At 37.9% G+C, this 72,089-nt stretch overlaps 2 protein-coding genes and 1 long non-coding RNA gene across 3 annotated transcripts in view; all 3 read left to right on the top strand.

The window, feature by feature from the left end:
* The window catches only part of ACTA1 (actin alpha 1, skeletal muscle), a 5,662-nt gene extending 981 nt beyond the window's left edge, over positions 1-4,681 (top strand). Inside the window, exons 2-7 of the mRNA XM_053711152.1 lie at positions 857-997; positions 1,863-2,187; positions 2,866-3,027; positions 3,546-3,737; positions 3,820-4,001; positions 4,276-4,681. Coding sequence (XP_053567127.1) covers positions 869-997; positions 1,863-2,187; positions 2,866-3,027; positions 3,546-3,737; positions 3,820-4,001; positions 4,276-4,419 — 1,134 coding nt within the window. The 5' untranslated portion in view covers positions 857-868 and the 3' untranslated portion in view covers positions 4,420-4,681. The remainder of the gene's footprint in view (positions 1-856; positions 998-1,862; positions 2,188-2,865; positions 3,028-3,545; positions 3,738-3,819; positions 4,002-4,275) is intronic.
* An 11,078-nt stretch (positions 4,682-15,759) lies between these two features.
* Positions 15,760-26,881, top strand: LOC128656955 (uncharacterized). The gene is made up of 3 exons (XR_008402071.1): positions 15,760-15,812; positions 17,250-17,291; positions 26,761-26,881. It is a non-coding gene; the product is annotated as an uncharacterized LOC128656955 (long non-coding RNA).
* Positions 26,882-69,378: 42,497 nt separating this feature from the next.
* The window catches only part of KMO (kynurenine 3-monooxygenase), a 387,978-nt gene continuing 385,267 nt past the window's right edge, over positions 69,379-72,089 (top strand). Inside the window, exon 1 of the mRNA XM_053711153.1 lies at positions 69,379-69,439. Within this exon, the coding sequence (XP_053567128.1) occupies positions 69,389-69,439 (51 nt within the window). The 5' untranslated portion in view covers positions 69,379-69,388. The remainder of the gene's footprint in view (positions 69,440-72,089) is intronic.

Genomic DNA, 72,089 nt, shown 5'->3' on the forward strand with positions numbered 1-72,089 from the left:
AATGATGAGAAATTATGTATTTCAAATTTAATTTTATTAAATGTACAAATATTATGTATTTTATGATTGCTTTGATTTAATACAAATAAATACAATTAAACATACATTTTAGAGTATACATTAAAGGGATACTAAACCCAATTTTTTTCTTTAATAAATCAGATAGAAACCTGGTTTATGCTTGTTTATTGGTGGCTAAATTTAGCCACCAATAAGCAAGCTCTATCCAGGGTGCTGAACCTAAAATGGTCCGGCTCCTAAACTTTACACTCCTGCTTTTTAAATAAAGTCAGCAAGAGAACAAAGACAAATTGATAATAGGAGTAAATTAGAAAGTTGCATAAAAATTGCATGCGCTATCTGAATCATGAAATAAAATAATTGGGTTTAGTATTAAATACAATAAACATACATTTTAGAGTATGATATAGATTTAAAAAAAAAAATCCATAACCATTTAATGTCATCTATTAAAAATAAGTGTTTCTAGGATAAAAAGGGGTCAAAACCTACAATAAAATATTAAGAGCTATATGTAGTCCACACTGGAGATGGTTAATGTGCAGATCATTTTATTAGATAAACTATTCTGCATTTTTCTTTTAATATAAACATTGTTAACTGAGTTCCTGCCTAAAGTCTAGGCCCTACTTGTTTTATTTTTTTTATAAAAAAAGGCACTGAGCCAGTATTGCTGATTCAATACTTTAGTTATAGTAGTGTGTAGTATATTTATAAGGATACTATAATACTTGTAGACACTTTCCAATAAGTTTAAAAATAAATAAAATATTTCTGGTAAATTAAATATTTCTGTATGTTTAAGTAAATTAAAGTTTTCTGTATTTATTTTAAGAAAGCTGACATCATGTGTGACGATGAAGAGGTTACCGCACTTGTGTGCGACAATGGCTCCGGGCTTGTGAAAGCTGGATTTGCTGGAGACGATGCCCCAAGAGCAGTATTTCCATCTATAGTTGGACGCCCCCGCCATCAGGTATATAGGGAAATTAAATGGATATTAAACACAGAAAGATTGTTATTCTTTATAACTATCCTTTACAGAGAAAATAAGAAAATGTGCTTTTAAACCTGGTGAAATCTAATCCATTACTTTATGGAGACTAAAACATTACACTTATATCTATGATTATTAAACAACTAATATATTTAAAAGGATATTCCGGTCAAAATTTAAATGCACATAGATGAATTACATGTTTGAAAATAAACATATTTGCAATATACATGCATTGGCAAAAATGCTTCTAGTAAAAGTTATCACTGTATTAGTGTTAATATTTTTCTCTGCACGTGCATGTGAAGCATAACTTAATAATCTCATTGCACCAGCATTTTAAATACTGCAGCTGCTCAGAGCACAAGTGGGGCTTGTACCATGTCAGAACTTACTAGATGGTACAAGCTCTCTGAGCAAGTGTTGTGTTTCAAATGCTGGTGCACCGTCCATACTTAAATACACTTTTGAAATGGTTATAGCTTTTATTAGAAGCATATTTGCTATTACCGGTTATATTACAAAATGCTTCTATTCAAAACTGAAATGCATCCATGTGGATTCCCATTTTGGCTGGAATGTCCCTTTAAATGCAACTGTATTTTGTTCTAATTTATTTTGTGTTTAATGTGCCTTTTAACTGTATGTATATATTATCTATCTATCTATCTATCTATCTAGTTAAATTATGTATTAGTGGACATATACATTCTGTTAGTCTGTATTGCAAGAAAAGAAAAACTTATGCCCATTTTCTAATCCTGAAATTTGAATGTGGGTATTCCTATTAAATATAAATGGTAATTTATTCTTTCCCTTCTTGTTTCTATGCATACTTCTTTAGGGTGTCATGGTAGGTATGGGTCAGAAAGACTCCTATGTAGGTGATGAAGCCCAGAGCAAGAGAGGTATTTTGACTCTGAAGTATCCAATTGAACATGGCATTATCACCAACTGGGATGATATGGAGAAGATCTGGCATCACACCTTTTACAATGAATTGCGTGTAGCTCCAGAGGAGCACCCTACCCTGCTTACTGAGGCTCCCCTGAATCCTAAGGCCAATCGTGAGAAAATGACCCAAATTATGTTTGAGACCTTCAACGTCCCAGCTATGTATGTGGCCATTCAGGCAGTGCTCTCCTTATATGCCTCTGGTCGTACCACCGGTGAGTTGAAAATCGAATTTGCCCTAAATATAGTATAATCTTGAACTTGTGATTTTTTTTAAAAGCATTTTGAACATCAATTTTAAAATTCAACATTTGTATAGTCTAGAAAGTCCTTTTCTTTTCTCCATTAAATCAAGATACTTAAATCGTATAATGTAATCTTGCACTAATGTTGCAAGGCCCTGCTAATACAAAATCAGTGCACATGTTAGGTTAAAGTTTCAAAACCCTCTACAATCTGTCACTATGAAGATGCTGTTGTAATTCAATTGCTGTTAACACTGTGACTAAAAAGTCCTTTAAAAGTATGTGCACTAAGCATTTACTTTTTATGATACAGGGATAGACTTTATTCAGGACTCTGCATGCAAATAGACAATAGGGCATATATGTATTTGGTGGTGGGGGCATTGTGACGTCGAATAAACTGAGGGTTCCACTTATGATAGCTGAGTTTTACTATTATTTTACATTATTATTTTATCTTGCTCTTTAACGTATTTATAAGCAAGAAATGAACAGCTCAAAAAAAGTTGGACAAAATATGGTGGATTTAGTAAATAAACTCTTACTATGAGCTTTATTATATTTTCTTATTATATGAGAAGCAAATTAACAAGTTCTCACATTAGTAATGCTGCATGGTTTAATATATGGTATTATTCCTATTTTTAGGTATTGTTCTTGACTCTGGTGATGGTGTAACACACAACGTACCAATTTATGAAGGTTACGCCTTGCCCCATGCCATCATGCGTCTTGACTTGGCTGGTCGTGACTTAACTGACTACCTGATGAAGATCCTGACAGAACGTGGCTATTCTTTTGTCACTACTGGTAAGATAATGGTAGTAAAAATCGCCCAACTAATTTACCAAAATAAAGGATTCAGCCTTATATTTCCCCCCTTTTAACTCTTACATTGGTCATTTGGTAGTAAGGTTTTTATTTCAGTACAAACTTGGTCTTATTAATTAGTATATGTTTTGAGAGATGTGTGTCATCTAGGATTGTTACATATGGAAATATCTCACTAAAATTTATAATGCACAAGATTTGCTTAAACACTTGTGTTTGAGAACATTTTCAAATCCCTTTTTTATTCCAAACTCGTTAGACTAAAATCAAATAGAAAATATAACTATTTACAATTATGCTTTTTTTAAGCAATGTCTCACAAATTCTATGCACATCACTTTCAACCCCAATTATTTGTGGAATCTCAGGCTAGGTGCTTTGGCACACAAGTGTGTTTAGGAGTTTGGAAAACACTGCTGTATATGAGCGGATATATTGTTACACATAGGCAAATATCTGTTTTATTAATAAATAATTCCACTCTTCTTTCTCTGTAGCTGAACGTGAAATTGTCCGTGATATCAAGGAAAAGTTGTGCTATGTGGCTCTGGACTTTGAGAATGAGATGGCAACAGCTGCCTCATCCTCCTCTCTGGAAAAAAGCTATGAATTGCCTGATGGCCAGGTTATCACCATTGGTAATGAACGTTTCCGTTGCCCAGAAACCCTCTTCCAGCCTTCTTTTATTGGTAAGAGATATAATCTTGCATTGTTACATGAATTTCGGACAATTCATGTTATGAGCAACTAAATATCTTGTGATTATAACAGGTATGGAATCTGCTGGTATTCATGAGACAACTTACAACAGCATCATGAAGTGTGATATTGACATCAGAAAGGATCTGTATGCCAACAATGTCATGTCTGGTGGTACCACCATGTACCCAGGTATTGCTGACCGTATGCAGAAAGAAATCACAGCCCTTGCACCTAGCACAATGAAGATCAAGGTAAGACTCATTTGTTTAATGAAAACAACAAACAAAACACATATATATGTACTTTATAGCGATTTTTAGTTAGTTTAATTACAATAAACTGGAAACAAATTTAGTGTAATTGTGTATAAAAGTTCTGCAGAAAAAGTCTGCATTTTAAATATCCAAACATTCTGAAGTTCAGTTGTAGATTTACAAATTAAATCATCATGTGCTTCTTCAACATACATTTCGATTATTCTTTTAAATATGTACATTTTATTGCAAAATTTCTTTTCTCTTATAGATCATTGCTCCACCTGAGCGTAAGTACTCTGTCTGGATTGGAGGCTCCATCTTGGCTTCTCTTTCTACCTTCCAACAGATGTGGATCACAAAACAGGAATATGATGAGGCTGGCCCATCCATTGTCCATCGCAAATGCTTTTAAATCTGCTCAGTTGGTTTTGTCTTTTACAGCTATTCTCAGGTTGATAATGCTCTTTGCCACGGGCTGTTTGTAATCTACCAACACCACCAACTCCACCAATTTCTTATGTTCCTGCCTCTCATTTAATGTGACTCAAATTAATATGTAAAGTGTACATAACTTGTAATTTATTTTAAAGATGTTTTGTAACTTCTAAAACACTGAGACAAATTAAGCAACATGCAAACTTCAAGAAATAATAAATGAGTCATATAATGCCCTATTTTGAAGTGTCTGTCTTTATTTATTTTGCGCAGTCTAGGCAAGTTAATGGGCTTTGGTTGTTTAAATTTTATTGTGTCAACATAAACAACAATATTAAAATAAGTAAATCAAATAGAAAAGCTGATCAATTTGGTTACTTGAAAAACAAGTTAATATATATTCAAAATCTTGGAACAAAACATTTTGGTTGTCCAAATAACTTTCTTCTTTTCTCAAAACACCTTCACTTACAATTATTAAAACTAGTGTTTCTCACTTCCAGTCCTTAAGGACCCCTAACAGGCCAGATTTAAAGGGACACTAAACCCATTTCATGTACCTCCCTCTTATTATGGATGCTGCTATTTTAGAACTTAAGCTTCAGAGTTGCTGCACATGTGTCAACATTTCAGAACTAGAATGTAGTGAAAACTAGATTTTAATATGGCCGCACCCATGATTAGAGGGTGGCAGGTAATAACTTCAATACTATGCAAATACTTAAAGGGACACTGTAACCAAAATTTTTCTTACGTGATTCAGATTGAGCATGACATTTTAAGCAACTTTCTAATTTACTCCTATTTTCAATTTTTCTTCGTTCTCTTGCTATCATTATTTGAAAAAGAAGGCATCTAAGCTTTTATTTTTATTTCAGTACTCTGGACAGCACTTTTTTATTGGTGGATGAATTTATCCACCAATCAGCAAGGACAACCCAGGTTGTTCACCAAAAATGGGCCGGCATCTAAACTTACATTCTTGCATTTCAAATAAAGATACCAAGAGAATGAAGAAAATTTGATAATAGGAGTAAATTAGAAAGTTGATTAAAATTTCATGCTCAATCTGAATCACGAAAGAAAAATTTTGGTTACAGTGTCCCTTTAAAGGGACAGTCTACTCCCAGAATGTTTATTCTTTAAAAAGATAGATAATCCCTTTATTACCCATTCACCAGTTTTGCATAACTAACACTGTTATATTAATACACTTTTTACCTCTATGATTACCTTGGATCTAAGCCTCTGCAGACTGCCCCCTTATTTCAGTTCTTTTGACACTTACATTTTAGCCAATCAGTGCTGACTCCTAGGTAACTTCACAGGCTTTAGCACAATGTTATCTATATGGCACACATGAACTAATGCCCCTAGCTGTGAAAAACTGTCAAAATGCACTGCAATGAGAGGGGGCCTTCAAGGGCTTAGAAATTAGCATATGAGCCTACCTAGTTTTAGCTTTCAATTACGAATACCAAGAGAACAAAGCAAATTTGATGATAAATGTAAATTGGAAAGTTGTTTAAAATGACATGTCCTATCTGAATCATGAAGGTTTTATTTTGACTAGGCTTTCCCTTTAAAATCTGGCCTTTTAGGACTTGTTGAGGACTGGGTTCGAGAACAATTTATGTAAATTATTTATATGGTGTATTTTTTCAGAAAGAATAAATAAATATGGTATAATTGGAAAACTGCACAAACCAAACAGGTGCACCTTCAGAATAATAATGTATTATCTCCCCGGGATCCTGGGTAGTACTAAAACAAATTCCCTAGTGTCAGATTCCACACTAACTGTTATCCATTCTAACAATAGTTTGAATAAAATAAAAAAATTAAAAGGTATAGTAAACCCCAAAATTTTCTTTTGATTCAGATGGAACATACAATTTTACAACTTTCCAATTTAATTTGATTATCAAATTTTCTTCATTCTCTTGTTATCCATTGCTGAAGGGACAACATTGCACTACTGACAGGAAGCTGAAAATATCTATTTAGCCAATCACAATAGACAAAAGTGTGCAGGCACCAATCAGCAGCAGCTCCCACAAGTGTATGATATGTGCATATTCATTTTTTAACAAGGGCTACTAAGAGAACGAAGCACATTTATAAACAGAAGTGAATTTAAAAGTGTCTTAAAACTACTTGCTCTATCTGAATCATGCACGTTTAATTTTGAGCTTCCTATCCCTTTAAATACAAGTAAAACATTTAAACCGTAAATTTTTAGAAACATACTAGAATATATTACCATAATTTATGCCATACTCACGTAGAGCTATATTTTGTTCTTGTGGGTATTTAGTCTTTAACATCTGGAGTAGGCATAAACTCTAAGATGTCCCCCTATTCCTGTTCAGTTTCTACCTGAGCTGGAGGCCTTCTTCAGACGGAGGTGTTATTTTTGAACTTGAAGAAAGGTTTGGCCCATCTCAGTACAGCAAGCTTATTACCACAACTGTCCATCCATTGCACAACACTGTCTGGGATACCATCCTTAAATTTACGAACAATCCCTCCACACATGCACGTGAGATATCTAGCTGACTTTCAAATGGTACCCAAGCCAATTATCTTGTTATTGTAGCATGTTAAATACATACGTGTATATTAAATGAGTTTTATAAAAGATCAAAACCTTTTAACCTTTACAAATGTTCTTTGATCCTGAACTAATAAAAAAACACACACTTTGTAAACAGTACTACCAATAACCTTTATATTATCATTTCCCTTGTTAAAGGGACAGTTAAGTCAAAATTAAACTTCATGTTTCAGTCTAGCTATAATCACCACTAACACCTATTTGAAATAACCTGAACTTCCCTGAAGGTTTACGTTTTTTATCTTCAGCACACAACAATAATTCTGAACTTTTCCCTAAATATATATTTCTTGATTTAAAGGGACATGAAACCCCAAAAATGTTGTTCATGCTTTCAGCTAGAGAATACAATTGTATTCAACTTTTAAATTTACTTATATTATCTAATTTGCTTCATTCTCTTGGAATAAACAACAATGCGCTACTGCACACATCTGGTGAGAAAATAACATGAGACATATGTGCAGCCACCAATAAGCAGCTACTGAGCCTACCTAGGTATCCTTTTCAACAAAGGATACTAACAGAACAAAACAAATTAGATAAAAGTAAATTGGAAAGTTGTTTAAAATCATATGCTCTATCCGAATAACGAAAGAAAAAAAAAATGGATTTCATGTCCCTTTAAGGAGAATGTACCCCAAACAAGCCCTGAGAGAGAGATTGACCATGATTTCTTGAAAAGATGGATTTTTTTTTTTTTTTAAATCAAGTTAGACGGCTCATATTTACACATAAAAGCAAAACCTCTAATAATCTTGGAAAAACTCTGCATTTCCAAGCTAGCATGTAAAGGCATTTTCTCCCAAGTGTATTCTATCTTAATAAAGACAGCTACAAATCCCTTTCCCTCTACAACACAGACACAAAATATTTCAATACATGGCTAACTCAATTAACTGATCTCTCACCCTAGAGAGCCACACTAAATTCCTCATGAGGTTGTAGTTGACCTCACCAAGGATTCATTTTTTTTCCCTGGAGCATTAGATAAATGCTGCGGGGGTTTCCAAAATTGAGGTGATATATAAAATGTGTTGGGATTGCAATAAAATGTTTTATGTTTCAGATAGTGATAGTTACCTTTAGATAAGGTGGTATTTTTAACTTTTAAGTTACCAATTTAAGGGAGACGTCCCTGAATTTTTAATATACTATTTTCTGAATTGTTATTTGAATATATTGAATGTACTACTTTTGATATATTGATGTTGCTATCTCTTTTTCATATACAGTTATATACTGCAGCTGATATATTGCTGCTGTTTATTATAATTTTTTATTTTTATTTTCTACGTGGTCTATATAAAATATTGAGATTTAATTAACTGTCAGCTGTAAAGCGCCATTTTCATTTAATTGAATTATCATGTTTCAGATAGAGCATACAGTTTTAAATAACTTTCCAATGTACTTATTATTTTGGTATCCTTTGTAGAAGGAAGAGCAATGCACTATCGGGAGCTAGCTAAACACATCAATAAGCCAATAACAAGAGGCATATATGAGCAGCCACCAATCAGCAGCTAGCTCCCAGCTTCTGGGCCTACCTAGGTATTCTTTTCAGCAAATGATACCTAGAGAAATAAGCAAATCATATAATAGAATTAAATTGGAAAGGTTTTAAAATTGCATGCTCTTTCTGAATCATGAAGGAAAAAATATGGGTTTTATGTCCCTTTAAACCTTTCTGTTCCGCAATCTTATACAGCATATTAACACTATTCTTCACTTAGACCCCTCTGGTGCTTGTTCAACAAACATTAAAGTGATGGTAAACCCAAGTGTATATAACAAACGCTAGGATTTAGCATCACTAAGAATAAACGTTAGTTGCTCTCATTGTTTTTCGTAAAAAACAATGTTAAACTCACCCTATCTGTAAGGAAAGAAGATTGCTAACGTAGTGCCCCCGGCACATCGATTTCTTCAATGAGGTGACATTTTCACCTCTAGACCAATAGCCATGCGTGTCAACTGACATCCTAGCAAGGCTATTGGTCTAGAGGTGAAAATGTCACCTCATTGGAGAAAGCGATGTACCGTGGGCGGCCAGAGGCGCTGTGTTAGCGATATGCTTTCTTTACAGATAGAGGGTGAGTTTAACATCTTTTTTTTAATGAAACGATAAGGGAAACTAATGTTTATTTTTTATGATTGTAAATCCTAGTGTTTCTTTTACTCTTGGAGTGCCATCACTTTAAATGTAAGATACGGAGAAAATTGTTTCAGATCTTGATCAAATTTGCAAAACAACTTGGAATTCCAAGACACTGGCATATGGGTCTGTGCCATAAGCTCAGGAATGGAACGTACAGGCTCAACACAACCTTTACATGGAAAGATATAACTACTTCCTCTCAAACAGTCTCATGTTTTTTTATGATATATTGCTGGTCTGGAAGGAACATTAATACAATACGCTCCATCTGTACACTTTCACCATATACCACAATTTTAACCCCCTCAGGGATGGGAATTTTAGAGAAAAACTTGCCCAAACTACTGGAGAATTTTTAGCATTTTTGCTATCACTCCATTTAAACAGAAATAGAGTCTTGTTTTTTTTATTTTCCAATTAAAACTATATATTTTTTTTAAGTAGACAACCCAAGGTATTGATCTAGGTCAATTTTAGTATATTTCATTCCATCATTTTGTCACCAAATGTGATCATATAAAAAAAGTTGTTAACTTTTTCACAAACTTTAGGTTTCAAACTGAAATTATTTACTAGCTTCTCTGGGTCCCCTTTGTTAAGAGACATGCATGGCTTTGGCATTGTTTTTTAGTAATTAGAAAGGCCGCTAATTGCAGCTGCGCACCACACTTCTGATATTCCTGGCAGTGAAGAGGTTAATCAGGTAGCTTGTAAGGGTAGTGCAGAGATTACTGGAGAATTTTTAGCATTTTACAACTTGACACTTCCCACCCACTGATTTCTACCTAATCCCTCCAAAACAGCTCCCTTCCCTCCATCAACCCACTGGTCACCACCATCTTAGGCACTGGCAAACTGTAAATATATATATATATATATATATATATTGTAGGGATTCCTGTCAAACAGCTCTCACCCTCCCCTCTCCCAGTGATCTCTGCCATCTTAGGTACTGGGAGATGTCTGCCAGTACCCAGTTTATAATAATTTTCTTTTCTTTTTTTTTTCATTAATTTAAAAATAATCTGTAAAATAGCAATGCCCCATCCCCCCAAGCAATTGTTAATTTGGCCCCCTCCCTCACCAAACATTTATTTTCTGTAGAATAGGGAGCCCTCCCTTTCCTTCCCTGCCCCTCCGGCAATGTACTGCCCACCTCCAGAGTATCACTGTCTGTATTGGCAATCAGCCTCCATATGGTAAAGGAAGAATGGTCAGTTCTTCCTTGCCATATGAAGACAGATGCTTTCTGCCTCTGGCTGCAGTCTCAGTGGTCAAAGGTGACACTAGGCAAAGTACTTGGTGATGTAGTACCCACAACCAAATGGCTTAATGGGTCAAAACATATCTGGTAGGGCTGGGCGATATAGGCAAAAAAAAATTGCAATTTTCTTATAAATGACTATAACACCTTCATTTTTCAATATAAATGTATTTAAGACTACAGAATCTTAATGTACATGTTTCTCAATGTCCAATACACCCTGGGAGCATAAAAATACAAACCACATATGTATGGGTGTATATATATATATATATATATATATATATATATATTATTTTTTCTTCTTTTTTTAAACATTTTATCTTGACTGATAATGAGCCCTGCTCCTGTGCAGGAATCCAATCAACCTTTCAGAAATGCTGTGCCTTGCTGATATCAAATACATTGTAGATGCAGTTAACTAAGCAGCTAACTAGCAGAGGGGACTGCAGTTTTAGCCTTTTTTGGCAGCCCTGGGGGTTAACTGCATCTGCTATGTATTTGAGCCATTTCTCAGAGAGCAGGGGATTGTGTGGGAAGTTCCATAATAATGACATACCCTAAGTTTCAGACTGCAGACGTCCCTAGGGGTCAATATAAGTAAGTGGCTTTCCCTCCTCTTGACTCTCCTGCATGGGCTCTGCTTTTAGACTTGATTTTATATATATATATATATATATATATATATATATATATATATATATATATATATATCTTGACTATAGATTGATCGGCTGCTACTGAGATCACAAACAAAAAGTGAAAAGTAAAACAGCCATTTTACAAATGTGCTAAAAGCAACCACTAGATGGATCTGGTTTGCAAGAAATCACATACAAATCATTGAAGTACAGCCACATCTGAGGATTTTTTTTTAGCAAACTCTCACGGTTTTTAAATCACAGCAATTAATTGCAGTTTTAAATCGCATATGTGATTAATCGTGCAGCCCCAATATCTGGTACTGTAGACATACAACTATGGTAACCTTGGTTTGTTTTCCAAATTTTCCAATCTTGGTTTGTTCTTCCAAACATTCCTTCTTGGGTTTTAGGCTGTAATTGACTCACTCTAGTTGAGACATCTTTTTATTTTTCTATCTTATGTTCATTTTTTAAAATATGATTTATGTTAATTTTTGAATATTTTATAGAACTAGAAGTTGAATAATTCAGTGATACTCTCTATGCAGTTGTAATAGACTTCCTGAACTGCTCCAGAAATAATCATTTTTGGGTCCTGAGTGGAACTAGTTCCATGAGCCAGTTAAAGTTTCTGTTTCTTTGTATTTTTATTAAAGTATTTGTAAAAGTGATAAATAATATAAAAAAATAAACTTTCACATGATTTGCTTATACTATCACCTTTCTTTATTTTATGTTTCCTTTGTTGAAGAGTAGGGTCAGGAGCAGCAATACATAGTAATAATAGGATTACAGCCCTGAAAATGTCCTTTGTTCCGAATTTAACATATTTATATGTCTCCCTATTTGACTCCCTAAGTACTTATTACTGCAGTTTCAAAGTGATTTTACTACCTATATCTGGCAGGGCACACCGGCTAGAGTAGCCAATAAAAAAGTTTCATAGGACACATGGGGGTATTGTTTCCTCCTCTGTCCATAGATACTACGAGGCAAGTATGCTGACTCGCATCTCCCAATAGGGTACCAAACGGAACAAAAATAAATGGAAAGAGATTGAGCAGGCTTCCCTCCCCAACCAAATCCATCTACAAGACTTACTATGGATCCCTCCCCACTGCCGTAGAAATTTAAACATTGACAACAATATAATCTTGGCGTTCTTACATATGTGGGATAGAAAACATCATTACCCTAGAGTAGCCCCATACACATCACCAATTCACTCTATATCAGGTCTATTATGAGGATTCCCTGACTCCTCACTCACTGGTACTATGTACCTACTAGATTATATAAATTGAATATTCGCCACTCACCGAAATGCTGGAGAGGATGTGGGAGGGATATTAAGGGGTGTAAGCTCCACCCCTTAATATCCCTCCCACATCCTCTCCAGCATTTCGTTGAGTGGCGAAAATTCAATCCCATGTATTTGTTTAAAAATAAATAAGCATTGATAAATGCACCTTGTGTGGTTTCATCTCTTTCTGCTCTCATATGCTGTATGTGTTAAAGGGACAGTATACACCAATTTTCATATAACTGCATGTAATAGACACTACTATAAAGAATAAGATGCACAGATACTGATATAAAAATCCAGTATAAAATTGTTTAAAAACTTACTTAGAAGCTCTCAGTTTAGCTCTGTTGAAAAGGTAGCTGAAAAGCAAGTGGGAAATAAGACAATCAAGTGGGAAATCAGAGCAATGTTATTTAAAAATAAGCAACACTGTACATTTAAAAAAACAAAAAACTTTATGGGCTAGATCATCGACAAAACATTTATGCGAAGAAAAAATGAGTGTATAATGTCCCTTTGAATAAAAGTGTTTAAATGCCATTCTGTACCGTGTCTCTCTTGTTGTTTCACATAGATTCTCAGCACTTACGTCATCAGTATTGCCCGTTTGCTGGAACGCATCTAAGTGTTTGGAACGCATCTGAATTTTTGAGCTTAGGCTGCCATCTAGTGTCCATTATGTGAAATAACCTCTAAAAATTGTTAATTTTCTAATTTATCATGTTTGCATTATTCCATGTTGCTGAAAAAGGATCCTATTTTTAAAATGAACTATGTCAGTGGTTCTCAACCAAAGTGACCTCAAGGCCCGGTAAATTTTAGCTAGACATGTCCAGGGCCCAGTAGTTTTTTTATATATAACGAGCATCCTGAGTTGCAATTTAAATGAACAGGCATGGAAGTTATTCTAGCTTTTGTTCTATCTCAGGAGTGCTGTTCTCTCTCTTTTTTCACATTTATGTAAATTACTCTTGGGTCTCCCTAAGAAGAGTAATGGGTAAGCCAGACGTGGAGCCCGTACACACATGCCCTTAGAGAGATACAACTGCACCTCACTGACGAGGCCCACAGAAGGCCGAAAGGATCGTCTGGGGTTGTTGCTTCCCTTGTTCAGAGAAGAATTGCCTGGTATTTCGGCGTTGGACTGTCATTGGGCAGGATCATCATCAGACTGATATGCTGCAGGATATTTTTTCTCTGTGAAGGGGGCATAGTGTGCAAAAAGAACGAGCACCCTGAGTTGCAATTTAAATGAACAGGCATGGAAGTTATTCTAGCTTTTGTTCTATCTCAGGAGTGCTGTTCTCTCTCTTTTTTCACATTTATATATATATATATATATATATATATATATATATATATATATATATATATAGGACCTGGGCCGAGGTACCAGCAAGTAGGGGGGCCCACAAATGGCATCTCCACGGATCCTGGTGCATTCCTTAAGCTGGAGTTTTCAGTTGCCCTATCAGTAACTAAGCAAAAACATTGTGGGTTTAGTGGGGGCCCTGATGGGGGTCTGTCGCTGTGAGGGCCATGGAGTGTGGGGTCTGGCCCTGGAGGTTGGGTGCCCTTTCTCTGGACCTTAATGTTGTGGGTCCTGGCTCTGGAGATTGAGGGGCCTGTTGGGGGCAGGGCAGGGAGGCTACCATGTTCATTTGCATAAAATGTAATACATTTTGGTCAGTGTGGGACAGTGTTCATGGGGCCTTGATTGGTCTCAGTCTGCTCCTGGTGTGCAGTGGGGTAAGAGTGTGCAGTGTGGGCATGACAGGTCGGGGCCCACCAGCAGGGCTATCACGGCCCGGTACTGGGCCACGGCCCGGCTGTTGAGAAACCAGGAACTATGTGACCAAAACAACTCTATTAAAGATATATTTATGAACCATATGTGAGTGCATTATGTGACATAAATATAGAACATGAGATGTGTAAAATTAATTACAAATTAAAAAGTGATAATGTATTTACTAAATCATAATGCGTGTGTGATGCTGGTATAGTCGCATAGTATTTGCTTCTGATCCTATACAGCCTCTCTCTAAATCCTTGTTAAATGTATTTGTTTTTTAAAAAAAGTAAGTATTGATAAATTTACAGTGTGGTTTCACCTCGTTTTGCTCTCATTTGCTGTACGTGTAAACGCCATTCTGTATCGTGTCTCTCCTGTTGAGCAAGAATATACAACCTTATACATACAGTGGAATAACTCCTACAATACATTAAGAAGTCCTTTAGTGGGTTATGAATGGAGTCTTTAACGTAAATGAATCCTAATGAACTTCCTACAAACAATCAACACTTTGTACATTTTTTTTATGAATATTATTTATGAATAACCTTTGTGAATATAATTCAGGAATATATGCAGTCATCATAACCTGTAGATAGTTACAACATATAAGTTTACCTAAATGCTCATATTGCACTCTCTCCCCCGAGAAACAGCAACTATATATACGAAAATAATACACTATGTAAAATAGATCTATGATGCTTCTTAAAACTAAAAGATAAATCCTTCTTAATCCAATAGCAGATATTTTTGTTTTATGAGTAACTATAAACATTATCACTTTTTAATTTTTAATTAAAGGGACAGTAAAGTCCAAAAAAATCTTTCATGTTTCAAATAGGGCATGTAATTTTAAACAACTTTCCAATTTACTTTTATCACCAATTTGCTTGGTTCTCTTGGTATTCTTAGTTGAAAGCTAAACCTAGAAGGTTCATATGCTAATGTTTTAGACCTTGAAGTCCGCCTCTAATCTTAATGCAATTTTGACCATTAGATTTTCACCACTAGAGGGCATTAGTTCACGTGTTTCATATAGATAACATTGAGCTCATGCACGTGAATTTACCATGGAGACAGCTCTGATTGGCTAAAATGCAAGTCTGTCAAAAGAACTTAAATAAGGGGGCAGTCTGCTGAGGCTTCGATACAAGGTAATTACAGAGGTAAAACTTGTATAATTATAACTGTGTTGGTTATGCAAAACTGGGGAATTGGTAATTAAGGGATTATCTATCTTTTAAAACAACAAAAATTCTGGTGTTGCCTGTCCCTTTAATTTTCACACATGTCATGTTCTATATTTATACCACATAATGCACTCACATAATATATCTTTAACATAGTTAGTTTTGGTCACATAGTTAATTTTAAGAATTGGGTCCTTTTTCAGCAACATAGAATAATGTAAGCAGCATAAATTAGATATTGAGCATTTTTATTAGAGGTTATTACACATAATAGACACTAGATGGCACCCTAAGCTCAAAAATTCACATGCATTCCAAACAGTTCCGTTCCAGCAAACAGGCAGTACTGATGACGTAGGTGCAGAGAACATGTGAAACAGGAGAGATACGGTACAGAATGGTGTTTACAGAGTTTTATTTAACCATAAAGAAAAAGGTCCAAGGAAAAGGAGGAAAAAGTAAAACTTCACTTTTATTGTAAATCCACATAAAACCAATATGCGAAAGTAGTCACTGGTGTCAACAAGTCCTAAACCGGACAGGTCAGCCTATGCATTTCATGCTGCACTCGGCACCTCGTCAGGGCTATCACACCGTTAAAGATTTATACACCTGTTTCTATGCATCATAGACACGTGATTAGAGTTAACTGATTTAAGGAATTTACAAAGTATATCATTGCATTAGTAAAGATTCTTGTGGCAACAAATTTGCAACATTACAGTAGCAATTCAGTACTATTATAAATAATCCTTGCTCAAAAGGCTACTCCTGGATCGCTATGATACATTATAAAACAATATTAAGTCCAGATTTAAAAACAACGAATTTGTATCTAAGAAGATGATGAATAATGAAGGTCCTTTTTTAACTGATCTCCTGTTATAGTCTACTATTTATTAATAGGCAATATCATATATTTACATATACTGTATATAAAATCTCTTTGAGTGCTATTCTGATGTAACAAAAGTGAAAAGGAAATACTTTATAATGATAATCATTTATCATTATAAAGTATTTCCTTTTCACTTTTGTTGCATCTATTTATTCCGGTAACCAAAAAAGATTTTTTTGATGTTTATATATATATAGTACAATCGACCATTCCCTCGATTCCTTTATGTATTTTCTATTTGTTTATACATATGTATATTATGATTTTAATGTTCATAAAGAAATCAAGTAATGCATCAGCCAGATGTACCATCCATCTTGTTACCAAATTTATCCTTAGTGATAATGTGAGAAAAAGATTTTAATAGAAATAAAGTGAAAAAGTGTTTAGTAAAACAAAAATAAAGTAAAAAAATTAAAATAAAGTAAAAAATAAATAAAAGTAATTAAATAATAAGGCTCAAATATTCATTTCAAGCTATAAATTTAGTGATCAAACACAAATGTTAATTCTTGCAGTGTATAAAAATTAGTAAATAAATATTAATACTAAAGTGAAATAAATGTTTGTGAAAAATATTTTCTTATTAGTGAATCATAATGCTTATTATCATATAAAATTTACCCTATCATTATGATATTAAGTAGTGCATTAGATATGGTAATTAAAAACCTATTCATACCAAAATATGGTTAACAAGAAGCACATAAAGGAATATCAAAGTCTGAATGCCTAATTTGTAAACAATTTTAGATCAGATTTTGTATTAATACCATTAGTTTTGCCTGTATTGATCTTATAGATCCAATATACCTCTCTTCTCAGTAGAAATTTAAGTCTATCTCCACCCTTGTTGTCATAAGGATCAATGGCCAAAAACTTGTATCCGGCGAAAAACTTGTAGCCAACCTCAATATTTGTAATTTCAGATGATAAATGAGAGTGAACGTGTTTTGCTACAGGTGTACGTGGTAAGTCAGTTTTAAGTGACAATAAGTGTTCCCACATTCTGTCTTTCAACATTCTTGTTGTATTACCTACATACTTTTTCCCACAAAATCATGGCATTCCAAATTTTCTAATATTGTTTGCTATAGTTGATACTAAATGTCAGACTATTGTTATAGGAGGTTGGGTTTTGCTCCTGTTGCTGATTTCACTTTATTTGATACCCTAATTGATTTAAATAATTATTATATTATAGTCCAGGACAAAGAACAATATACTGAGGAGGCTTACAGGCAACTCAATAACCAAGACACTTACATTAAGCTAAACTTTAATGCAACTAGGAAATGTATTACTGAACTGCAGTCTTTTTTTGGGTTGGGCATTAAACAAAGGTAGCATTAGTCAAGCAACAGCTGAATTACTATTGGTAAATAATTCTAAAGTATCTGTGTTTAAGCACTTACCAAAGATCCATAAGAATAGTGTCAACCCACCTGGGAGGCCAATCATTTCTGGCATTGGCACTTTGGGTGAATGGTTAAGTGCTTACATAGATAGCTTTTTGCAACCTTTAGTAAGAAATTGCCCCGGACATGTAAGAAAAGAGGTGGAAGTTGATAAGAATGACAGACTAGTGACAATTGATGTCACATCTCTGTATTCTCCCCTTAGCATCCTACGCCAGTCTGCTTGCGGCCAAAGCAGATCTGTCTGTCCAACTGCATGTCTTCTTGCTCTATAATTGTGCAACACAGTATATTCATTATTTTGCCTTACAGTTCATTATTTTATATTCGGGTGATCTGTAGTGTTTAGATTAGGTGGGGCTATTCTCCATATGTTACAGTATGCTCTAACTTCTTAGGTATTGCTTATTATGTGTGGCGGGTAGGTTGCACACATATATACTTAAAATGAGGCTTATTATTTGAACCTGTTTCCCTTCAATATGTCATAGTTGTAAAGATTTTATGTTTATATTTTCTCTATTTTTATTTTTTCTTCTAGAACTTTATGGTAAATGTTACATATGAAACATACGTCTACCTACTTTTTATTTATAACTGTTGCATAGTTTCTATTCTAGAATCTTAGTGTTGATATATCCAACTTTTGAAAAATGTTTAAATGCTAGGATGATATCCTTTGTGCTTATGTTCCTAAAATTTAGTATTTGACTTATTTTGTTTGCTCTTCTCAAACCTTATGACACAGTCTGCGCAATCTTTAGTCTTATTACATAGAGACCATCTTTATTAACAGTGGCTATGGAGCAATTCTTATACAATTTTATTCTGATTTTTATGAATGTTTTGTGCTGAGCCGATGGAACAGCTGCCCATTACAATAACTATGTACTCACAGGCCCCCTCAAGGAACAATCCTGGTTACACATGTTGATGTTAGGTCATATTTATATAGCCAGTTTTGCGAAACCATGGCACTCTTGGTATAATTTTTTCATAGCTACTTAAAGGGACATTAAACCCAAACATTTTCTTTCATAATTCAGACAAAGAATACAATTTTAAACACCATTCCAATTTACTTCTATTATCTATTTTGCTTTATTCTTTAGATATCCTTAGTTAAAGAAATAGTAATGCACACGGGTGAGCCAATCAAATGAGTCATCTATGTGCAGCCACCAATCAGAAGCTACTGAGCCTATCTAGATATGCTTTTCAGGAAAAAATATCAAGAGAATGAAGCACATTAGATAATAGAAGTAAATTAGAAAGTTGTTTAAAATGGTATTCTCTATCTGAATAATGAAAGAAAAAATTTGGGTTTAATGTCCCTTTAACATTTAAACTGCTGGCTCCACGTTCTTTACCACCCACCTTTATATAGTTCTCTGGGTCAGTACTTATATCCCAGAGACTAATTTGCGGTTTACCTCGATAAGTACCGCTTTTGACTTGCATTTTTTATTCTTTAGCTACCTGTTGCAGTGCCGATAGATGACATGTTAATTTTCAAGTGGAGTTGAGTAGACAATTTGAAAACAGGAATTATCTTATTCAGACACGTTACAGTTCTTGCTAAGGGATTTTAGGTATTTGAAAATAGGAACCTTTCAATTCTCCTTTTGTTTATCATTGGTATCTGGTGTTAACCCAAGGGCTCTGGGTGGAGCCGGATATGGAGCAATAATTATTAGATCATGGTCCTTAAGACTCGTGCTAGCCTACCCTCTACAAATGTAGTGATTGTTTTACTTCCTATGAACAGGTATTTATCTTTTTCCCTGTTCCCTCTACTCCAGTGTTTTTCAACCAGTGTGCCGTGGCACACTAGTGTGCCATGAGAGATCCTCAGGTGTGCCACGGCAGACTGACAACAGTGTGACATATTTTTTAAACTTTGCTTGTTTTTTACTCCCAGTGCAGGGGTAGTTTGTAGGAGGCATGGCATAACAGCACAATACATACAGTATGTGTGTGTTTGTGTGTATGTGTATATATATATGCTGTATTAGGCTACAATGTGTGATTTTTTTAAAATTTTGGGATGGTGGTGTGCCACAGGATTTTTTAATGTAAAAAAGTGTGCCACGGCAAAAAAAAGGTTAAAAATCACTGCTCTACTCCAGCTTTACGTCCTCTAATAAACTGAGGCACTGTCGCAGGTCCTTACTTCCTTCCCTTTTACCCTATATTCACGAAGCTTATATTCTTAAGCTCTATTTTCATTTCTACACATCTTTTGAGCTTTAGAGTTTTTTTTAATATCACTTCAAAGTGAAAGGAAAAACAAGTTTTGTTCTTTTGTAGAGCTTATTGTTATAAAATATATATTTTCCATGTGAGATTTATTTCTAAGTATTGTAACGCAGAGAAAAAGTTCTGAAAATGTGAGGTTCATTTTCTACTCATCTTGAATTATCCTGTGATGCAACAGGTATGATTGTATTATAATTTTCTCAAGACAATCAATATGATTTTTATTAATGTACTATTGTATTGGTTGATGCATTGTTTGTATCTTATTGTATATCAAACCTCAATAAAAATTTTTTTATTTAACATCTCTGTATTCTAGTATCCTACATTCATAAGTGGCTTAGGGCCAACTGTTCCCTTCGTTAGCCTATATCCCGTTATAGCCACCTCCTATTCGACAAATATACCCCTCTTGTCCCTTTCCTCAATAATTACACAACACCGTTTTTAGTGTCAAAATTTGTAAAGGTCCCTTTATTTATATACAAACATCATTAACAGCAATGAGTCCCCTAATTAACCCCCCCTTAATTGCAGCGTAGTTGACAATTACCACCAAATTGTTCTCAAACATGGAGGGAGCCCGCGCTCCCCCAGCCAGCCTATTATGTGCTTAAATTACACCGCACCAAACGCTACATTGCGCATGTGGAATTTTCTTTACCGTCTCGGTCGTAGGCCTATCGTTCCACTTATGCCCTGTACGTTAATCGGTCAAAGAGTGCACCAATACTGGCCGAAAATTACCGCCTCCTTGGAGGTTTGCCATTCCACCAACTACAGTTACGCCCGTTTGGTACGCTACCTGACAGATGGGGATAGCCAGGAATTAACTAACATATTTGCCATTTCATGTCGACCAACTAGTAAGACATTTCCTTCTTTCCAATTGGACTCATTGCTCTCCGTGACCGTTTTGACCCTTGGACAACTGCAATAAAAGAAAACATCCATAAAGATAAATGCAACAATTTCCTTTCCATGGGGATGGGCGGGTGGGGAAAATAAATTTTGAGACTGCTGCTGCTGATCAAGGTAAGCCCTTTTATATCCCTCCCTTCCCCCATCTCTTGAACCCTCCCCTGGCCTATCCCTATTCCTGCAGCTTCCCCCCTCCCCCCTGTGAGTGGAGAGCTGCTGCTGACTTTCCTCTTCCCCATTGTCCCTGGCACTTACTGTGCTCTATGCCTATATGGCATTCCACACCCATAAGTGTGGCCAACTGTTCCCTTCGTAAGCCTATATACCGTTATAGCCACCTCCTATTGGACAAATATACCCCTCTTGTCCCTTTCCCCAATAATTACACAACACCGTTTTTAGTGGCAAAATTTGTAAAGGACACTTTATTTATATACATACATCAGTAACATCAATGAGTCCCCTAACTAAACCCCCCTTAATTACCACCAAATTGTTCTCAAACATGGAGGGCTCCCCCAGCCAGCCTATTATGTTCTTAAATTACACCGCACCAAATGCTAAATTGTGCATGTGCAATTTTCTTTACTTCGCCCGTTGGGGTCGTAGGCCTATCGTTCCACTTACGCCCTGTGCGTTACTCGGTCAAACCATGCACCAATACTGGCCGCAAATTACCGCCACCACTAACCAACAAAAAAGAAAAAGAGGGGACTCTTTTGCCGCCACCTCCCCGCCATATTCCTAATTGTGACCTTTACTTACCATGCTCTGCAAGGTGAACTTCATATCTTCCAGAAAGATATCTAACCTGCTATCCGATAGGTGTACCCCGTCTGGTTTGTACATTGCTGCACAATCCGCCTTTATTCCTTCATGTGTCACCCATCTATGCCTTTCAGGCCCGTGCAGGGTCATGATAAATTTTGTAACCGCACTATTAATTATTTTCCTTGCCAGGAACGCTCCCCTCTGTGACTCTACACCATCCCAGGTCTGCCTTGATATTATTGGGGACCAAACTAGTCTAAGATGTTTCCATTTAGTAGTAAGCCACAGTATGTCCGACTTGATGGCTGCGATCAAATCTATATTCTGCCAATATCCTATGTCATTTCCCCCCAAGTGAATTACTATGATGTCTGGGCCCCCCCCCACCTTGCCGCTGCCTGGTTAATTGACTGCGTAAGGTGCTCCCATCTCATGCCTCTCCTCCCCAGCCATCTTATTAATACTTTGCTAAGGTGGAAACCCAAGTGTTGATAATTATCCTTTGCCGCCTTAACCGCTGCCCAGTGTATGTAGGAGTGCCCCACTATCCATACTCTCACCGCCCTCTCCCTTTTGCTTGTACGGGAGCAAAGAAGACAGTGAAACGTTACACTCAACAATTGATAACGATTAAGCCTCCCCTGAATATTTGTCATTTCCCGAAACCACAAACAAACTTTTTTTTTTAATGGTCTTACGTATGATTTAAAACAGACCTCCACCTGCCTAGTTTCTTAATCTGCTCTTCTGTCGCTCCACTTAAGGCTGCTGATGTTGCTGCCCCTATTCTAAAAGAGTGCGTGTTATACCTGGATGCTTCCCAACCCAGCTTCTGCACTGTTAATTTCAGAATTTGCCTGAAATGGAAAATAGAAACCGGTTCTCCCTTTGTATGTGTAAACAGTTGATTCCCCCCTTTTGGGCGCTTAGCAATATAATTATGCAGGTTTCTTAGCGGGCATGTTCCCTTATCCGTGTCTTTGCTAATTGATATCCAACACCCCTTTGGTAAGTTTTTGACCTCCTCACATACACCATAATGGAGTCTTTGTACCTTGGTAGATGATTGAACAGTAGTCCCCCTTCCTGGTCCTTTTTGTTTTTTGCTATTACTTCATTCACTCCAAATGCCCCTGCGAAGGCTACTGAGTATACAGCTTTAATATAATGTAGTTTCAAATTTGTCTTTACAAATATACTTTAATTTTTTTTAAATTGAGGCGAGTCTCTTTTGTTATGGGTTCCCTTTGATCTTTTCTTGTGTTACCCTTATTCCAGCCTTTTACCACTGTCTTAACAATAAACTGCTTAGTGTAGTCCCTGTGTCCCAACAGTTGATTAAAAAAATGAGACTGCGGCTAGTTTTGCCTTGATTAGGCCTTTTTTGACCCCCTTCCTCTTTTGTGTTGCGAAGTATTCGCAGAGGGCAGTTAAAGAATTGACCTGGCTTTACGTTAGGAATGTGCCCCATTCCCCCCAGTACCTTGTGTAATTGTTCCATGTTCTAGGGGCGAGTGATTGTTTTACCAAATCCCCAAGGATGCGTTCGGATTCACCACCTGCCAAAGATAGCATGGGCAAGCTGTTCTATTTTTTTCCGCCGTAGGTGCCACTTTCCAGAACACCTCCCATTTGCCCCGTGATAGCGCATCTGCTAATATGTTTTTAACCCCAGGCACATGTGCCGCTGTAAATGTGATGTTACTTTGCATACACCTCAGTACTATTACTCGTAATAGTTTAATGACTGTCTTTGACTTTGAAGCCAGATTGTTAATTGCGTGCACTACACTCATGTTGTCAGTCCAAAATCTCACACTTTTGTCTCTTAACTGTTGATGCCAAATGTCCACCGCTACCACAATTGGAAAAAGCTCCAAGAGTGTGAGATTTTTTGTTGCCCCAATTTCCACCCAATTCTTAGGCCATTTCTCTGCGCACCATTTTCCGTATTGCCCCTGAAATTTGATTCCCATCAACCTATAGCTCTGTGGGTGTAAAGGTAACAGCCTAAATGCCGCTTCTATGTCTATTTTTCCCAATTCTGCACCTGGTCCTAATTTAACTTTACTGAACATAACTGTTCATCTATAGCGTCATTTACTGATGTACCTTTAGGCGCGGATAAATGTTGAATTAGTCTAAATTTTCCTTGCTCTTTTTTTGGCACTACTCCCATCAGTGAAATTACCATATTGTGTAATGGTGGCTTTTTAAAGGGACCCGCTACCCTCCCCAACTTAACCTCCTTTTCAAGTTTCTCTTTCACCACCTTAGGTGATTTGCCGCTTTTTATCTCCCCTTGCGTAGGTATTCAGAAAACATTTGTAAATGATTTTGTCAAAAAGGTGGCTCGTTTTGTGTTTTTGTTGGTTATCAGCATTTTTACAATTATTGGGATATGGAGCGGGGTGTAACGTTGGATGCGGCTAGTTAGTTTGTGTATGGTTGGCTCCTTTGCCTTGCGTGGGCCAAAAGGGCCGCCTGGCGTTTCTATTACAGTCTGCCCCTGGGTGACTCCCCTTACAATATCTGCATGCATGTTTAAAATAGCAATTTTGTCTGTCACATTTTTTGTCATTATACGCCCAACATATCTTTTTGTTACCATCCTCCGTCATGTTATTTCCCAAAGTGTTACCATTATAAGTCCCCTTCTGCCTATGTGTACTGTCCGGTTTCCTACCAAAATATTTAGTGGTAGTCTTTCCCAGTTTTTTCCTAAATTCAGTGTCATAATCCCTCCATGCCTGACCCCCAAAGGTTGTGTATACCTCCAATATGGTGTGCATATATCTAGCCAGGCTCTCCCCTTGTGTCGGTCTATCTGCCTGATGGGTATAATATATATATTATATATATATTATGTTATATGGGTAATTTGAAACTCACATATTAAGCATATTGAGGGTAGCCTTAAAACTTGTATGAAATGTCTATAATGCAGCAAGAAACATTCCATGACGTCTTTCACATATATTTTTACTTTGTATAAGTTGTAACATATGGTTCTAATATAAGATTCTCTCAACATACGGGCATATTCTGTTTTGTGCTATAACTGCACATTCCTATACCTTATTTCATGTGGGCCCCTTTAAGATGTGTAATTGCTAACTACATTTTTTATATATATTTCCTGTGGCCTCTTGCATGACGTATAATTCACTATATAACCGCATGTGTGTGTGATTTCTCACTGGTCACCCCAGGGCCCTGAAGAGAAAGTGTTTTTGCATCCTGTCAGCCAGAACTAAGAAACAAATGAAATAACCCAACACTGCCAAGTAGCATGCTGCATATATTAAAAAACCCTTCATCCATTGCACTATGTCCTTCCTAGGTGCGTCATTTTTTTTCTGTGATCTATCGCCTTTTTTATCCTTATCTTTCACTGCCTCCTTGGTTATTTGAAACACGTCTATATACCGCCCCAGCCTTGCTTTCCTAATTGTCTATTGCTTCTAATGATCCCATAACGGATCCAGTTCACATGGAATACCCGTTCTATCTGCGGGGTAGCAATACCCCCTTCTGATTCCCTTTGTTTGCTATGTGTTATTGGGGTGTTAATTTTGTGTTCAGCTGCTGTAACTCGCTTTTTAGCTATTGGACTCTGCCTGTTTTTCTTTCTCATTCTTTGTAGTAATTTAAGTATTTTCTCATCCTTGGACCTGTTGTCTGTTGTCCCCTCCCCCCCCCCCCCTTCTGAATCAGAGTCAGAGCCAGAATTGTCTGATTCCGAGTCCGATGATGAATTTAACCACTTATGTCATATAAATCACTATACTCACTCAGGCCCCTGGTAGTGTCCTTCTGATCCCTGCGTATTCCCTCTTGATTGCTTCCTTCCTGTGACCCATGCTCCCCTCCTGCGGTTGTAAAACGTACGTGCGATACTTTCGGAGCGATCCATTTCCTGTGGTGGCTGCCGTAATGCTGGGGAGAGAGTTGGGAGCAACATATGGGGGGTTTTGGGGGACTCTGGGGAGCTGAGGAAGGCCGTAATGGTGGTGGGAGGCCTCCTTGGTGGGGGTAGAAGAGGCCGAAGGAGGGGGGGATGGTAAGCGACTTGGTGCGAAGGGGGGATTAGCCACCCTAAATTATTGTGTTGCCTATGGAGCTTATGGGGAGGGGGCGGGATGCTGAAACTATGGGAAGGGGCCCCAGGTCGCCGGCGTGTTGAGGGGCTTCCAGGCCTGTGTGGAATCTCAGGCCCATTGTGAACTTTTTCCAAGGAGGGGGCTGGCCTGGCGGGATTCCCGTTTGGTTTCTGGGGGGGGGAAGGAGTTTAGCTCAGGATGCAGGGGATATTGGTGAGGAGGGGGTTGAGTGACAGTGCCGCAGAAGGGGTAAAGGGCCCCCATACTATCATTGCGGCCTACTTTTCTGTATGGATCCCTGAATATGCCTTGTGGGTTTATTTTATGTACTTTATGATGTAAAACCGGAAGCGATCCCCTACTTCGCTTCCGGTGTCGCTTGCGGGGAGTGAGGTGACCGGAGGGACCATCTACCTCCAAGTGAGCGTGTTGTTTAGGTGGAGGGAACGGAGGGCCCAACTGCATCCTCCACTCCCCAGCACCTTGTGAACACTTCGGAGTTGCGCTCCGAAAGTGACGACCACGGTCGTTTCCGGTTGTGGGCCTGGGTGGGAGGGGTCAATGTTGCGTCGGGAGCTGAGTAGGCCTTGATACCCAACGGAGCATGCGGCCGTGCAGGAGGAGGAGGAGGCGTAGGAAGCTATGTAGGCCTTATTCCCCAACGGAGTTGCAGGAGGAACATGCGGCCGAGCTGGAGGAGGAGGAGGGGGGTGACCGGGGAGGGGCTGAATAGGAGGCAGGGAGAGCCGGAGGACGTGGAAAGCAGGGTGGCTGACTGGGAAGGCAAGGATGACGGGGAGAAGACATGGCTACTAGAAATAGGCATAGGCAAGGGGCTACTGGGAGACGGACATGCTGGCAGGGAGGGAGGGAGGGGAAGAGGATGGAGACAAAACAGGATGAAGGAGGGATGGAGAAGGGGATTTTTAGCCCTGTTATACTTAACTCCGTTATCTCTCTTTTTCTAGGTAGCTGGATGGTCACCACGCTGTCCTGCAGTCTTTTTTGTGGGGGATCTGCTTCCTGCTGCGTCGGTCCATGCTGCTTCCAACTCCACGAATGCCCGGTCCGGACCTGCAACAATGGAAAATAAATTTTGAGACTGCTGCTGCTGGTAAGCCCTTTTATATCTCTCCCTTCCCCCCTCTCTTGAACCCTCCCCTGGCCTATCCCTATTCCTGCAGCTTCCCCCCTCCCCCCTGTGAGTGGAGAGCTGCTGCTGACTTTCCTCTTCCCCATTGTCCCTGGCACTTACTGTGCTCCATGCCTATATGGCATTCCACACCCACAAGGTTTAAATACATTATATCAGATTCTTAAAACGTTAACAAGATATGATGACATATTTATTCAATTTATCTACAGTTAAAGGGACAGTCAAGTCCCAAAAAAACTTTCATCATTTAAATAGGGCATGCCATTTTTTATTTTTTTTTATAATTTTTATTGAGGTAAGGTCATAATACAACATACATATGATATATCAGAAAATGTATGAATACAGAAAGCAACACTCATAATATGCATATTGTTGAAGATATACAGTCATATCTGTAGCATCACAGAAAGATTGAAATATGTGTAAAAGAAACTTAAAGACTCCTCTGCTTTCAGGTATGTGAATAGAGACCCTGTCAATCTACAACTATTCACTGCACTCTGGTGTTTTTTACTCTCCTGTAACTCTCTTCTGCTACATGAATATTTACATAGAGCAAATGATTTTAGTTTGTTAATTTAGTCCTACATCTGTTGTACTGTTATCCAATGTCTTATTTCTAATGTTCATTTAATTGCCATGTGATGTTCAATTCTTATTAATACTTGCTATTATTCTAAAATGTATAGCTGTCTTATTCCATAGTATTAACCTCCCCCAAATTTTATTGTCTGTTTACTTAACATCTCACCCTGACCAGACCAGAATCTAACTTTCCAATTGGCCTTTCCAATTGTCTTTGATTAGCAATCAACTAAATTTAGTGGACTCAGCTGACTGCCCTTCCTGCATATATTTCACACCAGTCTGGCCTGTGCATTGCTATAACAACATATGTTCACATTTTCAAAGTGAACATTTTATAAGTGAGGCACTAGCAATAGAATACTACAAGAATTCAACAAGGATTGGGCAAGGGACAAGAAAAAGACAGGTACTTTTGTAATATTATGTTTGATATACCTTACTGTTTTCTTATGCAATTGCTTAGCTGCTGAATCATCCACTTTATATATGAATTGTTTTTAGAATGGTGAGGGTTTTTTTATATTAAGAATAACATGATTCTATATAGGCTTTGTGCAATATTTTTTGTAACCACAAGAGGGAGCTAAAACTCCACCAAAGGTGCATTTTGGCGCCTTGTAGAGGGTATTTAAAAGCCAGTATGTGTTGTCAATGTTTATCAAGCATGAATAAGGGGCTGTGACCCCGAAACGTTGCTGTCATTAAATAAAATTGCCTTTTAAACTGGAGTGCTGTAGACCTTGTTTGCTGTTTCTATTGTTGGAGGGCTGTGACAGTGCCCTTGGCCTTTCGTGCACCCTATCTTCTGTGCTGTACTCATTTGGGACTTAATGTGCTTTCTACTGCCGAGTTTACTTGCACATTGAGGAGTTGATATAAAGATGTCTGCAGGCAATGACGATACACAGGGAACTGATGGGAGCATCATGTTCGCCTATAATGATGTTGATGCAGCTAGAATCACAGCCCTTATGAAGGGCTTGAGAGACTTTTTAAGATCTACACCTGGAGAGACTGCATACAAGGAATATGAAATTCTAATACTCAAACAGATGAAGTGGGAGCTGCATGCTACCACGTTAGCTGAATACTACAGGGTGAGGAGGATCCCTAGGGGCCTCCGCATGAATACCAACCCTACCCTGCTGAGCAACAATAAAAAATATTGTGACAAGTTCGAGGCGATCTTAAATAAATGCTTCTACAACCTCATAGTGTGGACAGTGGAGTCCCTGCAAGAAGAAATGGGGCTACAGGAGAATACTATAAACAAACACAAAGAAGAGCTACTTAACTCTATGACGCCGGAGGAGTTTGAGGAGATGGAGAATAAGATCGCCGCTAAAATATCAGAAGAACAGAAAGCCATCAAAGAAACCAAGCGGTCGAAGTTCCAAAGGGACAAAGAGGATTACCGCTTAGGCAGAGTATACCGCTGGCGGAGTAACCAAGGCAACCGGGGGACATCAGGACCCAGAGGAAGACGCAGGCATGGTCAATGTAAGCCATGTCAAGGAGGAGCGCAGGGAACGTCAAGCGTCAAGACACATCATCTCAGGAGTCGTCCCCTTTGGATACATTGAGCGGCGAGGAAAGCGCCGGAACCGCAGGTCGGGCAGGAAACATCATGGCCACGGCAGGAGAGATACGGAGGTCGGAACGAAAAAGCCAACCAAGAGACACTGACACAGAACCTTGTGAGTAGTGATACTACTGGGGTACGAAATGACATTGTTATCAACACCTCTGCATATATATTATCTGAAAGTGAATGCAATGTGTTAAATAAGGGTTTGTCTTTTTGCCCATACCGGGATACCGATTTTTTTGAAATGGATAAGGATCTGCAAAAGTTGTTTCGTAATATTAAATTATAGGTTTGGTTTCAGCACGAATACCGCTTGAATAGTATTAATGTGAACAACAGCAATAATGAATGGTCATTGAATAATTTGGGCCTTAGTAAAAAGAGCAAGCTTAACCCTAATATAAACCAACATGGGGTCAATACCTTTATCAATTTAGTCCAGAATTGGGAAACTCATTTAAAGGAACAGTACAAGCAGAAAGACCACTCAAAAATATGGCATAAAGGTAACAAAATTAACTTGTCTAACTTTTCCAAGGGTGAAAAAACTACTTTAGAAGGTCTTAGAAAGAATAGAGACATCATATTAAAGGGGGCCGATAAAGGAGTTGCCACAGTCATAATGAACAGGGCCTATTATATAAGTGAAGCATTGTCTCAATTAGGAGATAGGGATACTTATAGGACACTGAAAGAGAATCCATTGAGTGTCATACAGAAAGAGATTTCAAGTATTCTACAAAGGGCTTTGAATCATGGTATTATTGATGGGAAACTTATGGATTATTTAAATGTAAACACACCACGTAATCCAATGTTCTATACAGTTCCCAAAGTTCACAAAGATAGCGAAAGACCACCAGGGAGGCCCATAGTCTCTAGTGTGGAGTCTGTGTACACTAACATTTCGAAATTTGTGGATAGATTACTCCAACCTGAGGTATTGAAAATGGCCAGTTATATCAAAGATACTAACCATTTCCTTGAAAAGACTAGAGCCCTTGAGTTCCCAAGTGACAAGTACCTCATGTTCACCTTGGATGTGAAAAGCCTGTACACATCAATTAAGCATGAAACAGGCATAGCAGCAGTGAAAAAAACGTTAGTGGTGAACAGGGGGTACAGTCCAGGACAAGTAGACTTTGTAGAAGAACTCTTGAGGCTTATCCTCTACTGGAACTACTTTTTATTTCAAGATCACTGGTATGTGCAGACAAGAGGCACAGCTATGGGCTCCAACGTTGCCCCATCATACGCCAATCTCTTCATGAAAGAGATTGAAGAGAATTGTGTCTACCAGAACACACTATTCAGACAGTATGGAGCGGTTTGGCTCCGTTATATAGCTATCTTTGGCGTATGGTGGGGCAACGTGGAGTCCCTTCTTCAGTTTGTTGGTGAACTTAATGCAGAGATGAGGGGCCTAGAATTTATGGTTAACTTCAGTGAAGAATCAATATCTTTTTTAGACACCAAGGTCATTAAGGCAGGTAGGCTCCTAGAGTTTGACCTACACTGTAAGGAAACAGACAAAAACAACCTCCTACAATATAATAGTTTCCACCCAAGGACACTAGTGGAGTCTCTACCCAGGAGTCAGTTCCTCAGAGTAAACAGAATTGTCAGCACTAATGATAAGAAGGTTTCTAGGTTCAAAGAGATGAAAGAAAAGTTCTTGCATAGGGGGTAAACTAGCAAATTATTAGAGGAAACTATAAAGAACCTAAATAACAATGTTGTCAAAAGTGCTGACAAACTTGATCCACAAATGATTTTGAAGAAACAGCACACCTTTGCTTTTTCAGTGGGGCACGGAACAAAAAAGGACTTGCCAGGTCCCAGTCAATCCAGATTCAAAGAGTATTCCAGCCACCAAGTTTTCTTAAAAGACCTTTATTTCACATGGGGTCCCAAACAAACAGTTACAACGTTTCAAGCCACACCAGGCTCCAAGTTTTCTTAAAAGACCTTTATTTCACATGGGGTCCCAAACAAACAGTTACAACGTTTCAAGCCACACCAGGCTCTTAATCATGTATAATTAGATACACAGGTGTATGCCTTATATACCCTTACCTATTATTCTACATCCTGTGTTAGAATCCAACTGCACAACAGTGCCATCTTGTGGATGCAATAATTCAATGCAACTCCAAATTCAACACAGGAGGTGAATAAACACATAGATAAAATCACTTAAAAAGACATATACAACCAAGTACAAATTTAAAAAGAGGAACAATGCATAGCAAAATTATTTCAAACAGCTGATGTTATTTATGTTGTCAATAGAGAAAATGAATTTTATCTTAATACATTATCACAGATTTTATCAGAGAATAAGACTCCAGTCAAAATCTTTGTTCATACCCTTTGGCTTCATGCACTCTAGTTTATATACCCAGAACATCTCTCTCATTTTTAATAGTCGTTCCCTATCTCCACCCCTTCTAGGCCTATCTACTTGTTCAATAATTTGAAACCTAAGTTGACTGATATTATGACCCATAGAGAGGAAGTGAGAGGAAACTGGCGCTTCTTTATTCTTACATCTGATATTAGATTTGTGTTCAGTTATCCTCTCCCTTACCTCTCTACAGGTCTCGCCAATATAAATTTGGCCACACGGACATTTAATAAGATAGATACAGTATGTAGCCCTGCATGTGAGATTCTTATTTATTTTATATTTCTTCCCAGTAATGGGATGATAAAAAATTTCCCCTTTGATCATAGAGCAACAGTGGGAACAATTCAGACATGGGTAGCAGCCATATCTCTTAGGCCCAATAGTTTTCTGACTCTCTTGTTTACAGCTACCAATATCTGAATGTACCAACTCATCTTTGATACTTCTGTTTTTCTTATAAGCCACCATTAAATTTTCTTTAAATTCCAAAACTTCTGGATGGCAGTCTTTTATTATTTGCCAATTTTTCTTCAAGATAACAGTAATTTTATTACTTAACCTATTAAATTGTGTGACAAAAAACATACGGTTTGACTTTGTTTTTTGTTTATTTATCTTATCTGAATTGTTCTCATTCATGATCGCATCTAATTGTTTAGAGATCAAAGATGGAGGATAGTTTCTATTTATAAATTTGTTCGCCATTTGTTCCAATCTATATTTACATTGTTCTTGATCTGATACTATTCTTTTCACACAAGTAAACTGACTTTTAGGGATTGCCGGAAAGACATTTTCTGGATGGTAGCTCCCATATTTCAGCAAGTTGTTCCTGTCAGTACTCTTTGTGTAAAGATCAGTATATAGAAATCCCTCCTTATTATAGACAATAGTATCAAGATACTCAAGCCTCACCTCATTCATATTCAGTGTAAACTTTAAACCTGTAACTGAATTATTAAGATCCTGTACAAATGACAGGAGGCTACCAACGTTGCCCCCCCACACGCCAAACACATCATCGATATATCTCCACCAGGAGGTGCCATAACGTTGAAAAGATAGATGAGAATACACAAAATATTCTTCAAAATTATTCATGAAAATGTTGGCGTATGTGGGGGCGACGTTGGAGCCCATTGCTGTTCCCTGTTTTTGTAAATAATATGTATCTCCAAACAAAAAATAATTCTGATATAATATGATAGACAACAATTCAACAAGGAACCCAATTTCTCTCTCAGTATAGTCACTATTAGATCTCAATGCATTCTCAACAGCTTCAACCCCACTAGTATGTTTTATTGAGGTATATAGACTAGAAACATCTAAAGTAAATAAAATACATTTATCTCCAACATATCCAAGATCCTTAATTTTGTTTAAGAAGTCATTAGTATCTCTAATATAGGAATTTGCTTGTTTTACAAATGGCTGTAATATTTTGTCTAAGAAAACAGAGATAGATGAAAAAACAGAACCCATTCCTGCCACAATTGGCCTACCAGGGGGTTTCTCTTTAGCCTTATGTATCTTGGGCAAAACATATATAACCGGTCTAATCGGATTATCAATATATAAAGCTTCTCTAAATGACTCTGTGATAACTTCCCTCTTGACTGCAAGGTCTAAGATGTTTTTAATTTCTTTGTTAATGTCAATGGTTGGATCTCTATTTAGTATTTGATATACTTGATTGTCAGATAGTTGTCTATTAATTTCTGCCACATAATCTATTCTATCCAAAAGGACAATGGCTCCGCCCTTATATCGGCTTCCTTAATGATTATCTCTTTGTTGTTTTTTAATTTCTCAATAGCAAGTTTGTCTTTTTTGTTCTTTTGTACCAATTTCTTTTTTCTCTCTCTCTTAAAAAGAATATCAATTTCTTTTTGTACCAAACTCATATATGTGGCTAAGCTATGTGTAGCTGTAGGTGTAAAAGTGCTCTTTTTGGAAATACCATAATCTTTAACATTCTTAAATCTAGTAACATTAGTGTTATCAGTGCTTGGTGTCTGTGCATAATCCCTCTGCATAGCAAAGTAAATTCTTAATTTTAATTTTCTATAAAATTTCTGCAAATCTTGTTGTACCAAAAACTCATTACAGTGATTATCCAGACAATATGATAATCCTTTGTTTATTGCCATTTCCTCCTCTTCACTAAGAATGTAAGAGGATAGATTATAAATCAAATTTTCTTTACATAGTGTCAAATCATTCACACTAGAATCACACATCCTATCATTCACACTGTGCTCATTGTGACTAAATGCTTTACTTAATTCAGTGTCATCATCCACAATTAAAGTACATACATCCATTTTTCCAGGAGAGAGAGATTCAATAGTAAGCATGTCTGTCATATCATTATTCACACTCTGGTTAGTATTTTTTATCAAAAAGATTACTGTCTAGTAAAGATTCATTACAGCTCCCAGTCTTATTAGACTCTATACCATTAGTACATTTAACCAATTTTGTGCCATTAAGGTTAGTAACTTTATCTAATATGGGAGTCCCAGATTTTTTGTCACAGTCCTCATTCGTAATAGCACCTACAACAATATGTGGCAAATGACTATAGCCATGGATTTGTTTAAAGTCCTGGATAAGGCCTTTTTCAAAAGTTCCACTTAATTTTTCTTTTTCAGTTGTTTGGTTTAACGCCATAACAGGACTACATCCATCTGTGGTATCACTAACATTCCCCAAAGATCTTATCTGCTCATACCTCTCAGGTTGGTTATGTGTCCTTGGGGGCATAGTGGCGTTCAGTACCTGTAATGGCCTCGTTGCGCTCCTAGTCCCCGGCGTGTACGTTGTCGCTCTGACGTCATTGGCCGACCAGAACTGCCGCCTCTTGTGCTTCCTCCCACCGCGGTGGAATCTGCGTCTGAATCTTCGGTCAAAAAACCGGCAGATGAATCCAGGCTGCTATTAACCTCTTCCTGTGCAGTTGTCTGTTTATTCCGTCTCCCATATTCTCTTGTCTGTTTCACAAGGCTTGTACTCTGGCGCCATCTATAGACTGTACCTTGGCTGTAATCTTGTTCATCTCTAATAAACTTTGTTCTTTTTTTACTTTCCAGGTGTTTTCTGTAATCGCTCACAGATTTCTCTACCTCCATCACAGCTTTCTTATATTCATCAAGGGGTAGGCATTTAACCATTTGTTCTTTTTGCAGGTTAATTTGTTCTTTATATATTTCAATCTCCTTCTGGGCAAATTCAACAGTCCATGTTATAATATCAAAAGAACATTTATTGAGAATACTCTCAAATGTATCCGTATATTCTTTTTTATTGGCAAATAAGGTAGGACAGGTGGACATCCTCAGGCCTCTTGGAATACATTGTACTCTGTGATATTCAGACAACGTTATTGCATGTAATTCCAATACCATTTTCTTTTTACTGTCCTTTTCAAAAGACCTGTTTGTAGCCTCAGAGGGAGACATTTTTAAAAAGTCTCTATTTCCCACAACATTAGAGTTGATTTGCTGTGCAGTTTCCTCATCATAAAAAAACATTTTGGGACCCATAGTTTCATCTGTGATAGCACTTTTTGTACCTTCAGCCATAATTGGGTGCAAGTATTCTCCAGCAGCAAAACAATCTTGATCCACAAATTATTTTGAAGTAACAGCACACCTTTGCTTTTTCAGTGGGGCATGGAACAAAAAAGGACTTGCCAGGTTCCAGTCAATCCAGATTCAAAGAGTATTCCAGCCACCAAGTTTTCTTAAAAGACCTTTATTTCACATGGGGTCCCAAACAAACAGTTACAACGTTTCAAGCCACACCAGGCTCTTAATCATGTATAATTAGATACACAGGTGTATGCCTTATATACCCTTACCTATTATTCTACATCCTGTGTTAGAATCCAACTGCACAACAGTGCCATCTTGTGGATGCAATAATTCAATGCAACTCCAAATTCAACACAGGAGGTGAATAAACACATAGATAAAATCACTTAAAAAGACATATACAACCAAGTACAAATTTAAAAAGAGGAACAATGCATAGCAAAATTATTTCAAACAGCTGATGTTATTTATGTTGTCAATAGAGAAAAAGAATTTTATCTTAATACATTATCACAGATTTTATCAGAGAAAAAGACTCCAGTCAAAATCTTTGTTCATACCCTTTGGCTTCATGCACTCTAGTTTATATACCCAGAACATCTCTCTCATTTTTAATAGTCGTTCCCTATCTCCACCCCTTCTAGGCCTATCTACTTGTTCAATAATTTTAAACCTAAGTTGACTGATATTATGACCCATAGAGAGGAAGTGAGAGGAAACTGGTGCTTCTTTATTCTTACATCTGATATTAGATTTGTGTTCAGTTATCCTCTCCCTTACCTCTCTACAGGTCTCGCCAATATAAATTTGGCCACACGGACATTTAATAAGATAGATACAGTATGTAGCCCTGCATGTGAGATACTTATTTATTTTATATTTCTTCCCAGTAATGGGATGATAAAAAATGTCCCCTTTGATCATAGAGCTACAGTGGGAACAATTCAGACATGGGTAGCAGCCATATCTCTTAGGCCCAATAGTTTTCTGACTCTCTTGTTTACAGCTACCAATATCTGAATGTACCAACTCATCTTTGATACTTCTGTTTTTCTTATAAGCCACCATTAAATTTTCTTTAAATTCCAAAACTTCTGGATGGCAGTCTTTTATTATATGCCAATTTTTCTTCAAGATACCAGTAATTTTATTACTTAACCTATTAAATTGTGTGACAAAAATCATACGGTTTGACTTTGTTTTTTGTTTATTTATCTTATCTGAATTGTTCTCATTCATGATAGCATCTAATTGTTTAAAGATCAAAGATGGAGGATAGTTTCTATTTATAAATTTGTTCGCCATTTGTTCCAATCTATATTTACATTGTTCTTGATCCGATACTATTCTTTTCACACGAGTAAACTGACTTTTAGGGATTGCCTGAAAGACATTTTCTGGATGGTAGCTCCCATATTTCAGCAAGTTGTTCCTGTCAGTACTCTTTGTGTAAAGATCAGTATATAGAAATCCCTCCTTATTATAGACAATAGTATCAAGATACTCAATCCTCACCTCATTCATATTCAGTGTAAACTTTAAACCTGTAACTGAATTTTTAAGATCCTGTACAAATGACAGGAGATGTTCTGGGTATATAAACTAGAGTGCATGAAGCCAAAGGGTATGAACAAAGATTTTGACTGGAGTCTTTTTCTCTGATAAAATCTGTGATAATGTATTAAGATAAAATTCTTTTTCTCTATTGACAACATAAATAACATCAGCTGTTTGAAATAATTTTGCTATGCATTGTTCCTCTTTTTAAATTTGTACTTGGTTGTATATGTCTTTTTAAGTGATTTTATCTATGTGTTTATTCATCTCCTGTGTTGAATTTGGAGTTGCATTGAATTATTGCATCCACAAGATGGCACTGTTGTGCAGTTGGATTCTAACACAGGATGTTTTATAATAGGTAAGGGTATATAAGGCATACACCTGTGTATCTAATTATACATGATTAAGAGCCTGGTGTGGCTTGAAACGTTGTAACTGTTTGTTTGGGACCCCATGTGAAATAAAGGTCTTTTAAGAAAACTTGGTGGCTGGAATACTCTTTGAATCTAAAAGTGCTGACAAAAGCAGGAATATAATGGTTTTTGTAAGCCAACATAACCCATTAATTAACAAAATAGCAAAATTGATTTGCCAACATTGGCATATTTTGGAAGAATGCAACAAGGGGGTGGTACAGTTTAGAGAACCACCTTTAATGGCCTATAAAAGGGATAAAAGCCTTAGAGATCAATTAGTGAGAACGGATGTAGGCTCTCTAAAGAGGACTCAACAAACATTTATAGGTAAAAGGAAGGTAGGGACTTTTCCTTGTTGCAACTGCATGAGTTGTCTATTATTAGAAGCAAAAATTTCCATCACCCACATAGTGGTAGGAAATACACAATTAAAGGCTTCTTTACATGTGAGACAACTCATGTAGTTTATTTAATTAAATGCCCCTGTTCTTTAGTATACATAGGTGAAACTACACGTAAAGCCTGTGACCGGATGAGCCAACATAGATCTAACATTAGATGTAAAAATAAAGAGGCACCGGTCTCAGGTCATTTTTTGGATAAGGGTCATAATATTAGCCAAATGAGATGGCAAATCATTGACCATGTTGAACCCAATAGAAGTGGGTTAGACAGGGAGCGCCAACTTAAACAGAGGCAAATGTGGTGGATACACCAGTTAGCCACATTACAACCTAGAGGGTTAAATAAGGACTATGACTTTTCCTGCTTTTTCTGAAACATTAGAGGATTTTAATAAATATAACATCTTGATTAATTGTGTAATTTTACTAATATACATAAATAAATAAATTATTATTCTTAGCTGCTGAATCATCCACTTTATATATGAATTGTTTTTAGAATGGTGAGGGGTTTTTTTTATATTAAGAATAACATGATTGTATATAGGCTTTGTGCAATATTTTTTGTAACCACAAGAGGGAGCTAAAACTCCACCAAAGGTGCATTTTGGCGCCTTGTATAGGGTATTTAAAAGCCAGTATGTGTTGTCAATGTTTATCAAGCATGAATAAGGGGCTGTGACCCCGAAACGTTGCTGTCATTAAATAAAATTGCCTTTTAAACTGGAGTGCTGGAGACCTTGTTTGCTGTTCCTCTTGCTTTTACTAACTGCTGGTGACATCTCCCCTAATCCTGGTCCCCAACAACTGCCTAGCCGTGCACATCCATGTATACTATCCCACAGACTCAAAAAACAAAACTCTGACAACCTTACTCACATTCCTCTTGCATCAAAAGCCACTTCCCCTTTCACTTGTGCACTTTGGAACTCTCGCTCTGTTTGCAACAAACTCACTTCTATACATGACCTCTTTATCTCCCACTCCCTCAACCTTCTGGCCCTAACAGAAACCTGGCTCTCTCCCCTAGACACAGCATCCACTGCTGCTCTGTCACATGGGGGTCTCCACTTCAGCCACACTCCTAGGTCTGGTAATAGACAAGGAGGTGGTGTAGGTATTTTACTTTCCTCTCGTTGCACCTTTTAACAAATATATCCCATCTCTTCCCTCACATTTTCCTCATTCGAAACCCACATGATTTGCTTATTCTCTCCTCTTTCTATACGTGTTGCAGTCATATGCCGTCCTCCTGGCTCCTCAACTCAATTTCTAGATCACTTGGCTGCCTGGCTACCTTATTTCCTTTCCCTTCCCTCATTCTTGGTGACTTCAACATCCCTCTTGACAATCCCACTGCCTCCTCTGCAAAACTTCTGCAACTCACTTCCTCTTTCGGTTTTTCACAATGGACTGATTCTACCACTCACAAAGATGGTCACTCCCTTGACCTGATCTTTAGCTATCGATGCACCCTCTCAAACTTCACAAACTCCCCCTTTCCTCTTTCTGACCACCATCTCCTTACTTGCAACATATCATCCCTCCCTACAACTCTCCCTCCTTCTGCTCCTCACACCAAACTTCACAGAAGCATTATGTCATTAGATCAACAACAGCTTTCTAATTCCCTCAAACCTCTCCTCTCATCCTTCTCCTTTTCATGCCCTGACCAATCTATCTGCCACTGTAATTCCACCCTTACATCTGTCCTTGACAATCTCGCCCCTCTTACCATAGCTCGGAAATCAAACACTCATCCTCAGCCCTGGCATACTCCTCTGACATGATACCTACGCAGATGTTCCCGTACTGCTGAGCGGCACTGGAGAAAATCTAGGAGTTCAGCTGATTTTCAACATTATAAATTTATCTTGAACTCCTACTACTCTGCCATTAATTTTTATAAGCAACACTATTTCTCTACTCTTATCTCTAATCTTTCTTCAAACCCAAAACGTTTGTTCTCCACTTTCAATACTCTTCTCCGCCCTCCCCCACCTCCTAATACAACTTCTCTGTCAGCTCAAAACTTTGCCAACCACTTCAATAACAAAATCGACTCCATCAGAAGTGAAATCAGCTCTCAACATAATTCCATTCTCTCACCCCCTCAAATGCTCTTAATCAACCACAACCCACATAACCTTAAACTTAGCTCATTCTCCCCTGTTACTGAGGAAGAAGTTTCGGCACTTATACTGCACTCTCACCTCACTACTTGTCCCCTTGACCCAATCCCCTCACAGCTACTCCCCTCCCTCTCTGCCACCCTTACCCCTATACTCACACACACTTTCAACCTCTCCCTCAGCACCGGTATATTTCCCTCATCGCTGAAACATGCACTGGTCACACCTATCCTCAAAAAACCTTCCCTTGATCCTTCTCCCCATCCAACTACCGCCCTATTTCCCTCCTCCCTCTTGCATCAAAGCTTCTCGAAAAACTAGCTTATGCACACCTATCCCATTTCCTTACAATAAACTCCCTCCTTGACCCATTGCAATCTGGATTTCATCCCCATCACTCCACAGAGACAGCAATTGTTAAGGTTACCAACGACCTACTTACAGCAAAATCAAAAGGTCACTTCTCTCTGCTTATCCTCCTTGATCTGTCCGCAGCCTTTGACACTGTTGACCACCCTCTCTTGCTCCAAACCCTCCAATCCTTCGGCATATGTGACATAGCCCTCTCGTGGCTCTCTTCCTACCTGTCAAACCGTACCTTTAGTGTAGCCTTCTCTGGGGCCTCCTCTGCCCCGTCACCACTTTCTGTCAGAGTACCGCAAGGCTCTGTCCTCGGACCCCTTCTCTTCTCAATCTACACGTCATCAATACGGTTTACAATATTATTTGTATGCCAATGACACCCAAATCTACTTCTCTGCACCAGACCTTTCTCCTTCCTTGCTAACCCGTGTCACTAACTGTCTTTCTCACATCTCCAACTGGATGTCCTCTCACTACCTCAAGCTAAATCTCTTCAAAACTGAGCTCCTTATTTTCCCCCCTTCTTCTAAACTCTCCACCCCCAATCTCTCTATAACTGTCGACAACTCCATCATTATCCCTACCCCGCATGCCCGATGTCTCCGGGTTACATTTGACTCAGATCTTTCTTTCACTCCTCACATTTAGTCATTGGCTAAAGCCTGCCGCTTCCACCTTAAAAACATCTCTAAAATTAGACACTTCCTTACACAAGACACAACTAAGATTTTAATCCACTCTCTCATTCTCTCCCACCTCGATTACTGCAACTCTGTTCTCTCTGGTCTCCCCACCTACCGCTTAGCTCCTTTACAATCCATAATGAATGCCTCTGCCAGACTCATCTTCCTTACATGTCGCTGTCGCTCTTCATCTGCTGCACCTCTCTGCCAATTTCTTCACTGGCTTCCTCTTGCCTCTAGGATCAAACACAAAATTCTCATTCTGACATACAAAGCCCTCAACTGCACTGTTCCCCCCTATATCTCAGACCTTGTCTCCAGATACTCTCCCTCCTGTCCCCTTCACTCTGCTCACGACCTCCTACTCTCCTCCTCTCTTGTCACCTCATCACACTCCTGTTTACAGGACTTCTCCAGACTGGCTCCCATCTTGTGGAACTCTCTGTTTCGCTCCACAAGACTCTCTTCTCTTTTTAAAAGCTTCAAGTGCTCCCTAAAGACTCTACTGTTCAGGGATGCATACAACCTACGCTAACCTTTCTTTATACCAGTTCCTCTCCTCCATTGCTATCCCCTGAACCCCCTTAGCATGTAAGCCTAAGAGTCCAGCTGTTTGTTGATCACCTTCTCAAGAGCTGACTACAACAGTGCAACTCTTGACAGGGCCCTCTACCCATTTGATTCCTATCATTGTTTTGTTGTACTCCGCCTTTGTTAATAGCGCTGCGGAATCTGTTGGCGCTCTACAAATAACCGATAATAATAATAATAATAATGGGACAGTCAACACCAGAATTTTTGTTGTTTTAAAAGATAGATAATCCCTTTATTACCCATTCCCCAGTTTTGCATAACCAACACAGTTATAATAATACACTTTTTACGTCTGTGATTAACTTGTATCTAAGTATCTTCTGACAAACCCCTGATCACATGACATTTTATTTATTACCTATTGACTTTCATTTTAGCCAATTAGTGCAGTGTCTGCCACAATCCACGGGCATGCTCACAATGTTATCTATAGGGTTTACCTGAACTAGCTCTCCCCTGCTGTGAAAAGCAAATACAAAAGCATGTGATTAGAGGCGGCCTTCAAGGGCTTAGAAATTATCATATGAGCCTTCCTAGGTCTAGCTTTCAACTAAGAATACCAAAAGAACAAAGCAAAATTGGTGATAAAAGTAAATTGGAAAGTTGTTTAAAATTACATGCCCTATTTGAAACATTATTTTTTTTTTTTTTACTTGACTGTCCCTTTAACCTCTCAGTTTTACCTTTTTTCTTGCTTTAAAACATTCTAAAAATATATATATAATATAACTTATATTATAACAAACCAAAAGTCAAAGGGTGCTTCATTAATATCAAATACAAGATATAAAAAATAAACATTAAGTTGAGGTTCCCTATAATTAAAGGGACAGTCTACCATAGAATTGTTATTGTTTTAAAAGATAGATAATCCCTTTACTACCCATTCCCAAGTTTTGCATAACCAACACAGTTATATTAATATACTTTTTATCTCTGTGATTACCTTGTATCTAGGAACCTTCTTCCAGCCCCCTGATCACATGACTGTGACTGTTTATTATCTATTGTCTTGCATTTAGCATTGTTTTGTGCTAAATCTTAAATAACCCCCTGTGCCTGAACATAGTGTTATCTATATGGCCCACGTGTACTTTCTGTCTCTTTGTGTTGAAAAGAGAATTATAAAGCATGTGATAAGAGGCAGCTCTCAAAGGCTTAGGAATTAGCATATGAGCCTACCTATGTTTAGTTTAAACTAAGAATACCAAGAGAAAAAAGCAAATTTGATGATAAAAGTAAATTGGAAAGTTGATAAAAATTAAAAGTCCTATCTGAATAATGAAAGTTTAATTTCTTTCATGTAATTGGCAAGAGTCCATGAGCTAGTGACGTATGGGATATACATTCCTACCAGGAGGGGCAAAGTTTCCCAAACCTCAAAATGCCTATAAATACACCCCCCACCACACCCACAATTCAGTTTTACAAACTTTGCCTCCTATGGAGGTGGTGAAGTAAGTTTGTGCTAGATTTCTACGTTGATATGCGCTTCTCAGCCTGCTGAAGCCCGATTCCTCTCAGAGTGCAGTGAATGACAGAGGGATGTGAAGGGAGTATTACCTATTGAATGCAATGGTCATCCTAACGGGGATTTATTTCATAGGTTCTCTGTTATCGGTCGTAGAGATTCATCTCCTACCTCCCTTTTGAGATTGACGATATACTGTTATATACCATTACCTCTGCTGATTCTCGTTTCAGTACTGGTTTGGCTATCTACTATATGTAAATGAGTGTCTTTGGGTAAGTAAGTCTTATTTTATTTATGACACTCTCAGCTATGGTTTGGTACTTTATATGTAAAGTTCTAAATATATGTTTTATACTTATATTTGCCATGATTCAGGTTAATCAGTATATTTCCTTCTTACAGACTGTCGGTTTCATTTTTGGGAAATGCATATGAATAAAAAATGTTCTTACCTGAAAAATTTTCAAATTGACTTTCTTTCTAAATTGCGAGCTGTTAGGCTCGCGGGAGCATAAAATGCTATAATTTATTGCGTCATTTTTGGCGCGAGACTTTTTTGGCGCGAGAATTAAGTTTGTTGACGTAATGTCGTCATTTCCGGCGTCTTAGTTGGTGCCGAGAGTTTTCACGTAGTTGCGTCATCTATGACGCTCGTGTTTGTTGCAGACATTTTTGGCGCCAAAAAATATTTTGGCAATTGTGGGCGTCATACTTGGCGCCAGATTTTTTACATTATTTAAGTCATTATTTCTTTTTGCTTCTGGTTTCCAGAGGCTTATTCTGTTTGCATTTTTTCCCATTCCTGAAATTGTCATATAAGGAAATTGATAATTTTGCTTTATATGTTGTTTTTTCTATTACATATTGCAAGATGTCTCAATCTGACCCTGTCTCAGAATCTACTTCTGGAATGCTGCTGCCTGATGTCGGTTCTACCAAAGCTAAGTGCATTTGTTGTAAATTTGTGGTAACTGTTCCTCCGGCTGTAGTTTGTGTTAGTTGTCATGATAGACTTTCAGAAGCAGACAATATTTCCATTAGTAGTAGTCCATTACCTGTTGTTGTTCCTTCAACATCTAATGTTCAGGATATTCCTGTTAATGTGAGAGAATTTGTTTCTAATTCTATTCAGAAGGCCCTGTCTGTTATACCACCTTCTAATAAACGTAAAAGGTCTTTTAAAACTTCTCATTAATTCGATGAATTTTTAAATGACCGACAGCATTCTGATTTATCTATCTCTGATGAGGATCTATCTGGTTCAGAAGATTATGCCTCAGATATTGACACTGACAAATCTTCATATTTATTTAAAATGGAGTATATTCGTTCTTTATTTAAAGAGGTGTTGATTGCATTAGATATGGAGGAGACTAGTCCTCTTGATATTTAAGCCAGTAAACATTTAAATTAGTTTTTTAAACCTCATGTAGTTATTCCAGAGGTTTTTCCAGTTCCTGATGCTATTTCAGATGTAATTTCTAGGGAATGGAATAGTCTGGGTACTTCATTTACTCCTTCAAGGTTTAAGAGACTGTACCCTTTGCCGACTGATAGATTGGAGTTTTGTGAAAAGATCCCCAAAGTTGATGGGGCTATCTCTACTCTTGCTATGCGTACTACTATTCCTACGGCAGATAGTACTTCTTTTAAAGATCCTTTAGATAGGAAGCTTGAATCTTATCTAAGGAAGGCTTATTTATGTTCAGGTCATCTTCTTAGGCCTGATATTTCTTTGGCTGATGTTGCTGCGGCTTCAACTTTTTGGTTGGAAACTTTAGCGCAACAAGTACCACATCCTAATGTGTATATGTCATATCACAGTATTTCTCTCTCTATACTTCATGATTTCCACATTTGACTGTCCCTTTAAACATATCACATGACCGTTATGCCTTTATAAGCCCTCCTCTCTAATTCAACTGTGCTTGGTAATTTGATTCGCATGAGGAGTGAACGTAACTTTCAAGAAGCTCTCTCAATTTCATCAAGTGTTTGCTAACCTTCAATCTGCAAAGTTCCTTTTCAATTACAGGACACCATTCTTTGTTCAGCAACGCTAACTGACATACAGCGTGTCTGCAGTAGTTCGGCGTCTGACGTCATCAGCACTCCGGGAGTCTGTGTCGCAGCTCCTCTCTTTGTCGGATTCAACTCTGCTTCTCAGGACAACATATTTGCCAGCTAGCAAAGACTCCACAAGTACACGCTGGTCATGAAGTCATGGGTATCGTACTTTACATAAAGTTATTGCCGTAGTAACGCTAATATCATATTATTCCAAAGACTGCATATACTAACAAATCAATCCTCTACATTTACGTTACTACTGGAAAGTTTGCATGCTTAAAAACTGGTTATTTCTGCATACAATATAATGCTATAACAATCCTGCTGTATCTATAAATAAGTTTGCATATAAACTATACTACCCTAAACATTCAAGTTTTGTATCTGAGTGATATGCTACATTCCATATGAAGAGATACTAACTGAGCTTCAATTACATAAAGTTGATATTATTTCACATTCTCCAAAGAGATTACCTATTATTTAGCAATTAGCTATTATATTAATTTGGAGAGTATTAGCACATACATAGTATTAAACTTTTTACACATTGTTGTGCATATCTCTTACAACTAAAGTTAGTTGTAATTTACTTTTGACCTAAACAGGTCACCCTCAGTCAATGAGCAAAATAAGGTTCCTAGTTTATCAAGGTACCTAGGTTTGGTGTGAGACTGAGTGGAGTAGATACAACTGGGTTCTCATTAATCATATAATAAATCCTCACATATTACCAAGCCACTTAACCCACTTGTATCTATAATGGATGTTACTGAATTATCCAACCGTGTTGGAACCCTTTCTCAAAATATGGATATAATGATCCAGGGTCTTAGGGACCTCCAAGTTGAAAATCAGGAATTACGAAAATACATTAGGGATCATGTACCTGCTCAAACGTTACCACCACCTCTTGTTTCCCCTGAGCCACAAATATGTCCACCTGAAAGATTTTCTGGAGACAGGACTCAATTTAGAGACTTTAAAAATTCATGTACTTTATTATTTTCACTGAAACCAAGAACCTATCCTACCGAAAGGGTTAAAGTTCTAACGGTAATTTCCTATCTCACTGGTGAAGCCAAGGCATGGGCAAATGCATACTATGAGAAAGAAGATCCCATCTTAAACTCATTAGAATCATTTTTTAATGCCATGTCCTTACTATATGAAGATCATGACAAACAAGCTTCAGCAGAAAATTCGATCAGAAATTTGCGACAAGGTAGACGCCCTGTAGAAGAATATATAACTGACTTCAAAAGGTGGGCACCTGACACACAGTGGAATAACCCAGCTTTGACAAATCAATTTCGTATTGGATTAGCAGATTCTCTAAAAGATGAATTGGCACGTATAGTTATTCCTAAGGACTTAGAAAATCTTATGACCTTGTCTATATCTATTGATCGTCGTTTGAGGGAAAGGAAGATTGCAAGAGGGTCATCAGAATTATCTACCAAGAAATCCTATAGCTCTCATTCAGTTTCCACTGTCCGATCAACTGATGAGCCTATGGAGATAGGCTTTGTCAAAGGTCCTCTTAAACCGGAAGAAAAGGCCAGACGAAGACAACATAATCTTTGTTTATATTGTGCTGCTAAAGATCACGGAGTAAAGGAGTGTGCAATTCTGTTAAAATCAAAAAAGGGTAAGCAAGAGATAGCTCATATAAATGAGACTGTTATAAAAAACTCATCTCACTTTACTCTTTCTGTTTGTCTACAGTGGGATCAACATCAACTTAAAGCCCAGGTGGTAATCGATTCAGGAGCAACTAATAATTTCATTCATTCTTCTTTTGTTGAAAATCACAAGATTCCCATAATTAAAAAATTAATTGCATTACCTATTCGAGTCGTTGATGGTTCTTTTATCAATTCAGGTCCTGTTACCCATCATACAGTTCCATTATCATTAGCATTTTCATCAGGTCACTCTGAATTGTGTACCTTCGAGGTTATTCATTCTCCTTTATACCCCATAATTCTAGGACTCTCATGGCTAAAGAAACATCAACCAACCATCTCATGGAATAGTGGTTCTATTTCCTTTGACTCACCATATTGTAGAACACACTGTACACAAACACAAACTCTATTACAGGTAGATATGACAAATATACCTACAGATTTTAATGATGTTTTTGATAAGGTTGAGGCTCAATCTCTACCTCCTCACAGACCTTACAACTGTCCTATCGATTTAAAACCAAACAGTAAAATTCCTTATGGTCGTATATATCCACTCTCTGAACCAGAACTGCTTCATCTCAAAGAATATCTTGAGGAAAATCTAAAAAAAGGTTTTATTCGGCCTTCTACATCTTCAGCTGGTGCTGGAATCTTTTTTGTGAAGAATAAAGATGACAGTCTCAGGCCTATAATTGACTATAGACAACTGAACAACTGTACAATAAAAAATAGATATCCCTTACCTCTTATTCCAGAACTCATAGAGAGGTTACAGGGTGCTACCATTTTCACCAAACTGGATTTAAGAGGTGCATATAATTTAATCAGAATTCGCAAAGGTGATGAATGGTTAACTGCCTTTCGTACAAGGTATGGTCTCTACGAGTATTGTGTTATGCCTTTTGGTTTGTGCAATGCACCTGCAACTTTTCAGTTTTTTATTAATGATGTTTTCAAAGATTTACTCGACACATACATTGTCATTTATTTGGACGATATTCTCATCTATTCAAATTCCAAAGAGGATCACATACAACATGTCAGAACAGTTCTTTCAAGATTAAGACAGAACAACTTATATGCTAAGGCTGAAAAATGTATATTCAATTCTGATACTATTTCTTTCCTGGGGTATCATATTTCACCAAAAGGAATATCCATGGAGAACAACAAAGTACAAGCTATCACTAACTGGCCTATTCCAAAAAATAAGAAAGAGCTCCAGAGGTTCTTAGGATTCTCAAATTTTTATAGAAAATTTATTAAAGGTTTCTCTACTATCGCAAAACCTCTCACACTACTCACCCGAAAGAACCGCAAATACCACTGGAATCAACAGGCAGATGACTCTTTCAATGCTCTCAAACATAGTTTCATTACCGCTCCAATCCTACAATTCCCAGATCCATCGAAACAATATACATTAGAAGTAGATGCATCCGAATTTGCAATAGGAGCCATTCTGTCTCAAAGAGATTCTTCTACCAACATGCTTCATCCTGTCGCATATTATTCTCGGGTTATGAATTCTGCCGAAATTAATTACCCAATTGGCGAAAAAGAACTTCTAGCCATTAAGGCTGCATTTGAATTTTGGAGACATCTACTAGAAGGGGCAAGATTTCCAATCATCATATTTACAGATCATTGTAATCTACAATATCTAAAAACTAATAAAAGTCTTTCTTCCAGACAAGTCAGATGGAGTTTATTCTTTACTAGATTTGATTTTCTAATCACTTATCGTCCAGGAGTAAGAAATACAAAGGCAGATGCTCTATCTAGATATTCAACTCCATTAACTGAGAGTTCTGAACTAAACTCAATAATACCACCAGAAAAATTCATCGGCCTTTTAGTGGGGAAAACATCTATTCTCAAAGAACAACAACAGAATGATCCATTGATTAATGATTCCAGGATTCATAAAGGTAATGATGGATTTTTTTTACCATGGTCATGCACTGTATGTTCCAGAATCTCTTAGGAATGACATTTTAACTATGGCACATGATATACCACTTTCAGGACACCCTGGTTTCAAGAAAACTCTTCATTTAATTCAAAGGGATTTCTGGTGGCCACATATGATTCAGTCTGTTAAACAATACATACAAGGGTGTGCTGTATGTACCAAATGTAAATCTCAAAGAATTCACCCTTATGGTTTACTTTTATCTCTTCCAATCGCTGACAGACCTTGGCAAGATATTGCCCTAGACTTCATTGTCGATCTACCTCCCTCTTCTAACAACACAGTCATCCTGGTTGTTGTGGATCTGTTTTCAAAAATGGCACATTTTATACCTATTCACACTTTACCAACAGCTTCAGAAACAGCTGAATTGTTCATCAAACATATTGTCAGATTGCATGGGTTACCTAATTCTATTACGACTGACAGGGGTACACAATTTACCTCTCGATTTTGGACACAACTCTGTTCTAATTTGCATATTGATCGCCGTTTGAGTTCAGCTTACCATCCTCAAACAAACGGTCAGACCGAAAGGACTAATCAGAGTTTAGAGCAATATCTAAGATGCTACTGTACATTTCAACAAGACAACTGGTCTTCTCTTCTACCTACTGCTGAATTCTCCTACAATAACACCATTAATTCATCTACCAATACAACTCCATTTTTCATTAACTATGGGTTTCATCCCTCTTATCATCTTCTTCAAAGATCAGAAAGTTCTTGTCCTTTGGTAAATGACACAGTGAATACGATTGCTGAAGGATTCATTCAACTAAAACAGATTTTATTACAATCTCAAGAAAAGCAAAAACGTTATTATGACTTAAGGAGAACGAAACCTCCTGATTATAAGGTGGGAGATCTAGTTTGGCTGTCTTCTAAACACTTGAAGCTTCACATTCCCAGTAAAAAGCTTGGTTCTCTGTTTATTGGTCCTTACAAAATTATTAGGATTGTTAATGCTAATGCTGTCACTTTACAACTACCGAATTCTTTTAAGATACATCCAACATTTCATGTATCCCTTTTGAAACCTTATGTTCCAGTCAGAGATCAAGTCTTGACAACTCAAGTTCCCACACTCATTGAGGATGAAGTTTCATACGAAGTTGAATCCATTCTAGATTCTAGATTCTATAAGAATTCTCTACAGTATTTAGTCCGGTGGAAAAATTATACATCTGAAGAGGATTCTTGGGAACCATCCACTAACTTATCAGCCCCTAGATTGATATCTTTATTTCATCGCAGACATCCAGACCGTCCCAAACCCTGATCTGCGGAGCAGATTGTTAAGGGGGTGTTCTGTCATATCACAGTAATTCTCTCTCTATACTTCATGATTTCCACATTTGACTGTCCCTTTAAACATAATATCACATGACCGTTATGCCTTTATAAGCCCTCCTCTCTAATTCAACTGTGCTTGGTAATTTGATTCGCATGAGGAGTGAACGTAACTTTCAAGAAGCTCTCTAAATTTCATCAAGTGTTTGCTAACCTTCAATCTGCAAAGTTCCTTTTTCAATTACAGGACACCATTCTTTGTTCAGCAACGCTAACTGACATACAGCGTGTCTGCAGTAGTTCGGCGTCTGACGTCATCAGCACTCCGGGAGTCTGTGTCGCAGCTCCTCTCTTTGTCGGATTCAACTCTGCTTCTCAGGACAACATATTTGCCAGCTAGCAAAGACTCCACAAGTACACGCTGGTCATGAAGTCATGGGTATCGTACTTTACATAAAGTTATTGCCGTAGTAACGCTAATATCATATTATTCCAAAGACTGCATATACTAACAAATCAATCCTCTACATTTACGTTACTACTGGAAAGTTTGCATGCTTAAAAACTGGTTATTTCTGCATACATTATAATGCTATAACAATCCTGCTGTATCTATAAATAAGTTTGCATATAAACTATACTACCCTAAACATTCAAGTTTTGTATCTGAGTGATATGCTACATTCCATATGAAGAGATACTAACTGAGCTTCAATTACATAAAGTTGATATTATTTCACATTCTCCAAAGAGATTACCTATTATTTAGCAATTAGCTATTATATTAATTTGGAGAGTATTAGCACATACATAGTATTAAACTTTTTACACATTGTTGTGCATATCTCCTACAACTAAAGTTAGTTGTAATTTACTTTTGACCTAAACAGGTCACCCTCAGTCAATGAGCAAAATAAGGTTCCTAGTTTATCAAGGTACCTAGGTTTGGTGTGAGACTGAGTGGAGTAGATACAACTGGGTTCTCATTAATCATATAATAAATCCTCACAGTATAGCATTGTTAAGCTAATTAAACATGCTAATAATTTCATTTGTGATGCCATTTTTGATATTATTAGAATTGATGTCAGGTATATGTCTTTAGCTATTTTAGCTAGAAGAGCTTTATGGCTTAAATTTTGGAATGCGGATATGACTTCTAAGTCAACATTGCTATCTCTTTCTTTCCAAGGTAATAAATTGTTTGGTTCTCAGTTGGATTCTATAATTTCAACTGTCACTGGGGGGAAGGGAGCCTTTTTGCCTCAGGATAAAAATCTAAGGGTAAATTTAGGGCTGCTAACCGTTTTCGTTCCTTTCGTCAGAATAAGGAACAGAAACCTGACCCAATTGGAAGCCTTCTCCAGTCTGGAATAAATCCAAGCCTTTTAGAAAATCAAAACCAGCCCCCAAGTCCGCATGAAGGTACGGCCCTCATTCCAGCGCAGCTGGTAGGTGCAGACTATGATTTTTCAAAGATGTTTGGATCAATTCAATCCAAAATCATTGGATTCAGAACATTGTTTCTCAAGGGTACAGAATAGGTTTCAAGGTAAGACCGCCTGTGAGTTTCTTTCTCTCACGCATTCCAGTGAACCCAGTAAAGGCTCAGGCTTTCCTGAAGTGTGTTTCAGACCTGGAGTCATCTGGGGTAATTGTGCCAGTTCCATATCTGGAACGGGGTCTGGGGTTTTATTCAAATCTGTTCATTGTTCCAAAGAAAGAATTCTTTCAGACCAGTTCTGGATCTAAAAATTTTGAATCGTTATGTAAGAATACCAACATTCAAAATGGTGACTATAAGGACTATTCTGCCTTTTTTTCAGCAAGGGCATTATATGTCCACAATAGACTTACAGGATGCTTATCTTCATATTCTGATTCATCCAGATCACTATCAGTTCCTGAGATTCTCTTTTCTAGATAAGCATTACCAATTTGTTGCTCTTCCTTTTGGCCTAGCAACAGCTCCAAGGATCTTTTCAAAGGTTCTCGGTGCCCTTCTCTCTGTAATCAGAGAGCGGGGTATTGCGGTGTTTCCTTATTTGGACGATATCTTGGTACTTGCTCAGTCTTTACATTCTGCAGAATCTCACATGAATCAACTAGTGTTGTTTCTTCAAAAACATGGTTGGAGGATCAATTTACCAAAGAGTTCCTTGATTCCTCAGACAAGGGTAACCTTTTTAGGATTCCAAATAGATTCAGTATCCATGACTTTGTCTCTAACAGACAAAAGACGTCTAAAACTGGTTTCAGCTTGTCGGAACCTTCAGTCTCAGTCATTCCCTTCAGTAGCTATGTGCATGGAGGTTTTAGGTCTCATGACTGCAGCATCGGACGCAATCCCCTTTGCTCGTTTTCACATGAGACCTCTTCAGCTTTGTATGCTGAACCAATGGTGCAGGGATTATACAAAGATATCACAATTAATATCCTTAAATCCCAATATTCAACTATCTCTGACTCAACCTGGACTGTTATTTCAACAGATGCGAGTCTTTCAGGTTGGGGAGCTGTCTGGGGATCTCTGACAGCGCAGGGGGTTTGGAAATCTCAAGAGGTGAGATTACCAATCAATATTTTGGAACTCCGTGCGATTCTCACAGCTCTTCAGTTCTGGCCTCTTCTGAAGAGAGAACCGTTTATTTGTTTTCAGACAGACAATGTCACGACCGTGGCGTATGTCAATCATCAAGGTGGGACTCACAGTCCTCAAGCTATGAAAGAAGTATCTCGGATATTTGCATGGGCAGAATCCAGCTCCTGTCTAATCTCTACGGTCCATATCCCAGGTATAGACAATTGGGAAGCGGATTATCTCAGTCGCCAGACTTTACATCTGGGAGAATGGTCTCTTCACCCAGATGTGTTTCTTCAGATTGTTCAGATGTGGGCGCTTCCAGAAATAGATCTGATGGCTTCTCAGCTAAACAGGAAACTTCCCAGGTATCTGTCCAGGTCCAGGGATCCTCAGGCGGAAGCAGTGGATGCGTTGTCACTTCCTTGGAATTATCAACCTGCTTATATCTTTCCGCCTCTAGTTCTTCTTCCAAGAGTGATTTCCAAAATCATAATGGAGCGTTCATTTGTACTGCTGGTGGCTCCAGCATGGCCACACAGGTTTTGGTATGTGGATCTTGTTTGGATGTCCAGTTGCCAACCTTGGCCACTTCCGTTAAGGCCAGACCTTCTATCTGAAGGTCCATTTTTCCATCAGGATCTCAAATCATTAAATTTGATGGTATGGAGATTGAACGCTTAGTGCTTATTCATAGAGGTTTCTCTGACTCAGTGATTAATACTATGTTGCAGGCTCACAAATCTGTGTCTAGAAAGATTTACTACCGAGTTTGGAAGACTTACATTTAATGGTGTTGTTCTCATAAATTCTCTTGGCATTCTTTTAGAATTCCTAGAATTTTACAGTTTCTTCAGGATGGTTTGGATAAGGGTTTGTATGCAAGTTCCTTGAAAGGACAAATCTCTGCTCTTTCTGTTCTGTTTCACAGAAAATTTGCTAATCTTCCTGACATTCGTTGTTTTGTACAGGCTTTGGTTCGTATCAAGACTGTCATTAAGTCAATTTCTCCTCCTTGGAGTCTTAATTTGGTTTTGAGAGCTTTACAGGCTCCTCCGTTTGAGCCTATGCATTCTCTGGACATTAAATTACTTTCTTGGAAAGTATTGTTTCTTTTGGCCATCTCTTCAGCTAGAAGAGTTTCTGAATTATCTGCTCTTTCTTGTGAATCTCCTTTTCTGATTTTTCATCAGGATAAGGTGGTTTTGCGGACTTCATTTAAATTTTTACCTAAAGTTGTGAATTCCAACAACATTAGTAGAGAAATTGTTGTCCCTTCGTTGTGTCCTAATCCTAAGAATTCTTTGGAAAGATCTTTACATTCTTTGGATGTGGTAAGAGCTTTAAAATCTTATGTTGAAGCTACTAAAGTTTTCAGAAAGACTTCTAGTCTATTTGTTATCTTTTCTGGTTCTAGGAAAGGTCAGAAGGCTTCTGCCATTTCTTTGGCTTCTTGGTTAAAGCTTTTGATTCATCATGCTTATTTGGAGTCGGGTAAATCCCCGCCTCAGAGGATTACAGCTCATTCTACTAGGTCAGTTTCTACTTCCTGGGCTTTTAAGAATGAAGCTTCTGTTGATCAGATTTGCAAAGCAGCAACTTGGTCTTCTTTGCATACTTTTACTAAATTCTACCATTTTGATGTTTTCTCTTCTTCAGAAGCAGTTTTTGGTAGAAAAGTTCTTTAGGCAGCTGTTTCAGTTTGATTCTTCTGCTTATAATTTCAGTTTTTTTCATTATAAAGTTTAAAAATTTTTGATTTGGCTTGTGGATTCTTTTTTCAGCGGAATTGGCTGTCTTTATTTTTATCCCTCCCTCTCTAGTAACTCTTGCGTGGAGTTCCACATCTTGGGTATTTGCTATCCCATACGTTACTAGCTCATGGACTCTTGCCAATTACATGAAAGAAAACATAATTCATGTAAGAACTTACCTGATAAATTAATTTCTTTCATATTGGCAAGAGTCCATGAGGCCCACCCTTTTTGTAGTGGTTATGATTTTTTTGTATAAAGCACAATTATTCCAACTCCTTGTTGATGATTTCGCTCCTTTCTTATCACCCCACTTCTTGGCTATTCGTTAAACTGAATTGTGGGTGTGGTGGGGGGTGTATTTATAGGCATTTTGAGGTTTGGGAAACTTTGTCCCTCCTGGTAGTAATGTATATCCCATACGTCACTAGCAAATGAATTTATCAGGTAATTTCTTACATAAATTATGTTTTATACTAGACTGTTCCAACCCCGTTATAAACAGTCAGAAAAATAAAAATAAAGAGCATATAGAAGCCTCACCAGCTTGAGTATGTAATGAGTATAAATTAGCAGAAGCAAATAAAGGACAAATAAAAAGTTATAGTATATGTAGTGGGATAAGATATATGCAGTATTTTGCGAGAGAAACCGCGCAACGTACTCTGGACACACTCACATGTGCCAGAGTGTGATATATGGGGAAGGGAGGGGGAAGGAGGGGGAAGTAGGGGGGGGGCAGGAGACCAGCCACCCATCAATACAAAAAGAAAGAAAAGCAAACTTTCATAGTGCCTTGGAATAAAAGGGATGCTGTAAATTGGGTACATCATATGGGCTTAGATAATGGAGATTAAGGGGAGGTAAACAAGGTGAGAATGACCGGTAAGTAAATTGTAAGACCAGGACTATTCTTAAGATAGCCTAATATATTATAAGGTGGTTTATATTGGTTCCAAGCCCTATACCCAGCAACAGGTGAGGGAACATAAACCTCACAAAAGCAGCTTTACAAATTATTAGGATTAATAAAGTTCAAGACCTGGGGTCATATCTAATAGGCACAAAATATATCTGTTAGACATGTGCGATTCGGTTCGGTCCGAATCGAAATTCGGACGAATTTGTCGAATTCGGAGATTCGGATCGATTCGAATTTCCGAATTGCGGTAGTGCCGAATCTACCGAATAAATCCGAATCGATTCAAATTTATTCGGTAGATTCGGATGGATGTGTATTACACGAGTATTGTACAGTATACTAGTGTAATACACAGCACATCCCACTTAACACTGACCGAAATTCCGAATTCGAATCGATCTGAACCGAAATTCGAATTGATCTGAACCAAATTTTTCGACGCTGCACATATCTAATATTTGTAGCTGATGATACTAGGGTGGTGCTGCAATGGCTTAATTCAATAATAGTTATGTTCTCTTGTCACATTAAACAAAGAGACTGCACAGAAGGTAGACACACAGGTTATAACAGCCCAAATTCCTTCAAATGAGCTCATGTAACAGAAATATGATATGCATAATAATCTATAAGAGCTATTAGTGTCATAGAAGCTCTTAAATGTATTATTTATATACAGGCTCACAAACAGCCTTATTCTTGTACAAAACATTTAACCAGACTACTATGTGAATGAAATAGTAAAAAAAAAAAAAAAACACAACACACCTATATTGAGATTGACTGCCTTACAAAAATAATAATAAAGAGACTGGGTATAAGACGTACAATAATGTATACCATATGCTTGTTCCAGGTGCCTGGGGAGTATTTCTGAGGTTCCCAGCTATGACCTAAATTTATACTTATAAAATGTGTTTATGGGTAGCAAATCCAGATTTACAGGACAAGGAATCCAAAAGGGGATAAGAATAGTAATAGTAATTAGGCTGCAGGATAACTAAGCTTTGACTCCCCTCCAGTGGTGGTAAATAGTAATTACATCTTCTATCGAGATATTTTGTTTTTAATCTTTACTCTACCGTTCAAAATGGGTATGTGAAAGCCCCAGGCGATATATAGTTTTCTCCATTCTATTGAGTTATAGGGTTCGGTAAAGTTGAGGAGGGTACAACAACGCAAATTAAGGGCAGTTATAGTGTGGTTGCTGATCTGTATAAAGAGCTTATATTTGCACTCTTAGGGGGTTAATGTATTAAAAACATTCATTTGACCATGCATACAATTAGCTGAGTCTCTAAAACCATAAAAATTAATGCGTTATAGTTATTGGATTAACTGCATACTAAGTTTGTGCTGACTTGGACGTAATGCAGAACCTTTTAGCATTTCAAGGAAGAATCAAAAACGAAAACATAACCTGGTGGGGGGTTGAGCTGTTTTAAACGAGATTTACCACCAGGTAAGTTATGTTATGCCTTTCATCCATGCAATCAGAGATAACAAAAATAGAGATGGATGTGTTAATATCAATAGATAAACTTATGGCTCCATTGTCAAACTACTATATGTACTATAGATGGCAAGATTTGGATACTACCTTTGAACTAGGGTAGTATTGAGGAAAAGTCTAACATTCGGCTTTAAACAGTACCAGGAAACATAACATTTACAATTGAGGGAGAGAATTCAACCCCGTTATAAATTTAGCCGAATACACAGTATATTTTCCACTTCAAAAACAAAGCTACATTATTTAGGTTATCGATATGTATAAATGAAAACTGAGAAACAGGTAAATTGTAACAGTGGGTCTTTTAAACATAAAACAAAACGCAAAGTTTGCATGGGAACCTCAGCTCAAATAACACAACCAGCTTAAGTTCCAAATATCAAGGTACACTCATTGAGTGGTAATAATATATGCCAGACAACCCCATCGCACAGTCCTACCCCGGATCGCCAGGAGACAGTCAAAGGGTAAAGTCATTCAAAAGCAGTTTCACATGATTCTTCTCACCATCACCTAGAGTTATACAAGTCGACATCCAGATGAATAAGGATAACTGCAGTAATCCATTAAGGAGATCTAGTTTTTGCCTGTTTGTGGCTCCTAGATCAGTAACAGCGTTTGCTGAGATTGTACCAGAGTGTCCAGATCCAAGCAAGTGAGTTTCGCCCGGAGGGTTCCCCCCCTGAGCCCGACCTATCGACTCCCGCAATATCGGCACACTCGCTCTAATTGAGCAGCATGAAGGCTCCGGTGTCACAGCTTTACCTATCCCAGACATAACTCCAGCAACCACTGCCATAAACCTCGGTTGTCATAAATAGCAGGGGCTCTTGGTTGATCAACCCTTCTGGCGAGGATAGAGCAGTAAGTATGGCTGCGTAATCGTTAACCCATAGCTTGTCAGTGTCGTCTTGCAGTGTAGGAAGGATTATTAATGGGCTCCTTTGAGTATGCACACTGTCGATCCAACTTCGGTCTGAATGTCTGAAAAAGTTTGGTGGAGAGCCCGCTCCAACTTTTGAGAGTGATTGTTAAGTATCACAAAAGCGGCAAAAAGAGTAAGCAGCACCTGTAGTGTATCACACTTGTAAATAAGTGTTAGTCTTCAATTTTTCACCCCTGTTATCGGCACACAGATCCTCACTCCCCTCCCCCGTGTGTTAACATTCACTTTTCCTCCGATGTATATACCATACACTGCTCAAAAGATAATGCAAACACACTTACTTTGCACGTTGTAAGATGTCATGCCAGTCCTGGGGAACCAGTGTGTGAGTGCCAGATTCTCGACACCTCACTTGCAGCTTCTGCTTGTACTGTGAGCAAAAATTCCCTTCCAGCACGCCAGCATGTAGCTCCGTCCGTGTGTGTCAGTTTGCGGATGAGTCAGCGTGTGACGTCAGAGGGGACGGGGAGGCTGGGAAGAGCTGACTGCTTACAGTCCCAGGATGCCGAATCCCAAGGGGTGGATACGACACTAGATTTCAATGTGATAGTTCATCTGTGCCTTCTCTGTATCCAGATACTCCACAAACCAACGAAGAAAAGACTAGAAGCACCAGGATGAACACTTATACAGTCCTTTATTAAGTTAAAAGGTACAAATGGAAAAATAGGTTAATAGCTTGAAAACCCTCAGGGCGAGGTGTGGGTTGTAGAACTCCACGTACCCTAACGCTGACGCGTTTCGGCTATTGCCGTAATCGTAGCTGTCGGGTTCTCAAGCAGATTTCTATTTAAACATTAAGACAATCTGTCATTGGTTAAAACAAACCACATGGTAGAACACACCTCCACCTCCATAATTACAAATATGCCCCTTGCGGATGGCCCTGTTATTCAAAAAAGTGATTAAACAGTGATTACAGCACACATATACATATATATAGATAGTGATAGGATTCAAAACCAATGTCATAAAAAGGTAATTTACAAAAAAGCGTCAATTCAACTGCTGGATATTTAATATTAAATAGATTCTCCAGAGGTTTAATACCATGACATTGTTCTAAATGCGAACCGCTCTATGTCATCCTTCTGACTTACACTATACTTAACTGTATTATAACGTTTAACCCTTAGCTAGGAGAAAAGAGACGGAATTTCTAATTTGTTCACCTTTATTATACTCCTCTAACATATGGGGCCTGATCAATTTCATAGCACTAAGTGCAAATATATACCGGGACAAATGGATTTTTACAACTTAAAGTATCAATTATTTACATGTATGTATACAGAGAGTCTGGGTACACAGGCTAACACCAGTAGTTTATCAAATCAAATTCCGAATTGAATCCACTGGGAACTCTGGTGTACAGCCTGTGTATCCAGAAAAATTCTCGCTTTGAAAGAATGGCATCCCTGTCACCCCCTCTATTGTCTGTATTTACCACCTCTATGATGGTCCAAGAGAGTGACTTGGGATCTTTGTGATGTTTTTCTCTAAAGTGACTCACTAAGGGTGTAGAGAGTTTACCTAGTTTGATATCATTGATATGTTCCCTGACCCTAGTCCTCACTTGTCGGCTCGCTAAGCCTGTATATTGGATGTCACACATATCACAATTTAGCAAATAAATTGCATAGGATGACCTGCAATTAAAGAGAGCTCTATGTGAAAATGTTTCACCAGTGTGTGAACTCCTAAACATATTACCCAGCCTAACATGTTTGCAAGCTATGCAATCTCTATAGCTGCATCTGTACACCCCTTTGAACTTAAGCCAAGAGGATTCACTTGTAATCTCATCCTTCAGTTGTGTTGGGGCAAGATAGTTCCCCAGAGTTTTCCCGCTTTTGAAAGCAAAACGGCAGCCTTGTGAGACCACTTCTATTAGATCGTCGTCTGCTTTCAACATTGTCAAATGTTTGCGTAAGATGTTGCATATTTGGTAATATTGTCTACTATATTGTGTGACCTTTGTCACCTTTGTTACTTGTTTAGAGTCTTTTTCTTCTCCTAATTCTTTAACTTTGTCCTTTAGGAGGTTGGATCTATCTTTGTCTCTTACCTCTTTACACACTCTCTCTATTTCCTGTTTTTGATAACCTCTCTCCAAATTTTTTTTTGATAACTCCTTTTCGTGTCTAGAGTGCTCAATGTCCCTGGTGCAATTTCTTCTCACCCTTGTGAACTGTCCCTTAAGTACAGATCTAAACACTTGTTTGGGGTGACTACTTTCAGCATGTAACAGGGTGTTGTCTGTAATAGGTTTTCTAAATAGTTCTACCCTGAAATTCTGTTCCTTCTCCCCGTGGAGAGTCACATCCAAATAGTTAATTTCAGAATCCCCAAACTCATAGGTGAACTGAAGATTCGCATCATTGCAATTCAAATAATACGGCTTTGCCTCTCCTCCGACGGTAATAGACAATAACAGTTCTGAACCTGTTATTATCTCCAAAGATGTGGCACAGTTCCCACCAACCCATATATAGGTTGGCATAAGATGGGGCGAATTTCGCCCCCATGGCTGTGCCACACCTCTGGAGATAAAAACTGCGCTCAAACACAAAAAAAGTGTGCATGAGCAGAAACAAACTTAATAAATTCATTGTCATGACTAGTAGCAGTGGTTTGGAAGCAATGGCTTCCAAACCACGGTCATGTGGAATGGACGAATATAATGCTTTGACATCAATAGTTAACCAGCCAAAGTTTTCACCCCAGGAAAATCTCTTCAATCTCTTTAAGGAGTTGTTTAGTATCACGTAGATGGCTCAAGAGTTCCCCAACAAGGGGTTGTAAAAGTGAGTCTAGCCATTTGGAAAGTGGCTCAAGCATAGAGCCAATCCCACTGATAATGGGTCTACCTTCAACATTTACCACAGTCTTGTGTACCTTAGGGAGAAGGTTGAAGGTAGGTACCCTGGGACTTTTAGTATAAAGAAGATCGCATGTATCATCATCGAGAAAACTGCTTCCCTACCATCATCAATAAGATGTAGTAATTCTTTTTGGAATCTGTTAGTTGGATCAAAGTCTAATTTTGTATATTGCAGGGGATTGCCTAATTGCCTTAAAGCTTAATTAATGAAGTACTCTCTATTCATTAGCACTATTGAACCTCCCTTGTCCGCTGCCCTTATTACCAGGTTCCTATTTTCACTCAAAAGTTTGAGTGCAGTTTTCTCTTTTTGGTTGAGATTATCTTTTAACCCAGTCCTAGTGGTGTAAGCCAATTTATTGAGGTCCTCTTCAACCCTCCTTTGGAATTTTTCCAGAAGATGGCCTCTAGACTGAATAGGATAAAATTTGGAAACACCTCCAAATCTGGGATAACTGGTATTTGTATGGCTCATAGAATCTACATCCGTGGCGTAACCTTCCATTTGTAATGATTCAAGATATATATATACTCAGTAGTGTCGAAGAAAAAGTTCTCAGTTTACTACATTACTTGACGTGAATAAATTAATCAGAACACTCACATTAAAATCACCTGGATTTACAAACACTACATTTTGGCGATGAGGATTATGTTTGAACCCTATTGCTTTGTCTCAGCAAACAGTGAGTAACCTGCTGCAATATCCACAAGAATGGCTGCATGTAATGAATACAACTTCCCTGTGTTTGACTCTGATGCAGAACTTAGCTCTGTAGGCCCAAGATGGCTAAAATGGATTCAGAGATTTGAAAATTACCTTATTGCTTTGGATGTTACTGATGCAGACAGAAAAAAAGGCTTTACTGCTTCATTTAGCTGGAGAACAAGTGTATGACATTTATGATACCTTGTCTGCAACTACTGACACATACAATGATAAAGATAAACTGACAACATATTTTCTCCCTAAAAAGAACACTCAGTATGAAATATAAACATTCAGACAGGCTACACAACAGGGTGATGAACCTTTAGATGCATTTCAAACCAGGTTACGTTTACTAGCAAAGAATGCTGTGAGTTTTCTAATGTTGAAAATGAGATTAAAGCACAGATAATACAAAGCTGCAGCTCTTCAAAACTTAGGAAATATGCACTAAGACAATCTGAACTATCTCTAAAAGATTTGCTTGATTATGGCAGAACATTAGAAATTGCTGAAAGGCAAGCTGCAAGCATAGAAAATAGATCTACTGAAGATCAGGGGCGCGATCCGATATAGATCGTAGTTTGCGGCGCAAGCGAGGGAACCCGCGTCGCCCGCAGTTTCAGCTCGCAACTCGAGCTATCCCATATACGGCGCCGTCAGATGCTAAAGTGCCGTAAGTCTGACAAACCAGCGATGTCCAGAAATCTGCGCAAGTACAAATTTCTGGCGTCGCCAGTGACTTACGGCACGTTAGAAACTGCCGGCGCCTACAAAACCTGACTAAAGTCTAAATCACCCGCACTGTCTAACATGCCTCCCTAACATAGCCCGACACGTCTAACCCTCTATCCGCTATCCCCCCTCACTATCCTAACAATAAAATATGTATTAACCTCTAAACCGCCGCTCCCAAACCCCGCCGCAACCTAATAAAGTTATTAACCCCTAAACCGCCGCCAGCTATATTAAATCTATAACCCCCTAAAGTGAGCCCCTACCCCGCCGCTATCTATTTTAAAATTATTAACCCCTAATCTAATCCCCCTACACCGCCGCCAGCTATATTAACTATATTAACCCTAATTATATTAGGGTTAATATAGTTAATATAATTATTATATTATATATATTAACTATATTAACCCTAATTATATTAGGGTTAATATAGTTAATATCGTTATTATAATATATATATATATATATATATATATATATATATATATATATTATATATATAAAACATGGAAGGGAACTTGCACTCCAAGACCGGATCAGGTACACATCCTGTGACTCAGTAACATCCAGCCCTGGGTGCTAAATAGCACTCCAAAAAAAGCTGTGATGTCACCAGAGCCACAGGCAGTTAACCCCAGTCCGGAATGGGTGCAAGAACCAAGGGAGATTACAATTAAAAAGTAATACAACACATAGAAACACCCAGCACTCACCAGCTAGCTCACAGCTAAGATAAAATCACAACTGGAAAGGTTAGTCACCGCATCTGGCCAAATGGGAAAGCTCAGGCACCACGTCAAGGTCCTTTCCTTAGCCTGAGTCCCTAACACAGGCACACCATCATGCGAGCTCACAAAGCTAAACAAACTGAGAACAAAGAAGGGGTGCACAGGTGGCTGTAATCACCCATAGAAAATACAAAACATGGAAGGGAACTGCACTCCAAGACCGGATCAGGTACACATCCTGTGACTCAGTAACATCCAGCCCTGGGTGCTAAATAGCACTCCAAAAAAAGCTGTGATGTCACCAGAGCCACAGGCAGTTAACCCCAGTCTGGAATGGGTGCAAGAACCAAGGGAGATTACAAATAAAAAGTAATACAACACATAGAAACACCCAGCACTCACCAGCTAGCTCACAGCTAAGATAAAATCACAACTGGAAAGGTTAGTCACCGCATCTGGCCAAATGGGAAAGCTCAGGCACCACGTCAAGGTCCTTTCCTTAGCCTGAGTCCCTAACTGAGTCTCAGTTTGTTTTTCTACCTTAATTCCGATTGGCTGATAGAATCCTATCAGCCAATCGGAATTCGACGGACGCCATCTTGGATGACGTCATTTAAAGGAACCTCATTCATCGGGAAGTCGTCGTGCCGGATGGATGCTCCGCGGCGGAGGAGCGAAGAAAGAAGATTGAAGATGCCGATTTGCTTGAAGACATCGCCGATGGAAGAAGACTCTCTGCCGCTTGCTTCAAGACATCGCCCGGATGGAAGAAGACTTCACTGCCGCTTGCTGGAAGACATCGCCCGGATCGGATGAGGAGTTCGGCCCGGCTGGGTGAATACAAGGTAGGGAGATCTTCAGGGGGGTAGTGTTAGGTTTATTTAAGGGGGGTTTGGGTTAGATTAGGGGTATGTGGGTGGTGGGTTGTAATGTTGGGGGGTGGTATTGTGTTTTTTTTTTCAGGCAAAAGAGCAGTTTTCTTTGGGGCATGCCCCCACAAAAGGCCCTTTTAAGGGCTGGTAAGGTAAAAGAGCTTTGAACTATTTTTAATTTAGAATAGGGTAGGGAATTTTTTTTTATTTTGGGGGTTTATTATTTTATTAGGGGGCTTAGAATAGGTGTAATTAGCTTAAAAATCTTGTAATCTTTTTTTTATTTTTTGTAATTTAGTGTTTGTTTGTTTTTTTAATTTAGTTTAGTTTATTTAATTGTATTTTTAGATACAATGACCTAAATATGTATAGCTTAGAGGAGAGAAGGGAAAGAGGTGATATGATAGCAACTTTCAAGTACATTAAAGGGTTTAGTAAAACTGAGGCTGTGGGTATTTTACATAAAATGGAAAATTCAAGAACAAGGGGTCATGAGCTCAAGCTAAAGGGTAGTAGATTCAGGAGTAATTTGAGGAAGCACTTCTTTACCGAAAGAGTGATTGATTTATGGAATAAACTTCCTCAAGAGGTAGTAGCAACAAACACTGTGGGGGACTTTAAAAATGCATGGGACAAGCATAGGGCTATCCTACGAACTAGATAAGTTTATACTGTTAGGTAAGGTCGGGCAGACTTGCTGGGCCTATGGCTCTTATCTGCCGTCAATATCTATGTTTCTATGTTTCTATGTTTAGATATTTGTAGTTTATTTAATTTATTGATAGTGTAGGTGTATTTGTAACTTAGGTTAGGATTTATTTTACAGGTAATTGGGTAATTATTTTAACTAGGTAGCTATTAAATAGTTCATAACTATTTAATAGCTATTATACCTAGTTAAAATAATTAACAATTTACCTGTAAAATAAATATAAACCCTAACATAGCTACAATGTAATTATTAATTATATTGTAGCTATCTTAGGGTTTATTTTATAGGTAAGTATTTAGATTTAAATAGGAATATTTTAATTAATAATATTAATATTAGATTTATTTTAATAAGAGTTTAGTTAGGGATGTTAGAGTTAGATAGGGTTATTATACTTTATATATATATATATATAATAACGATATTAACTATATTAACCCTAATATAATTAGGGTTAATATAGTTAATATATATAATATAATAACTATATTAACTATATTAACCCTAATATAATTAGGGTTAATATAGTTAATATAGCTGGCGGCAATGTAGGGGGATTATATTAGGGGTTAATACATTTATTATAGATGGCCGCGGTGTAGGGGGATGTAGATTGTAGGCAAAAGAGCACTTTACTTTGTGACAAAGCCCGCCAAAAGCTCTTTTAAGGGCTGGCAAAAGAGCTGAATTCTTTGGGGCATGCCCCGCAAAAAGCCCTTTTAAGGGCTGGCAAAAGAGCTGTTACTTTGGGGCAATGCCACGCAAAAAGCCCTTTTCAGGGCTATTTGTAGGGTTAGACTTAGGTTTAGTGGTAGGGATAGTTTAGTATTTTAGGGGTTAAATAATTTAATATAGATGGCGGCGGGGTAGGGGGATTAGATTAGGGGTTAATAATTTTAAAATAGATAGCGGCGGGGTAGGGGCTCACTTTAGGGGGTAGGTAAGGTAGATGTCGGCAGGGTAAGGGCTCACTTTAGGGGGTAGGTAAGGTAGATGGCGGCGGTGTTAGGGGCTCACTTTAGGGGGTTATAGATTTAATATAGCTGGCGGCGGTTTAGGGGTTAATACATTGTTATTGTTAGGATAGTGAGGGGGGATAGCGGATAGAGGGTTAGACGTGTCGGGCTATGTTAGGGAGGCGTGTTAGACAGTGTGGGTGATTTAGACTTTAGTCAGGTTTTGTAGGCGCCGGCAGTTTCTAACGTGCCGCAAGTCACTGGCGACGCCAGAAATTTGTACTTGCGCAGATTTCTGGACATCGCTGGTTTATCTGACTTACGGCACGTTAGCATCTGACGGCGCCGTATATGGGATAGCTCGAGTTGCGAGCTGAAACTGCGGGCGACGCTTGCGCCGCAAACTACGATCTATATCGGATCGCGCCCCTAGTCAGATCTCCTGATCAAAAAGGACAATATTCAAACAATGATGACAAATATGTATTTGTAGTAAACAACATGTGTAACCTAACTCAGCCACAAGTTGATGTACTCATTAATGACACTAAAATCACTGCATTGATTGATTCAGGATCTACTGTTAATTTAGTGGGTGAACAAACATTTCACATGTTAAAACCACAACCACAGCTATTACAGAGTAAAATAAATATATATGCATATGAATCAACTGAACCCCTTAATGTCATTGGTAAATTTACAGCCACATGTGCATTTAAACACAACAAAACAACAACTATGTTTTATGTTGTAAAGGGTCAAAATTCTTCTCTTCTGAGTTTTGAAACTTCATCCAGTTTGGGACTTATAAAGCTTTTGCAATTTCACCTAGAAAGGACACAGGATCTGTAGCAGATCGGTTAGTACAGCAGTATTCTCATTTGTTTAATGGCATTGGTAAATTGAAAGATTTTCAAGTATAGCTGCATATTAATCCACATATAAAACCTGTAATACGTGGAGCGCCATGTTACTCCAACATTAGATAATATAATTCATGATCTCAACCCGGCAAAAGTTTTCTCCAAACTTGATTTAAAATCAGGCTATCATCAACTGGAATTGGATCCAACAAGCAGATATATAACTACATTCTCAACACACACAGGATTGTGGAGATGCAAGCGCCTACGTTTTGGTGTTTCTTCTGCTGCTGAATTTTTTCAAAATGCAATACAGCAAACATTATCTGGAATTCCAGGAGTTAAAAATTTCAGCGATGATATCATTGTGTTTGGAGCTACTCAAGAGGACCATGAAAAAATCTCACTGCAGTTTTTGAGTGACTTCATGAGAAAGGACTTACCTTAAATTGTAGTAAGTATGAGTTTAACAAAACTAAACTAGAATTGTATGGATTTGTCTTTTCAGCTGAAGGCATATCAGCAGACCCAAAGAAAGTGGAAGCAATTCAGAATGCAAATCCTCCTATAGACTCCAGTGAAGTCAGAAGTTTCCTAGGGATGGTAAATTACTGTTCTCGATTGATCCCTAATTTCTCTACTATTACCACACCTTTAGGAGAGTTAACAAAGAAAAGTGTGCCATGGCGTTGGACTGAAACTGAACAACAAGCTTTTCAACAATTGAAACACAGTTTGACCAGTGACAAGACAATGGGGCATATTTATCAAGCTCCGAATGGAGCTTGATGCCCTGTGTTTCTGGCGAGCCTGCAGGTTATAACAGTTAAAGCAGCAGACAGACATCACCGGAAATCAACCCGATCAAGTACGATCGGGTTGATTGACACCCCCCTGCTGGCGGCCTATTGGCTATGAGTCTGCAGGGGGTGGCGTTGCACCAGCAGCTCTTGTGAGCTGCTGCTGCAATGCTGAATACGGCGAGCATATTGCTTGCCGTATTCAGCGAGGTCTGTCGGACCTGATCCGCACTGTCGGATCAGATCCGACAGACCTTGATAAATATGGGCCAATGTCCTATTTTAACCCTCAATGACAACCGATTCTTTTAGTAGATGCTAACCCTGTTGGTTTAGGTGCTATTCTGGCACAGAGAGACAAAGGCAAACATTATATCATTGCTTATGGTAGCCGTTCTTTAAATGATGTGGAAAAACTTTATTCTCAAACCGAACCTGAAGCTCTGGCAATAGTTTGGAGTTGTGAATACTTTCATTTATATTTATATGGTTGTCCATTCACACTGATCACAGATCATACAGTTGATCTGGAATAATCCAAACCGCCAGCTAGAATAGAAAGATGGGGTTTAAGGCTACAACCATACAATTTTACTGTGGTCTAAAAATCTGGAAAAAACTAACCCAGCAGACTATATGTCTCGACATCCTATATCAGCAGATTCATTCACAAGTTCTCCAAGTTCCATAGATGCAGAAGAATATATAAATTTTGTTACTAATCATGCTATACCTAAAGCATTGAGTGTAGAAGAAATACAACAAGCAACATTAGCTGATCCTATACTGCAAAAACTTGCTGTATTAGTTTGGATTGGAAAATGGTACACAGCTGATTCTGACAAAATAAATGGAAAAGAGTTGAAGTCATTTGCAAGATTTGGCAAAGAACTCTCAGTAAATAATGACAAATGAGTTACGGTTCTCCCTTACTCAGCGCAAGGCCTGCTGCGGCTGCAATAGTATGGCGAGGTGAAAATGGAGTAAGATTTCTCCATTTTCACCACGTAAGTCCTTGTGCTGAATATTGGATACCGATTTGCAACGCAGGTCCCATGTTAGCTTATGGGAGTAAAAATTGCAGGCGACGGGTGAAATATACGCGCGTAACTTGTATGATACGCCGTATATATAATACCAAAATTGCGTAAAAAACGGCGTTGCCAGCTTTTGCGGGCGACGCCGCATATGTAATGGAGCCCCTTGTGAGTACAAAACAGTCCGTCTTAAAGGGACATAAAACAAGTTGGTATAGACACAAAATATAATAATATGTACTTAAATTACTTTACCAGCAAATTTATACTGCAGTGCCTCACCATTAACCCTTTCTATTTAGTTTCTTAATGGTAAAGCTCTAACTCCCCCCACATAATTCCTTTTATGGCTTTATCTAAGGTATCTTTTGTAGAATACAAAAGTGAATAGGGATTATATGCTGGAGCATGCCTAGAAGCTGTGAACTCATTGAAATACAATGCCTGTGTCTAAACACTGATAAGGTGGTGGTGGTGGGGGGGAGTTGTCTGCTCAGGCAGCTTAGCTATGTAATTCATTTTGCTTACTTTTGAATATTATTTTAAAATACTTGTCAGCAATTTTTAAACATTTTTTTTATGCAAACTATTTTTAATTAATTAGCCCTTTTAGGATATGCACAGATCTCAACCTGTTCTATACCCCTTTAACAACAACAACATAGAAGCCAAATACCAAGATTTTTTAATTAATATCTTGTTTGCTGCATTTGTTTTTCATTAGCCAGACTCCACACACCATTTGCCTTAGTGAGTCTGCAGTTGTACATCGTTTTGCAGATGTTATCAGTTAAAGTCAATTAGGGAAATGTGTATTAGGGTTAGCTTTGAGAAGTCAGCAGTGTGCATTACAAATAACACAATTTTCAGAGCTAAGTTACATGAAAAGGGACAGAATAAATAATGTATGATACAAAGTTGTCTTACTGTCCATAACAAAATCATTTTATATAAAAATCTCAAGGTTTTTACTGCCCCTTTAAAGGGACATGAAACCCAAATTGTATCTGTTGTGCTTCAGATAGAGCATGCAATTTTAAATAACTTTTTTTTTAATTTCCATTATCTAATCTGCTTTGTTATCTTTGTATCTTTTGTTGAAAAGTACACTTAGGTAGGCTCAGAAGCTGGTGATTGGAGGCTGCACATATTTGCCTCTTGCCGTTGGCGTTCAGCAAACTCCCAGTAGGGCATTACTGCTCCTGCAACAAAGGTTACCAAGAGAATTAAGCAAATTAAATAGAAGTAAATTGGAATTTTTTTTTTAAATTGTATGATTTAATGAAAGAAAATATTTAGGTTTTCATGTCCCTTTAAGACAACAGTAATTACAATGTTCTTTATTTGTCTTGTTTTTTCTTTGTTTTTTTTCTTGGTAAATATAACTAATAAATGAAACAAAAGGTTTAGCATGCACATGAAAGTTTATATTTAAACAATAAATAGGTAACATCTATCACTCCTCCTTGTTTGTGCTGAAAGGCATACATAGACTTTAGCCTTTGTATAGTCAGCAAATGTGCAACTCGGTATAAATACTTATTTAGTTTTGTAGCATAGTCTGTCTGCACTGATCATGGACTCAGCTAGCAATCAGAAAAAAGTATCCATTGTTGGAGGAGGATTGGTAAGAAAATCATATTAATATCCCCCCCCCCCCCAGTTAATTGTACTAGCCAGTAAGATTTAGGGGCCGATTTATCAAGCGCCGTATGGCTCGCCGGAAACAGAAGTCATGAAGCAGCGGTCTAAAGATCGCTGCTCCATAGTCTGTCTGTCTGCTCTGAGGCCGCGGACTGAAATCAACCCGATTGAATACGATCGGGTTGATTGACACCCCCTGCTAGCAGCCGATTGGCCGCAAATCTGCAAGGGGCGGCATTGCACCAGCAGTTCACAAGAACTGCTGGTGCAATGCTAAATGCTGACAGCATTTATCGATGTGCAGCGGACATGATACGCTACATATAGACTGTGTATATTTTGGTGCTCCATACTATATGTATATTGGTTTGTGGATTGTGTACAATTAATTTAACATGATGGATAATACATGTTGCAATGATTTCTATTACTTATAAGCCACTTCTTAGTGTTTTTGTCTTACAACAATGAAACAGACTGTTTCATATCCCTTTAAACAACTTTCCAATTTACCTCTGTTATCTAAATTCCTTTGTTCTCTTGGTATTATTTGTTGAAAAGCATACCCAGGTAGACCCAGGACCAGTAATGCATTAATGGGAGCTAGCTTCTGATTGGTGGCTGCACATAAATGAGTCTTGTCATTGGCTCATCCAATGGGTTCTTGTCATTGGCTCCCCAATGTGTTCAGGCCTGTAGTGTATTGTTTTCCCTTCAACGGGGGATACCAAGAGAATGAAAAAGTGTTAATAGAAGTATATTGGAAGTTTTTAAAAATTGAATGCTCTGAGTCATGAAATAATTTTTTGGGGGGTTTATGTCCCTTTAACAATCATGTTTACTAGTATTTTGGTTGTAATTATTGTTTTTCCAGGTTGCTAGCAGTTAACATTTTATGTGCAAGATATCATGCATTGATAATATACAGCTATATATGTTAATGGCAGCATCCACTAACACCAACTAAGGTGAAGTGAGCCTCACTGAATTTCAGACATGATCTTGCCTATACAGGGCTAGATTAAGAGTGGAGCGTTATGAGTTATGCTCGAGCAATAAGGGGTTTATCGTAACTCGATCACTTGAGTGCAATTAAAGTTAAGTTATATACAGACATATAGGGGCCTAGTTATCAAGCCGTCAACCTCAAATACGCTGGAATTCCGCAGCGTATTTGTGGCGCGGCTGATTCGCCTTAGTTATCAAAGGCTCGAGACCGGCAAAAGTCGAATTTTGTGACGTAAACTTCGATCCGCCGGACTCAGTCCGACACAGATCGATTCTTACGTCACTCCAGATGTTCCGCACACAAGTGCGGCACAATCTGACTACTTTTGCTAGTTATCAAAAAACTAGCAGGTACGCTCGGCACTTTTACGGCCCAGCGTACCTGGTTTTCAAAGCGCCAGCCTGGAGGCGGCGGATCCCATAGGAATCAATGGGAGTCTGACCATAGCGAAAGTACAAGTTCGCTGCTGACAGACATCCCATTGATTCCTATGGGAGATGTCTGCACCTAACACCCTAACATGTACCCCGAGTCTAAACACCACTAATCTGACCCCCTACACCGCCGCAACTAAATAAATGTATTACCCCCTAAACCGCCACTCCCGGAGCCCACCGCAAGCTACTCTATACATATTAACCCCTAAACCGCCGCTCCCGGAGCCCACCGCAACTATAATAAATGTATTAACCCCTAAACCGCCGCTCCCTGAACCCGCCGCAACCTATATTAAATGTATTAACCCCTATCCTGCCCCCCCTACACCGTCGCCACCTATAACAAATTTATTAACCCCTATCCTGCCCCCCACTACACCGCCGCCACTGTAATAAAATTATTAACCCCTAAACCTAAGTCTAACCCTAACCCTAACGCCCCCCTAACTTAAATATTAATTAAATAAATCTAAATAAATTAACTCTTATTGACTAAATGCATCCTATTTAAAACTAAATACTTACCTTTAAAATAAACCCTAATATAGCTACAATATAAATAATAATTATATTCTAGCTATCTTAGGATTTATATTTATTTTACAGGTAACTTTCAATTTATTTTAACCATGTACAATAACTATTAAATAGTTATTAGCTATTTAATAGCTTACCTAGCTAAAATAAAGAGAAATGTACCTGTGAAATAAATCCAAACCTAAGTTACAATTACACCTAACACTACACTATACTTTAATAAATTATTCCTATTTAAAAATAAATACTTACCTGTAAAATAAACCCTAAGATAGCTACAATGTAATTAATAATTATATTATAGCTATCTTAGGATTTATATTTATTTTACAGGTAACTTTGTATTTATTTTAGCTAGTTAGAATAGTTATTAAATAGTTATTAACTATTTAATAACTACCTAGCTAAAAGAAATACAAAATTACCTGTAAAATAAATCCTAACCTAAGTTACAATTAAACCTAATACTACACTATCATTAAATTAACTAAATAAACTACATACAAATAACGACAATTAAATACAATTACATAAACTAACTAAAGTACAAAAAATAAAAAAAGCTAAGTTACAAAAAATAAAAAAATAAGTTACAAACATGTTAAAAATATTACAACAATTTTAAGCTACTTACACCTAATCTAAGCCCC

The sequence above is a fragment of the Bombina bombina genome, chromosome 4, assembly GCF_027579735.1.
Source record: "Bombina bombina isolate aBomBom1 chromosome 4, aBomBom1.pri, whole genome shotgun sequence".
NCBI lineage: Eukaryota > Metazoa > Chordata > Amphibia > Anura > Bombinatoridae > Bombina > Bombina bombina.